Source organism: Sceloporus occidentalis, unplaced genomic scaffold (genome assembly GCF_023333645.1).
Source record: "Sceloporus occidentalis isolate IW3139 unplaced genomic scaffold, rSceOcc1.0.p SCAF_4, whole genome shotgun sequence".
In the NCBI taxonomy this organism is placed as follows: Eukaryota; Metazoa; Chordata; class Lepidosauria; order Squamata; family Phrynosomatidae; genus Sceloporus; species Sceloporus occidentalis.
This window is the reverse complement of record NW_028316984.1, coordinates 47,258,486-47,330,574: the sequence shown is the minus strand read 5'-3', so window position 1 is coordinate 47,330,574 and position 72,089 is coordinate 47,258,486. Positions and strand designations below refer to the sequence as shown.

The 72,089-nt window shown below is 41.8% G+C and overlaps 2 protein-coding genes across 6 annotated transcripts in view; both read right to left on the bottom strand.

Moving 5' to 3' along the window:
- Positions 1-13,653, bottom strand: part of ERMN (ermin) — a 17,354-nt gene extending 3,701 nt beyond the window's left edge. Inside the window, exons 1-2 of one of the 2 annotated variants that reach the window (XM_089519985.1) lie at positions 13,119-13,653; positions 12,399-12,479 (exon numbers count right to left, since the gene is read on the bottom strand). In XM_089519985.1, the coding sequence (XP_089376111.1) occupies positions 12,399-12,479; positions 13,119-13,386 (349 nt within the window). In that variant the 5' untranslated portion in view covers positions 13,387-13,653. The remainder of the gene's footprint in view (positions 1-12,398; positions 12,480-13,118) is intronic. The other variant, XM_089519986.1, reaches the window with a different exon arrangement.
- Positions 13,654-26,098: 12,445 nt separating this feature from the next.
- On the bottom strand, positions 26,099-65,166 carry CYTIP (cytohesin 1 interacting protein). 4 transcript variants are annotated; one of them, XM_089519982.1, is made up of 9 exons: positions 65,144-65,165; positions 57,294-57,491; positions 49,456-49,505; positions 48,848-48,902; positions 41,388-41,490; positions 40,099-40,192; positions 35,985-36,054; positions 32,164-32,230; positions 26,099-31,173 (listed from the first exon to the last, which is right to left on the bottom strand). In XM_089519982.1, exons 2-9 carry the CDS (start codon positions 57,438-57,440, stop codon positions 30,713-30,715), a joined length of 1,047 nt encoding a protein of 348 aa, XP_089376108.1. In that variant the 5' UTR covers positions 57,441-57,491; positions 65,144-65,165; the 3' UTR covers positions 26,099-30,712. The 4 variants fall into 4 exon arrangements, with proteins under 4 accessions (XP_089376108.1, XP_089376107.1, XP_089376110.1 ...); XM_089519981.1 differs by lacking the exon at positions 65,144-65,165 and having other exon boundaries at positions 57,294-58,123; XM_089519984.1 differs by lacking the exon at positions 57,294-57,491 and having other exon boundaries at positions 26,100-31,173; positions 65,144-65,166.
- Positions 65,167-72,089: the final 6,923 nt, after the last annotated feature.

Here is a 72,089-nt window from a genome sequence, read left to right as displayed (position 1 = left end):
ACTCAGAGTACTGTCCCCCAACAACATTTCTAAACTTACCAGACAATCAAGAGCAGGGACAGTTTTCCTCCTTGCCTCCACTTTCCTACACTGGGAAGTTTTGTTTTGTTTTGTTTTTTGGCAGCCTGACATGCTGCCAAGTTAAATTATTGTCCTGCACCTGCAAGCAATCTTTATACCCTGAGAATACTGCTGGTGTCCAGGGGTATGTTGAGGAAAGGAAATGAAGATGGTGCACATGGCTTGTCTATGAAGATGGACAAGCTTGCTTTGTCTTGTGGTTAAACAGAACCATTTTGAGAATTAGAAAAATGGGAGGGTCAAGAGAGCTTCACAGTTGCCGGGTTAAAAACCTGTGAACAAATTGGAGCCTATGGACATCAAATTTAAAACTTCAGCTCTAAAGCACTACATCAGTACAGATGATGATGATGATGATGATGATTGTATGGACAGTGGGATAGTGTATCTGGGAGCAGTGGGGAGACTACACTTGTTGTGTCTGGGTTTATTCCGATATTTCCAGTGTCTTTTCTGTTCTTGTTGCCAAAGGACAATAAAGTTATTGTCTGGCCATCTGACTGGAATGTCCTGCAAGACTTCCATGATGGTGACAACAACAGGAAAGATGACAATGTGACTCTAAGACTTCCAGTGTGACAACAATAACAGCAGCAGCAGCACTAGGTATCTAATGTTATTTTAATTTGTTGACTGTTTTATTTTACTAAATGTTAACATGCACTAACATGTATTATATTTAATTATTTTTGTAGAATGTATGCCATAGGCAGGTTTTTTTATCTATTTTAATTGATTGTATGTACAGCACTGTGTAAATTTATAGTGCTATATAAATAAAGCTTCACAATAATAATAATAATAATAATAATAATAATAATAATAGAAGCAATAGCAGTAGTATGGTTCCTACAGAACAGGGAAGTTTTGTCTAATGTTCCTGTTCCATTTGTATGCTGACTAAAGGATTAACTCAGACAGGACTGAGAAATGAAAACAACTCTTTCCCCTTCAGCTTTCCTTGCTGATATATATATATAAATAAAAAAAACAAATTAATTGCCTGTCTCACAATATAGAAACTGACCATGAATGACTCTTGAATGAGTGATTCCCCCACAACCACTGCCATGAGGGTTTGGTTTTGTGTATTATATCCCCACTGTTTCACAGATGGAAAGAGATGAGCTTGTAACACCATTTGTCTTGTTCTGAAAATCTCTTCTTGTCTAAGGACAAGCCCTCTGTTGTTTGAACTGCAGCTCCCATCATTCCTCACAATTGGCTTTCTTGGCTGCAACTTACAGTCCAGAAATACTGTATCTGGAGGGCCACAAGCTTTACACTTCTGGTTGAATACATTATATTAGCTTCTATTCTACCTGTTGTTTGCTGTAATAATTTCATCTGTGGGAACTTGCTTTGCACTGCTTTGAAAACAAAAAACAGTGATGGTCAGAGATTTTTTGTTTTTTTATTGGTGTGTGTGTGTGTGTATGTGGGTGTGTGGGGGTGTGTGTAACAGATAATACGCCTATTACAGCCTTCACCATGCTGTTGACATCCATGCATGGGACTACAACTTTCACAATTTCATTTGGCCGTGCTGATTGGGAAAAAAGGGAATCATGCGGCATGGTCTTCCAAATGTTATTGGACTACAATTCCTAGCATTCCTTGCCAATGCCTATGCTGGATGGAGATAAAACCTATTGTCTGGGACTGTGGTCCTGTGACATCTTGAGAGCTGCATAATTTTGATGCCTGTAGTTAAGGGTGATGGCAACTGTAGACCAACATATAAGGAAAACACCAGCCTCATGAAGAGGGGCCACATTATCACAGTTCAACAACACCTGTAGAACTAAAAAAATCCCACTAGTGACTATACTGCAAATCATTCCAAACTCAATTGACTCAGAAACGATGGTTGGAATTCACTAAATCAGTTACGAATGCACAATTGAGAGTAACATATCGATGACTGCTTTGTATTGGTTTCCCACAGTGGTTCCCAACAGTTGATCCTCTAATCCTTCTTAGATTGTACGCCATGAACAGGTTTACTCTTACATATTTTATTGTTTGTATGTACAGCGCTGTGCAAATCTACAGCACTAAATAAATAAATAAATAAATAATAGACGATGTGGGCTTCAGCTCCCACAATGTTGGCCAAGTTGGCTGGGACTTTTTTGGAGCTGAAGTCCAAAACAAAAGGAGGACTAAAAGTTGGAAACCAGTGGTTTAGGGAGTGCAGAGATACCATTCAAATTTCCCAATCCCCATTTACTGGACAGCAGCCACTACAAGTGACCATGGTCTGTTCTCATGTTGATTGGAAAGCAGCTCACTGATGTGCCCACCCACTCTCTTGCACAAGTGGTGCAATGGGAGATTGAAATAGGGACTACTATCAGTCAGGGGTGCTACTGTCAGTCAGCTGCTTCTTGACTGACACAGAAACAGACCTTTGCTGCTAAGTAAGTGGGGACTGAGAGGGTCAAACTCAAGAGTCACTAAGTTGCAATAGAACTGAGGTGCTTTCACATTCATAACTGCCTTAGCGAATTCTATCCAATACTATAATGTTATGAACCTTGAACCTTGAACAATTATGTACACTAACAAGGTGAACCAAATGGGGGAGTGATGCAGATAAAAAAGAAACAGAGATCCGACTGAAATGGATGATCCTATCATTATTTCAAAAAAAAGTATAGCAAGCAAACTTTCTCACTCATACCCATATAATAAATCAACCACGGTATGATAAACAGAAGGAAGGGCATACAAAGGATTTTTACAAATCAAAAGTTTTAAAACAGCATTAAGAGCAACAGGTTAGTAATGTGTTGCTTTGCATTTTACTCAGAAATAAAATGATAATTGGAAAAATATTTATGCTTTTTAAATAATTTTTAGTTTAAAAAATTAACATTTCCAAACTCTAATTTTGTCCACTGAAGGCAGAGGATGCACTTTAATATTGGTGTATTCAATGTAATATCTACCAACTTAACTAAAGGCACAAATAATAAATGGTTAGAGAGAATAACCCAACATTTAACAATTCCATGAAAACATTTCATCCATCCATTTGTTCTGCCCTCTGTGACATATATCATCCTGGAGAGGCTGTGAAGCTGGCTAGGCAGAACAACAGCACAGGAGCAATAAAATAAAATAAAATCTGTCAGTGCTCTATAGAATGAATTAGCAAACACTTAACATCTGGCATGATTACCCTAAGGAACATCAGAGTGAAGAGAATCGTACACTAGGCCACCCCTGCCACTTAGTGGGGATCTGACATACTCCAGAATACAGTAATCTGATGTATTCAAATGATTCCCAAAGTTACTTGAAAAAAAAATTCAATGCCCAATTGCAGAATTTGCAAATTGCATAAAATATCCACTTATGTTCTTCCATGGCACTGGATAATAATGGCTTTGGACATCTAGTTACACTAGACCTAAATGTATAGAATAATCTGCCAAGTCTTGTTATGCAAAAATGGAAATAACTGGCAATAATGCAGTCTGAAGGTTGTGAAATCACACACTTAGCATGCACTGTTGGGGTGGAGGTGAGGAAAGCATCCTCCAAGGAAAATAAGATTTCTACATTGAAAGCTTAAGGTAAAGATGGGCTATCAACACATTTACCCCAGTTCAGATGTCAGAAGCATACTCCACCATGCCTAATATTCCTATACAAAACAGTTTATGGGTGAAAGAAATTATAACTTACTTTGGCAAAGCCAATGCAGTATCATCAGCTGATGGTGCTGAACTGTTCACTGGTAGTTTCAACTGGAAAGACAGTTCTTTATCTGAACAGTAACACCCAGTTACTCAGTTAATGAGCTAAAGCTACTAAGGCTTCTTTCTTGTTGTTATGTGCCTTCAAATGTTTTCAATTTATAGTGACCCTAAGGCAAACCTATCATGGGGTTTTCTTAGCAAGATTTGTCCAGATAAAGTTTGCCATTGCCTTCTCCTGAGGCTGAGAGCATGTGACATGCTCAAGGTCACCCAGTGGGTTTCATGTCTGAGCAGGAAATGAACCCTGAACTCCAGAGTCATAACCCAACACACCAACCATGCTGGAGTGCTTTATGGGACATCTATCCACATAAACACAGATGAGCAGACCACATCAGAGGGGAAATACAGAGTTGAAAGCAATGAGTTACTGATAATAAGGTTATCTGTAATAAATTACCTTTTCTGCTACTAGCTATGATCCTGGATCAGGAGATATAGCTACAAGACAGAACTATAATTCATCACTTCCGCTATCCACCTTTTCTCTGCTGCAGCTGCATGAACCCAGCCATTTCATAGACTGCAGAAAGTGGGAAGAGCAGTGAACAAGTGTTCAGCTGTCTTCCCATAGCTTGGTGCACATCGACAGTCATCTGCAGAGACCTCTAGGGGTCTTGATGGATAATGTCACTGCTTTGCATCCAGCTATAGGAAGATAGATGGATGCTTCTCTGATGCTCCCCCTGATTTCCACCAGCCAGGAAATAACCAGGTGCAAGGGACAGAAGAGAGAAAAAGTGGGTGGGTATGGGTTGTTGCTTGGTCAGCAGAGAATTCAGATCTCTGCAATGACCAAAAAGTGAGTTGTGATGACATAAATTCAATTTATGCCATCGTAATTCACCAGCAGGATGGCAGCTACTAAGGCATAATTATGTTAAATTTCAAGAGTAATGGGTACAAAGTAATGAATACCATTTTCTGGTTGTTTTAAAAAGTTTAGAGGCATCTTGACAAGAATAGTTCTTGTCAAGTTTTATGTCAGGGATATTTTTAAGAACATTTTAAAGAACATGTGGAAATTGGAAATGTAAATAAGGAAAGCAATAAGTAATACAGTAAGTTATTTTTTTAGATATTGTAATGAGCAATGATAATGAGTTACTTTTCATATATTGCGATTATGAGTAATAGGGATGAATTACATTCAAAAGGGCTGAGGGAATCGAACATCCTCTGCATACAGAGTCAAACTACAAATCCCAGGATTCCACAGTATGTTGCCATGACAGGTAGAATGGCATGATAGTGTTATAATTGTGTAGTGGGAAACCACCCAACAATGGTGTCATGAGTGAAGGGGAACCCTAGAGGGCCAGATGGGAACCCTAGGAGTGCCACAGGACCTGAGGTGACTCACCTTTCTGCTTTACATACTTAGCTGGCAACTAACCCCACTTGAATTAAGGGGAATCACTTCTGACTTAGACATGAATGGTATCGCACAGTTATATAGCTCTAAACCAATAGGGCCATACTTCATGATTTAAAATTATTATTGTAGAACCATCTAATGTTTGAGATCTCTTTCTTTTTAAATGTGTTTGTATCCACAGATGAAAAAGTTATCTGTCTCTATAAACTCCATCAGATCTTGGTCAAAAAAATTATTAGGAAGTCATCGAGCTGCTGCCATAGAAGTTTCCAAAGGTCTCTTGCCAAAACTGGGATGCTTGACATTGTGATCGTATGCATGGTAAACCAAAGGTCCTGGCCCTGGTTAAATATTGTCACACTCCCATTTGGTGTGTTCAACCACTATCCTTGTTTACTTTTCCCCTGTCAAATAAAACACTGGTCCATGAGGATAAACATAGTGGTTTTGTCCTTCTTGCTTAATTCATTATACAAACTACCTCTAGGGAATCCAAAGGCAGAGAAAGGTAAATGGCAAATGTCCTTGACATACATATGCACGAGCTGTCCAAACATTGACTTCCCTCTGTACTGTACATGTTTTTGACAGCTGGGTGACTATGCTGAAGAGGCTGGAAAAGACATTTTCAAGCAGAACATCATGTCTGAGATAACTTTCTGTAACTGTTTTGTTTTTCTACAGAGTTGATAACTTTATGTAGGACTTGCTATAAGATTTATTCATGAATTAACAGTCAAGTTTTCTAATGGCTTTCTTCAACCTGTTCCTTCACATGGCTCTTCCTATACCTTTTCAACTAATAAATGTGCAAACTTCACACCCAGAACAGCCGCCAATGGGGACTGTCCCTAATGGCAGTGTGGCCACGTACACATGCTGCCATCGGGGACAAAATGAGGGTTTGTTGTCCACAGATGATCAAATCCATGGAGGGCAAGTCCATGGATAACAATGCCCCACTGTATTTTCAGATCAACTAAGAAACCTTTCTGGATCTGTGCACAGAAAACCACACCTGCAGCATGACACTTTTGCTTATTTGATGTTCCTTCAATCAAAGGTAGCCATATGCAATAGCTTGCTTTGAAACTCATCCCTTCACTGCATGAGCTGATGCCTTGTTGGATGAGAATGATGGTGCTTGTTCACTCATGGGCAGTCAGACCACTAGAACAAAGAAGATATCTAATCGCTGCACCAACCCTAAAAATTAGGCACCAGCCAATCAAAACTGAACTAGGCCTGCCATCTCTTATCATGAGAATGCGCACACCTTTGTGTTCTTATGGTTCTAGTAGCTGCCATAGACCCCAGAACAATCTGAATTGTGGGATTTGAGTTCCCACAAGCATGGGCAGGATGCCTGAGCTCCCCCATGCCAAATGATCTCATAAAATTGGACCACTGAGGGGTTTTCTGCACAGGTGAAAAAATTGTACTCACCTTACTTCCAGTTTTTTAGGAACACATGACATACACTCAATTTCACAGTGAAATCCCTTTTAGGATTTTTTACACCTGTGTCAGAATCAAGCTGGGTGGGCTAACTGGAGGGTGGGACTGATCTGGCAAACTTGTTGTATGTCGTCATTTAAAAAATATATATTCAGAGCATAGTAATCAAAGGCTAGCAGGACTTCTGAAAAGGTGGTGTATTTAGAATTTTATAAACATTTTTTACACTCTTCCCTCTGTATTTGCAGGAATTGGGACAGCTGGCTGTTCACTCACTCAGGTGGGGGGAGGAAGAGGAATGGAGTAGCACAATCTACCATTAATTCTGATACACCTTGGGGAATAAAGCTACTTATCTCCTTCGCTGCAATGGCAACAATGGAGCACTTTACCCTGATTGCTGCTACTTCCTCTCCAGCCGACCGCAACCATGAGATCAATGGTGAAGGGGTAAATCAGGCTATCTGCTCACCATTTAGAGCAACTTCACCAGTGTGGCTTTGCTGGGAAGTGAGTGGCAGCAACTGGAGTTAAGTGCTCCAGTCCCAGCAATCGCAGCTAAGTAGATGGGCAACTTCCAGCCTGTGTGTGCATCTCTGTGTGTCAGGAGACATTAAAAATCTAAGAATACATCAGCAGATAGTCATGGGAAAGGAGGCATTTTGACCTCCCACCCTTTTTATTACTCATTGGAATGCAAAGAATGGAAGAAGATTGGCTGGAGGAAGCAACCAATTAGCATGCAAGCTGGCAAGATTGATAAAGAAACAATAAGGCTATTGGTTGATAGATTTTGGCATGCTGAGAAGAAAAAAAACTGCATCATTTTTGTACCAATTTGAATTTAGGCACAGGAAATGTGTGGCAGTCAGTACAACTTGAGTCTACTAATGAGGTCACTGTGGACCAGGAAAATGCAAGGTGAAGTTGGTTTTGTTTTGTTGTTTGCATCTGTGTAGACAACACCTAAGAGTCCTATGTAGGGTGGACCTCCTCAAATACTTTCAATCACTATCAGCCTCTACTGGTCAGCAACTTGGACAGAATAACAACAACAACAACAAGGGCCAATGTCACTCCCATCCCACCCCACCTCATGCCCTGCCAACCACATCACAAAATTAATTGGCAAATTTCTTCTTTGACATACACTAGCAACACAGACTTTCTCTTAAAACAAGCAAGTAATGCTTATTTTAAAGGCCTCTCCCCATTTTGCTACTCCACACTGGCAGCAAGGTATGAAAAACACTTGCAAGCAAGCATTTTCTGATTGTTTAAAATGCTCTTTCATGGTTCACTCCCATTTCAGTGGTCCGCAGGCTATGCCTTTCCTGCCATTTATGTAAGACTAAGAGGACAGACAGACTTAATGCTGCAGCATTGCTAAACTTTGTGTTATCTGTTGAACTTAAACTTCTTATTTAGACTCCATGCTGTTGGTTGGTTTTGTAACAGGACTTTTAAACTGGACTATATAGAGATGCCTCACAGGGCTCTTAACACAAGCCTGCAGCAGCTTTCCCCCTTAGTCTAAAAGAAGAAAAGGTAGGGGGATCTGGATGCTGGGCTGTACTTAAGAGGACAAGTGACAGTTAATTCAGTGTACAGTATCTGATCAATCCTTTTGATAGGCAAGTGTTATGCAGGATGCAATATCTTGTAGATCGGGGTGAGCAACTATGGAATGCTAGGATTAGGCCCCTAGAAGTGCTTGAAGGCTGTACTTCCTGTTGGGAGGAAAAATTGGTCCCTGAACACCTCAAGGAGGAATGGGGACATTTTCACCATGTTTTGGGTTTCAGAGTTTCAAAAAAAGTCCTCCTTTGGAGCCTGTAAAATATGGTGGGAATGCAACCCACATCCCCTAGTGGAGATTTTGGACCATTTGGTGGGCATTTTTAAAATTGTTTTTGCAAAAATGGTTTTTTAGCCCTGGGGTGGCAATGGGCTTGCAAACACCACCTAGAGTTCATCTGGGGGCAAGGAAAATATTTTTCACCGGGGTAACAAATATGGCAATCTGTGACCCACATTTTGCCCGTCCCTGCTCTAGATAAAGGTAAATGAGTAGCAAAAAGGAGTTACCCCTGGCATTGATTCCTTGTATTGACTGATAGCGTGAATCCAGAATTCTTGGGGACTGGTAAATTACACTGTTTTGTATAACTGAGTACTGTTATAACTTAATGTTGCTGAAAGCTCTGTTAAATATTTGTGAGAAATATTGCTTCTGATGCTTGGTGCTCCATAGTAAGTCAGCTCAGAAGCTGTGCTACAAGCTAGGTTTTACCATCTAATCAGCTTAATGGGTCTGAACTGTTTCAGAGGTTTTGTGTGTGTTGTTTGCATTCAAATCGCTTCCAACTTATGGCGACCCAAAATGAACTCATGTGGTTTTCTTGATAAATTTTTTCAGAGGAGCTTTGAAATTGCCATCCTTTGAGGCTGAGAAAGTGTGACTTGTCCAGGGTCAATCAGAGGGTTTTCATGGTTAAGTGGGAATTAAAATCCTCCTCTCCAGAGTCAGTCTACCGCTCAAAGCACTACATCACACTGGCTTACTTCAGAGGTTGTGTGTGTGTGTGTGTGTGTATAAAAATTGCTCTTCCTTCAGGGACAATTTGAAATCTGACTGCAGGAATTTCTGTAGTCGAGAATCTCATCTGATTTCCTGGTTGTTGTTGTTGTTGTTGTTGTTGTGTTTTGTTTTGTTTTGTCAATCTATTGATTTTTGTGTCTCTGGTTTTTCTAAACAATAGTTATTGTTTGCAAGGTGTCCTATGGGTGCAGTGTAAAATTTGCTAAATTAATTCAAATTTCAGTTGGTTTATATATTTTTGAAGTCCATTTAGTAATCCCCACTGAGCTTTCACTAGGGTAATTCTGCTCCGTTTTACTCCTCCAATTTGCAGGCTCCCTGTTTTAAATGTTCTGTTCTGTTTCTCCATAGCTGCTGTCCTGGGGAGGTTCACCAGGCATTCTCCCTGTCGTTCCATGCAACATTTATTTTTATTCTGCAATAACAGTCATTCACTGGTTTAATCACATAAGCCTAGTGGATGGGTATTGTGCATTGGCATTCTTTAGGGAATTTTTAAAAAAAGATATCAAAGTGATACAAAGGTATGAAGAAGGAGGATGAAGTAATGAAGAGTAGGGAAGAGGTATATAGGAGTAAAAGTGGTAGAAGGAAGGAAGGAAGGAAGGAAGGAAGGAAGGAAGGAAGGAAGGTTATTGAATGGCCAGTGTGATTTGAGTCTTGAACTATGGTGAATAAGAGGATGAGGGGCTCTTTTAAGAAGATGAGGTAGGGGGAGAAAGGCAACTAGTGTTAATGAGTTTGAAAATGGATGGGTTACATATATGTTAGGCAAATATGCATTTGTAAATTGCATTGTATTAGTGTTTTTATATTCAATAAAGGCGGGTTACAGACTGCCATTTAGGACGCAATCCGCGCATCCTAGGGGTAGGAAGGGGCGTCCTAGGGTTAGGAAGGGTTGCCCCTTCCTAACCGGCCCAGTTCCCAACACGCGCAGAGCGCGTCCTAAATGGCAGCGCCCATCCACATGGGCACTGCCATTTTTACGTCTTGGATGCACAGCGTCCAGACGTGGCGCACTAGAAGTGAGGCTGCGAGTGCGCGCCTCGCGCTTCGCGGCGCCACTTCCGGGGGCCAAAAAGGAGCGCCATTTCGGTGCTCCTTTTTCGCTGCGGCCGGAAGCCTCACGGTCTGGCTGCTGGGGCTTCCCGCTGCAGCTAATGGCGGCGGCGGTAGACCGCCCACTTTAGGGCGGTCTGTAACACACCAAAGTTTTCTTTTTAAAAAAATGAAACCGGTTATAGAAACTTTCTGCAATTAATTTTTATTACCATGACAATAACCACAGCAACATTTTCCAAGGATGACACTGCACATGTTCTTTTCGCATTACCCAAAAATATTACACTACAACTTTTAAATGGATGTCACACACCCCTGTCATACTCGGCTCCTCCCTGGCTTAATCAGTGCTTGAATGTTAAAACAAAATGCCCCATTCAACTTTTTGCCTGTGGTATCTTTAGTATTAATTAGGTTAAATTGGACAGGCAATAAAAACTGGTCTGCAATTTTGAGATAAAGTGCCTGTGCTTGGGGGGAGGGCAGGGGTGGGAGGGATGTCAAATATTACTTAACAGGTTTTATTGTACAATTGTATAGCACAGCATGGATACAGATATGGAGTAATGGGGAAAGTCCCATTTTTCATTTTCTGACTTCTCAAAAGTGCTGATACCTAAGGCAGCTACTGATAAATGATTAGATTTTGCCATGACTATCTTTCTGCCTCTCAGATAGATATAAAATGAATATCCTGTAATTTTTCCCTTTTTACTGTCCAAATGTTTTTGTTGTTCCTGTGTGCCTTCAAGTCATTTATGGTGACCCTAGGGTGAACCTTTCACAGGGTTTTCTTAGCATGTTTTTTCAGAGGGAGTTTACCATTGCCATCCTCTGAGGCTGAGTGTGTGTGACTTGCCCAGGGTCACCCAGTGGGTTTCATGGCCAAGTAGAGATTCAAACCCTGTTCTCCAGAGTCATAGTCCAAGGTTCATATCACTACCCCACACTGGCTACTCAACATCCTCCAACATTTCACAGATGAAAACTGGGATGTGTGGCCAAGCAACATCAGATTGTGGTCAAGAAAGCAAGAGTTTTTAATGAGAAAGAATGCAAGCTAGGAGGGGCTGTAGCAGTCTTCTTTCGCCTGAGTCCCCATGGAAGGTAAGATTTTGTCCCCTCTTCTCTCCCTTTTCTGAGTTGAATGCAAATTAGCTTTGCAGTTTGAACTCAGTTTGCAGCAACTGAAACAAGCCAAGGACAATTGGAAAAAGTGGGAGGAGGAGAGAGAAACTGGGACATTTTAAAAACAACTGAAAAAGTGGGACAACAGGAGAGTAATAGGGTCTGTAATATTGCTGGATTACAACTCCCAGCATTCCTCGTCAGTAGCTATGTCGGCTAGGGCTGCTGGGAGTTGCAGTCTAACAGTGTCTGGAGAGCTTATTTAGACACCTGAAAATGTCATCCACACAAACTCTATCACAACCCCAGTGTTTGAAACACCCATTTTATTTGAAGGAGCAGGGGTTACTTGTTCTTTGTGTATCTGTCCCAAAGAAAAGTGTCTGAAATGGTTGCTTGCAACTTTTGCACTATTTCACTCAGACCTAATGAAAGCATTATTCCTTCTGTACCATTATTATTTTTAGAAATTAGGGTAAGAGAAACAAGCAAGGAAATATACTGATTAGATAAATAGAGAAATGGAGTAGCCCAATGAGGGGAAAAGAGATGAACAACCTTAGTTGTGGAAAGTGTCACTCTTACCATCATCCATGAATCAGCCATGGAGGATTTAATTACCCCTATAAAGACACTCACCATCTTGGGGAGAATAACTCTCAATTTTAGTTCTGTGTCCAAGTAACTGTTCTGTTTCTATAGGGCAAAATCCTATTAGTCAAACTCCTAGTGATAGGCTGAGTATAATTTCAATCAACTTCAATGTGAGAGATTTAAGTATGTGTTTGACCGGACAGAAATTAGCACTAGAAAGACTGCATATACAGTTTGCAAAATGCATAGGTTTTATGTCTAATTATGAAAAAAAAACATAAACCTAAAACCAACCAAACAAAAACCCAGCTATACTTCTTACCTTCTCCAAATTCTTCTTCCCAGTCTCTTCTTCCCTGGGAAAAGCAGTCAGTATTTTCCTCCTTGTCTCCCTCTGGCTTTCCTTCAGAAGATAACAAGATAGTATAAAAGTGCCAACTCCTAAAAAATGGTTAGTGATTACACAGTTGCAATTACTAATCTTTCCAGCCAGATAATGGAAGTTAAACGTCCATGCCTGAAGTCATCCTTTAAGTTAGATTTTCATCTTGAGCCACTTATGGTAGAAATACGTGCTACCACACTCCTTAGACTGATGGTCAATGCATTTTTGTCAGCATACTAAACACTTAGAAGAAAATTCAATTAAAATTAATAAAACTTCCAAGCCCTGGGCACAATCTAGCCCAAATTAAGCATCTGAAATCATCTTGATTTCAGCAAGAGAATTTAGCACATGTTTCGGTCTTTTCCATTCAAAATTAATCAGAATTAAAAGTATGTATGTAACTTTGGCTAAACCGTGTTTAAGTTTAAAGTTATATTTAACTTGTTAATTTTTAAAATCCATTTTGATAGCTGAAAAATATTCTTTTCTTGTCAGCAAATATCAACCAATCTTATTCATTCACACAAAATGACTTCATAATATTACAAGTGGAAAGAAAAGAAAAAAGCAGTTATTTAATTTTTTAACTTTTAAAAAAATCTGATTTTATTCCCATGATAATGTGGAGGAAAAATTATACTGCAGCATTTTTACCTTCATGTTCCTTCAGCCCTACAGACTCCTCATAAGTGGAGATGTCACACTCTTCATAGACTGAATTTTCCACTAAGTGACCGGTTCCTTCTTGGTTGTCTTGTGTAAGTAACAAATCAGGCTCAGGCTTGGCAGAGTCATAAGGAAATATCTCAACGGAATTTGCTATCTGATCAATAATATCAATAACTTGGAGCGGAGGTTTCTCTGAGGACACGTTCCCGTTATATTCAGGCACGCTGGTTGGAACCTGGACATCTTCTGTCATGATGACTTTTGTCCAGCTGGCTCCTTGCAGAGATGTATCCAGTGATGACTTGATATCCTGTAAGCCCCACAGAAGTAAAGCCAACAGTCTGTCTACAACTGCCTTTTTTTAAATGTATATAATTATATATACTAATCTATAGAAAGGTCACTATAGCTGTATCAGTCAATGACCTCTCCGTCTCCTGAGGTTTGTGTAGCCAAAACAGAGAAGAGAGTTAACAATGTCAGGATTTGTCTCCGCTTTGCCTGCGTCCCCATTTCAGGAAGCCAGTCCAATCAGCAGCTTTCTTGTGACAGGGAGTCTTACCGTTGCATAATAAAATGCACCATTGCCATTTACATAAACAAACAATCTACAAGCAACAAAGCTTTTTGTGCTGGCATGCAGAGCGGGGCTTTCAGCATGTCAGCCCAACAGTAATCAACAGAGATTGTTGTCCTGATCCCATAATGGCTCTTTGTGTGCTGTCCTTGGAACAGGAGGGCTGATTGTTCTCAAGTTTTAATCTACACCGAGTGACCACCTTGAGTCCCATTAGCTGTGTGTAACCAGATTAACATTCCCAAACAGGTTAGATGTTCTGGGTAAACCTTGGGGGCACTCCCGGTGCTCAGACAAAGGGTTCATTTTGAAATGTGTGGAAGACTAAAAGTGGGCATGGTGGGGGAGAAGGGAGGGAGGAGGATAACCTCGCATGAGATTGTGCCACTTCTCTCGGCTATCTGGAGACTGGTTTCTCTCATCCCTGTGCTCCTGATCTAGTTCCATTTTTAACCAGCCCTTATCAAAAAGACCTAGAGTTGGTTAACTTTGTTTGTTTGTAAACAAGAATTTAAAAGACAAGACAGCAATTAAAAGAATGCTTTTCAGGGTTTCACCACTGGGTAGATTTCTTTTTTCTTCAGTAGCATAATGTGACAAATGACAACTAACCAGGAGACCCACCTGAGTCTTCAGAGGCATCTGTTTACCTCAGAAATGGATCATGAGAAAGATTTCTTACTTCCCACCATGGTTACCTCAGTTCCACACTTAGGGCTAGTCTACACATAATTGCTGCATATCTTTGCACATTCGCATTGACACTTAATTCTCTTCACAGTTTCCTGCACAAATTTGCATCTGTTCACCACCATCTGAAAAAAATGTGCAAAGTGGATGGCTGGCCACATGTTCGGTAATGTCCATCCTCATGGATACTTGTGGATACTCTGGTAAAAACCACAAATCCTTTTTCAGTAGAGTTTCCAGAGTCCCCCCCCCCCCCCCCGCTCAGCCCCCACAAAAAGCCCCAAATCCTCCAAATCATTATGTGGTCAGATTGCACTCTATTCAGTTTGAATGAGGAGCATTTTAAACATGTAGACAAGCCCCAAGTCCTTCTGGAAGATACTTTAGCTTGTGTTTATTAATGTGATTGACATGGAAGAATGTATGGGCCAAAGGTGCCACAGAAAACTCTTTCCTATGTTATTAAGGCATTTGGCAGAGAGTAACACCTGTGGTAGCCAAGTGGAGCAGTGAATATGCTTTGAACGTTTAGTCTGAACTTTACAGGAGCTATCCAACGTTCTGAATATATTTGGAGCTACATTTCAACACCTTGGATAGCTACCTAAGGTTTTATTAAAACCTAGAATAAATTCACCAATCCATAAAAACCGTCAGGTGCATTGGGAACCTCAAGCACTGGATCTTGAGATGCCCAGAGATACACTGTAGCTTATCATGATCACATCTATAGAATAAAAGTGGTATTGCTCGGGGGATGCAGCAACTTAATTCACTTTTGAAACCTAAACTACTAGTCTGACTGCAACAGGAATTACTTCTCTATCCAGAGATTATTATTCCCTGTCTTTTGACTCCTTCACTAGCACAGTATCCAGAGCCACAGAAGGTACTAAGGTAAGATTTTAAATGACACTGTTTTACCTATAGACAGAGTGTGTGTGTTGTGTGCCCCTATCACAAGGTTTTCTTAGCAACGTTTGTTCTGAGAGTGTTTGCCTTCCTCTGAGTCTGACAGCCCTATTGCATGACTTAAGAAAGCCAAGACAGGGAAGCAGCTCTTGCTTTCCTGCATCCTGTCATCACACTTCCATATTCTTTCCCAAGGAAGATGGTTGTAAAGGTGTGCTGTTTGCAAACAAAAAGAGAAAAGAATGGAAGTGCTACGACATCATGCTGAGAGGCAAGAAGAAAGTATCTTCTCTACCTCTCTAGGCAGAGTACTTGTTCCTTTCCAGTTTTCTTTTGCTCAGTTTTGTTTTTCTGCAACCCTATGATGCGCTCAGTCCCAGCACTGTGAAATGGAAGCAAAGCCCAGATAGAGCTGCAGGTTCCCAGAGTTTCCATACTTAAATCAATATCTGCCACCATAGACATAGGAATGAGCTAAGAGGAGGTAACTAGTTGTTGCTATAACTACACACATAAGCTAGTTGTGTTGCTGAAGAAGCCAGTTGATAAAAGAAGTCATGAGGGAAATCATATCCCTATGTAAGGGAAACTACTCTCGACCCATATATCCCAGGACTTCTTTTTCCCCTTGTGGCAGTTCTTAGGTAGACCAGTGGCCTTCAGAATCTGGGAAAGTTACACATTTTGACTATAGCTCCCAGAATTCTTAGACAGCATGGCCACTGATGGCATTCTGGGAGCTGTGAATCAAAGCATAACTTTTCTAAGTTGTGGGTATGATTCTTTCTGCAGAAATAATACAGTTTGGCAATGCTTTAACTGATATGGCTCAATGCTATGGAATTCTGGGGTTTGTAGATTTGTAAGATATTTAGTCTTCTCTACCAAAGACTTCTGGTGCCTCACCAAACTACAAATCCCAGAATTCCCTAGGATGGAGACATGGCAGGTAAAGCAGTGTCAAACTGCATTATTTGTCTTCCATCTGAGGAAGGAGGCTCAAGTCTAGGAAAGTTCATGCTACCAACTTTTATCTTTCAGTTAGTCTCAAAGGTGCTGCAAGATCCCTTTGCCTAGCAGCAAGTGTGCAAAGATTGCTAACTCTAACACTCACTGCATGGTACATTTCCTTGCTGCCACTCAACAAATAACAAGTAAACTATTCCGGTTTTTCAATTACAAATTTCAGCTTTCCTTCTTTTAGGATGTTAGTTACTTTGGGCTCACTTTTCCTCCATTTTCTCCCCATCCCACTCCTATGAAAAGATCCATACTGCCTTGCAATGCATTCCAAGAGCTTGGCAGCCCCTGATCCCTGTGGCCACTAAACACAAGAGCCTAATTCTAGAGTTTCCAATTACAATAGCACTGAATTGTGCATGGACACTCGGAAAGAAAGAGGAACAGATTGCTTGAGCTTGGCACTTGGCACACCATGTGATTTATGAAGCCTTGATGAATAGAAGAAGCCCATGCAAGTTGTACATGACTGAGTGCAGGCACTGAAAGGCAGGAGGGAGGCTACAGGGAAATGTAGGTCCTGGGCAGCCATGGTGTTGTCTGAAGAGACATGATGCAACAAGTTTGATGAAGCTGAGCAAGTCTGGGAGAAAGCCTGAGAGCCTCATGTACACTGCCCTGAGTCCTAATGCAGAACAATGGAGGTACAGAATGATAAAACAAGCAAACATGTCACCCTTGTCTGCAGAAGCTGAAAGGACATGTGAGCTCTGAAAAGAAACCATCTCTGAAATGGGCAAAATAGATCCCTCTTGTAGAGAATCATAGAGTTGGAAGAGACCTCAAGGGCTATCAAATCTAACCCCTTGCCATCTAGGAATATAGTCATAGCACTCCTGGGAGATGGACATTCATCAAAGAGTGCACTCCTGAGAGATGGCCACTCCTAAAGAAGGAGACTCCACCACTCTCCAAGGGAATGTGCTCCATTGTCAAACAACTCTTACTATCAGAATATTCTTCCTAATGTTGAAGTGGAATCTCTTTTCTTGTAGTTTGAATCCATTGCTCCAGGTCCTGTTCTCTGGAGCAGCAGAAAACAAGCTTGCTCCAACCTCAGTATGACACTCCTTCAAATATTTAGAGGGCTATCATATTACCTCTTAACCATCTCTTCTTCAGGCTAAACATACCGAGCTCCCTAAGTCTCTCCTCATAGGGCATGGTTTCCAAACCCTTCACCATTTTGGTTCCCCTCCTTTGGACATGCTCCAGCATGTTGCAAAATAAGCCACGAAATGGCATGGAAGGAGGGGTGGTTCCAAACCCAGCCCCCTCTATGATTATTTGCCTCATTCTCCTGAGTCAAAGGGTGCATCTAAGCTGTAGAAATAATGGAGTTTAAAACCACTTTATCTGCCATTAAGATCTACACCATCCAATAGGATCCCAGGATTTGTAGTTTTGTGAGGCACTTTGTTTTTTAATTGGGCCAGCATGGGATAGTGGTTCGGGCATTGGGCTATGACTCTGAGAAACCAGGGTGTAGATGCATCCTGAGTTTCTTAATCCCCAGTACAATGGTAACTATATATTTACTTTTAATTTGATTTATTGATTATATTACTCCATCTCTTAAAGTGCTGCTATACTCTATACCATTTTGCATCATTTCTGTTCTCAGAACTAAAATCAAAACCATCTTAGCTAGCCAAAAGTTGAGGAAGGCTATGCATAGGCCAGGCAGATAAAACATGTGCTGGTTAGAGCCAACGTATTTCTTAATGCAGCTTCCAAGCCTTTTTTTTTTTCTATTAGTAACGCCATCTAGTGGCAGAAAATCATACACAGAACATTGGTGAGCAATATGGGTGTGGTATAAATCAGGTTCTGAACAAAAGCTGTTGTAAATCCCCAAAGCCTCAATGCCATACACAAAGAATGAGGAGTAATCTGTGTAACCTACCAAAGTACAACTGGAAGCCTTTAATCAACTAATGTCAACACTATTCTTACTACGGATGAATAAGTCAACACTGGCAAATTATCTGAGACCTAATGACCTGTAATAATAATAATAATAATAATGGATGAAGCAGTACACAAGCAAACTTTGTGACGCTTGTATGTGTGTGTTGGAGCACCTCTTTCTCAATAATGATTCTTTCCCTCTTTGTTAATAGAGGAGAATTGCCCTCTTTATCCAGAGGTTAAGCAGGGGATAAAGAAATCTCCTGAGCTGTGGGACATCAGGAGAACTATTAAAATCTAGAATCAGGAAAAGCTCATGTTGAAATCTCTTGTGGAAGGTACATTGTGTGCTTCATGAGAGAGGACAACCAGCTTGCTCCTGGCCCCCCTAATTGCAATCAAAACATCTTTTCTAAAACCAATGAATCTGAAGAACCAAAAAGCACTGACAGCTTGAAAGCAAGGCACATCTGTTCCTCCCATTCCCAGAAGACATTTTACCTGGAAACATGCTAGATGGAGTTTTCAATCTAGACCAGAAGACCATATGTCCCCCATCTCTCTGCCATGACCTGTTAACTGTGTCTGTGGTCTCTATCACATGGAGGAGGCAAGCGTCATTAAATTGTGATTAAATCGTGCTAATAGCACGGTCGGGGTTGTTGTGTGCTTTAAAGACATTCCCAACTTATGGCAACCCTAAGGAAAAACCTATCATGGGATTTTGTTGGCAAGATTTGTTCAGAGGAAGTTTTCCCCCTGAGGCTGAGAGCATGTGACTTTCTCAAGCTCACCCAGTGGGTTTCTGTGACAGAACACAAAATCAAACCCTGTTCTCTAGACTGGTAGTCCATGACTCAAACCACTATGCCACACTGGTTCACTGGTTCTCTATTCTTTTTAAATGGATGGCTGTGAACCTTCCATCCATTAAAAAAGAAACAGAAGCTCACAATCTCCCCTGACCAAACCATCAGACTTTCTTCCCTTCCCTCCCAGGTCAGAATTTGCCAGTAATGCTTTAAAAATTGTGGGTTACCTTCGATTAATTCCTTTTACCAGTAACAAAGTTTACTGGTTATATACTGATTATGACTGTAATTTAACATGTTTACTCCTCCGTCACTTTCATTCTCCTCAGTTATAGCACATCAATGACTGGTTTAACAAGCATGGCTGCATGTTATAGAATCCTGGGATCTGTAGATTGGCAAGGCACTGGAGTTCTCTGGCAGAGAAATGTCAACTCCTCCACATAAAACTCCAAACACCAATATCTCATATGATGAAGCCATGGCAGTTAAACTGATATCAAAGTGTGTAGTGTGGAAGAGATTTTGGTTGACTTCACCCTTTTTTCATAGTACAATTGAAAGTAACTTTCGTTACTTTTATAGTTGTGGGATGTGTGGCCTTGAAATAGTAGAGGAGGACTATAACATAGTTCAGTTGCTGGCTCATGATGGGCCTTGTGCTGCTGCCTCCTGCTCTCTCTTGCGTTGAGATGACAAGGTAGATAGAGGAAGAAGTGTTTTGTACCACAGACTAAGAGCTTGGAAATGAGTTTATTAACTTGCAAAGTTACTAACTCACTAGATTTTTTTTTACCCAGGTGGTTTAACTAATTTGACCTCCTGAGTGAGACTATTGTTAATTCTGTGCTTTAACAGATTGCTTAGGCGGGGTACAGACCGCAAAAAAGAGGCGCCTCCTCGCCACCTTTCTGCTGCGCAGGAGCGCTGCAACATACAAATTGTGCGGCGCTGCTGTGCAGCAAAGGAGGAGCTCCCAAAAACGGCTCCTTTTTGCGGCACCGCAAAGCACCCAAGATGGCGTGGTGACGTCGCAGCTGCGCAGCGCCATTTGGAGGCGGTGCAGCTGCGACATAATCATTGTGTGTGCCTTATGTATGGTGCTGCGCAACTGCGGCATGTGCATGATGTGTTAGGGTTGCGGGGCGTGTGCATGCACCGCCCTGAGGTAACCCTAGCATGTCGTGGACGCGCCGCAAAGGGCCCATCTGGACAGGGCCATGGTTTGGGATATTCTAGTTCATTCAAGTAGAAGGCTCTTATGTTAGCAATAAAACAGGAAGAGAAAGATTAAGACTGGAAGAAAGACATGCTAAAGTCCTTGTGCTAAGCAGCAGAATTCAGCAGAAGACGGGAAGCACTTGAACAACTGAGATAGCACATCCTCCAACTGTCTCAATTTGGCAGGGGCAGTCCAAATTAATCCTCTGCCATCCCACTTTGTCAGCTTCATTGAAAATGTTCCAGTTTCTCTCTCCATTTCCCACTTTCCCACTTTGTACTTATCTTATTTCAGTTGCTGTAAACTGAGTCCAAATGCAAAAGTACTTGCTATTTAGTCAGGCAAAAACAGGTTGCTGCAGCCTCTCTTAGCTTATCTTTTCTTTGTCATTAATAACCTTTGCCATCTCAATTCCACCCCACCCCCCACCCCCACATACACACTACAGCCAGAAATATGGGGCACCCTGAAAATACCTTTCTGGGTTTGGCAGCAGAAAACAGATCACACAACCATGAATCATCACGGAGAAAAGTGGGGAAAAGGGTAATAGGAAGTAATGCCAAACCAGTATGCTTCCATTCTTAAACTATCAGGATTGTGGTGGGACAGCATGTTGGTGTGATAAAGTCGTTAGATAATTAATAGAAAAGTTTTCTCCTCTCTTGGATTCTTCCTTTTTATCTCTTTTGGCTTTCCAACCACTCCCTGTTTCCATGGGTCACACATGTTGAGTAATTAGGTGAGGCTAGAACCATTAGTATGAACCTGAAAGATTCAATTAGTTAAATCCCTTTGCCTCCCATCTCTACTCAGAAATAAATCCTGTACAAACTTTCAGTGTGTTTAATATTGTTTGAGGTTTTAAAATCCAGTCAGGTCTCCCTTATCTCTTAGTTTCTTTCTTTTTCTCTCCCACTCCTCCTTCTATTCTACATTTTCATTTAATCCCAATAAGTAACAATTTGATCCGTTATTTAAAAAGGGCCCTTTTCCTAACAATTACAAGAACACTTCCATGACGAAAACGGAAGCGTTCCCCTTTAAAAGCGCCATCTGTGATCCCATCAGGAGGCTTCCATCACAGATCAGTGACGTTGGGGCAACGGGAGCATGGTGGAAGGTAAGGAGTGTGATAAACTTCTAATCCTCCATCAAAAATCAAACCTCATAAACATTCAGCACAGTACTCAGTGTAAAGTAATGAGCATGAATACATATGATCCAGAATTTTTCTATACTGTATTGATGAAACATACATACATAGATACATCCTTGCAATACTACTGCTTGACAATAAACCTGACCAAATGCCAGGTCCTAAAATGGAGCTGACCAAAGCATGACCAGTGGGTTGGCTTTGCAGTGATACCCAGCTTTGTCATATATTGGACAATGGCTCAAATGCTTTTGTTACTCTTGACTAGACTAAAACCATTGAATCAATGGGATTTACTATTCAACAATTAATTCAACAGGTCTACTCTAACTAGGAATAACCAACAGAATTCCAAACAATAAATGTCATGGGTGTGGCAAGAAGGTACACTTAATATCTTTTCTCTGAGATATATAGGCATTTGTCTACTGTTGCAAGTAGGAAACGTTAAATTGGTGCCAATTTTCTGTTCATGTTTGTTTCTCATTTCTCTGATTTATCTTTGCAGTTTCAGTATCATATATTGAAAGAAATAAATGAGCTATTTCTTCATGGAAAGAAGGGAGACCTGTATCCAAGTAAGGGGTTCTTAAACTGGGGTCCCTGGCTTTCATGGTCTATAACGTGGCCAAGATGTGTAGCGACTGAAAAGGATTTTATTTTTTAGTATAATAGGGACTCTACAGGCCGCCCCTTTTTGCAACAGATCGGGCATGTGGCAACCGCACACTGTGGCCGTGATCTGGCCTTCCCAGGGTGCAAAAAAGAGCCGCAAAAAGTGGGTCCTTTTTGCGCCCCAGAAAGAGCACGGTAGCCATGGTGCTGTGACTATACAGCGCTCCTTTGGCGCTACATCGTATGGACCCAGCTCCAGAGGAGTGCCATGATGCTGCACGCTGTGTGGAGCAGTGCACAGCATCATGGCGCCCTGGGGGCAGGGCCATGGCATGCAGCATAGGACATGATGCTCCAACTCCACCCCCCAGATAGCCTTTTGTGCCTGTACCGGGCCTTAGTGTATTACTTAGTATTTTAGCATTTTATAATGTTGTGCTTTATCATTTTATATACATGTCTGATGTTCCACTCTTTGGTGAAAATGGCATTATAAACATTGTTTTTGTTGTTGTTGTTGCTGCTGCTGCTATTAAATGGGTGCAGAAAATATTTTGCTTTCATTTTGTTCCTGTTACCTGGGATTTTTCCTGTCATGGTGAATTCTAAAATTGTTTCCAGTGTTAGCTGTAAATTTTGCATGCCTATCTAGTCTATGTGAACGAAATCAGTTTCCAGTACAATATAATAAATTGAATGCAAAATTTTGTATGCATATGTTGGTGTCTATGTGGGGAGGGAAGGAGTCCATAGCATTCATGAGAGCCATAACACAACAAAAGGTTAATAATTACTGGTCTGGAAGCTGACATGAAATTCTGCAACCCTAGGGCAGGTCTTCACACTAGACAATTGAAGAGGAGGTACACATGGCTTCTCAGCTGTTTCATAAACTCCTCATTTGGTGGTATGTCAATCTTCTTTAGTAGTCTGTTTCAGATGTATTCATTATAATAAACACCTTTCCTTTTACAGTCTGCCCTTCTTATACATAGATTTTTTTATACATGGATTCAAACATACACGGTTTGAAAATGTTCAAAACAAGTATAAATTTCAAATATCAAAACTTGATTTTTCATTTTTATAAGGGACACCATTTTGCTATATCATTATATTTAATGGGACTTGAGCATCCACGGATTTTGTTACACACGGGGGATCTTGGAACCAAATCCCAGCATATAACAAGGATCCACTGTACTTAAAATTGAGCTTTATTTTTTACCTATTTCAAGCATCATCTCCCATGCATGATCAATGCATATAAATTTGCTATTTGAACAAATATGCTATTTGAATTAATATGCTATTAAATATAAATATGCATCACTAGGAAATGCGTGGAGCCCCCCCCCCCCCCCCCCCGTGTTGCTGGACTGCAACATTCGTCAACTCTCTCGCCACTGGCAATGTTAGTAAGGGTGGGTAGGCTTGGAGTTCAACAGCATCTGGAAAGCCACATGTTCCTCAGTTCTGTTCTTCACTCAGTGTGATACTAATGATGGAGATAGGTGATAATTTTTAAGATTTCTGAAGATGGTATGATAGAGGGATGTGGTGGCTCAAGTGGTTAAGATGCTGACTGTGTTGATTGCAAGATCGGCAGGCTGGCAGTTTGAGCCCCGAGTGCCGCATGTTGAGATGAGCTCCCATCCCTAGTCCCAGCTTCTGCCAACCTAGCAGTACGAAAGCATGCAAATGCAAGTAGAGAAATAGGTTCTACTTCGGTGGGAAGGTAACAGCGTTTTGTGCGTGCTGACCACATGACCACCAGAGCGGTCTTTGGATAGCACTGGCTCTTCGGCTTAGAAACAGAGATGAGCACCACCCCCTACAGTTGGTTACAACTAGAAATTCATGTCAAGGGACTATCTTTACCTTTATCTTTATGATAGAGACATTATTGCCTATAGTGTAAAATAATTGTTACATCCTGAGATCAATGTTAGTTTGCAGCCAAACAAAAATTTTACATCTTTCAAAAGTAGTTCGGAAAGTTGAAAATCCCATCACAAGGGACCTTAATAGGGTGAATACTTACTCACAGAAACAAAAAATGCGTAGCACAACAAATTCAACATGTTGTCACCTATCTCTACTCTAAAAGAGAACATAAAGGCATCCTCCCTATTGTGGGTAAGCCACATTTGATTTCAAGTGAATCATTTTTAGCAGTCTCTTTTATAGCTTTGACAACCACTTCCTGTTTGTTTTGCCAGCTGCATGAAAAGCTCCAAATATCTTGATGCATAAGCCATGCTGCAATATAAGCAAGAATGGAGTGAGATGCATTTGCTGAACTAGTTTGCTACAAAGTTTTGATTCTACATAGAGATGGAGAGATTTTCCTTGCAGATTCCTGACAATCCAGTAACAATGGTTGTACTGTCCCCAGATTTGTCACTATTCACATTTTTACTTTCTCTTTGACCTTTAACAAGAGTGATGCATTTCAAACATTGGCCAGAATTCTACTTAGTGGTTAATATTTTCTCTTTGACCTTGAATAAGTGTGATGCATTTCAAACATTGGCTTAGAATTATACTTAGAATGCACTCCTTAGCTACATATGCATTAGCAAGTAATATCTCCCATCTTGCCTCGCCCTGAAAGCCTACTTTACCAGACAGCAACCACATCAAGAAAAGGAAGTCCTTGCAGCTCATCATCAGGGTGTGGGTGGATGATGTTTCCACCTCCCTCCTGCCCACTAGTAAGATTATGACACAAATACAACAAACCTCTTGTTTTTAATTTTCACAGCATCGCTGGCTGGCAGGAGGGAGGTCAAAATGTTATCCCTCCTTGCTAGCTGTTACCCAAAGAACAGGTGGGGGGACTAGGGGATCCTCACCAGCTGTCAGAGTTACTTCAAATATTGAGGAAATTAGCTTTGTGAGAGGTTTGGATAACCTGTGGACTGTGTGCACTAATATATCATTATTAACTGGGAAGATTCCAGGTTCTGGGTGAATTAAGAAGGTTTTATTTATTTGGAAAATGTGCTGAGTTCAATCAAACACAACATACAGAACTAACTGAAATGGAAAGATGGAAAGAGGATAGCAGATTTTTAGGAGTTGCAAAGCAGTTATAATTACCAGTCCAATGAGAAGACCATGGGAAGCTGGAGTGGCTCAAACTGGGAAGTCTGAGGGCCATACAGAACATACAGTGTGTGTGTGTGTGTGTGTGCGCGCGCGTGCATATGTGTGTGGAAGTTGGGCTGTGTGCACAAAGGTTAAGTTTTGAAACCACATTTATACCTTAAAATTAGCCCTAGGCAATGAGCTACCTAGCCAGGTAAAAAAGACTGGATGGCTTGTCCTAGGAATCAACAATTGGATTTTGGACTGATTGATGGTTTTAACTTTAGTGTGGCAAAGGCAGTGATTGCATCAGAATATCCCTGAGATGACGGATGAAGAAGTTTGGCTGGGGACAAAACGAGGTAGGCAGAGGTAAATTGGCTTACTGCTTTAGAGGCATAGAGATCCTTTGTCTTAGGTTTTGAGGGGAAATGTGAATTACTTGGGGGGAGGAAGGAGTACTTTAGATTTGGTAGTTTTGTGTACCTGGATGTACATAAACATGCTTAAGGGGGAAGGATCCTTTTTTCCTGGGAACCTGACTAGTGTGCACTTCCTGGGAGCAAGCACCACTCAACTAAATGTGGATTAGTTCCAAGTAAAAACTGTATAGAACTGATATGCTGTTAGCATATTGGATTTTGGTTGTTTATATGATTTTTTAGCCAGACGTTTGCTGGTGCCTTATGGTTAATTTCCTTATGGAAGCCACTGGACATTTTTGTCTAATGCAGAACACTCACATTCAGCCCAAGATTGTGGAACTACAGCTGTTCATGTCATGGTATTACACATGGAGATCCTCCATGTGTAATTTACATGAATGTACATTGTCCATCTCACAGAGACACATTATGCCTTACATACAGATGTGCATGTGTATTTTAGTATCTCGGTTCCATTGTACAAAATTACCATTCAATATTAATTAATTAACAGTTAATGCATAACTCCACAGAGATGTATAGTATGCAACCTCAATCTGAGATTTTGGAATTAATTTATCTTCATATTATAATTCTTCTCAGAACAAATTCAGTGTGCCGCTTTGCTTGCATGCCCTGTATAAAAATAAAAATAAAAGGTAGGCCTTGCCACCTAATATCTCTCATCCAACATGCTTATCCAGATAATTTTTAAATTGTGAATTTTAACTGATTTTAAATGTGGATTGTTTTAATATGTGTATATCTTGTTCTTTCAAACTATGTTTGTCCATTTAAATTGATGTGTTTTAATTGACATGTTTTAACTGACATGCATCTGCTATCTGTTGTTGTTCCCCCACCTCAATCCACTTACTAGTTGTTTATGTCACAACTATAGCTGTTACCTTCAGTGACATATGGGAATTACAATTCATGAGTAACATTAGGACAGAAACTGTTACTACGTATTCTGTACGGTGCGGTATGGGAGAGATCAATGACACTATGAGTTACTGCACCACCCCTAGTGACACCACTGCTCCCTCCCCTCTCAGGATGATTTTGTTCAAAGGACCCATTGCCCAGAAAGGGAAACTGGTCGTTGATGGCCCCCACTTCAGCACTTCTCATCATAAGGCGAATGAGACTGTGGCAATAGCTGACGTTTGCAGAGTGATGTGGCAGGAAACCACTTCCTCTTTCTCTTGCTATACTAAGCCTGCAGCTGTAGAGAAACCAGGAGTACTTCTACAGAACCCTCCTCACCCAAATGTAAAGCTGGGGTTATCTACAGTCAGGGACTGTGTCATATTTTTCCTTTGGTGATATCAGAACTTGAAACACTAGCCAGTTTGGGGAACTGTGGTCTAAAAAGTAATTTTCCCAGGCTCTCTAGGGCATATTAGACTAGATGCAGAACTGTTGGGTGACATCACACCCAACAGTGACTGGCAGCAAATCCCTGTGAACCTATATGTTTAACCTGGGGTAGGCATGTAAGTAGAGGTTTATTTTCTACTCCTTGCTATCCCACACAGGTTGCACTGTTGCCATTTGGGGGGACCAGTAGTGATGTTCCAGTCTCCAAGTCAAATTCATTTTTTAAAAATGCATTTATTTCATTTGTATACCACCTTTCTCCTAGAGTGCGTCCCAAGGTGGCTCCCAAACAGAGTCAACTAAAAAAACTTTCACAACAACATTTCCAAAACAATTAAACTCATCACATAAAAGGTATAAAATCATTTAAAAAACATGCAAAGATTTAAAAAGATAAATAAAACATCCTAATAAGAACCTCTTCTGCTTATACTGTACATTAAAAGCCTGCTTAAACAAAAAGCTTTGTCTGCCAACAAAAGGAAAGCAAGGAGGGAGCAAGCACCACTCAACTAAATGTGGATTAGTTCCAAGTAAAAATTGTATAGAACTGATATGCTGTTAGCATATGAGATTTTGGTTGTTTATATGATTCTTTAGCCAAATATTTGCTGGTGTCTTATGATTAATTTCCTTATGGAAGCCACTGGACATTTTTGTCTAATGCACAACACTCACATTCAGTCCGAGATTGTGGAACTAGAGCAGCTACCTAGCCTCCCCTGGAAGAGAGTTTCAGAGGGTGAGAAGAGCCACTGAGAAGGACCTCTCTCATGTCCTCACCAAGTGAGACTGTGATCCTGGTGGGACTTAGAGAAAGCCTTCATTTGTAGTTCTTAGAACACTGGCAGGTTTCAATTTTATATCTATCTATCTATCTATCTGGTTGGCTGGCGGGCGGGCGGGCGGGCGGGGCGGTTGTGTTTAGGAACAAAACTATGGCCATACTATGCAATTTTTGGACCAGATTCAGCTTTTGGGATGATTTTTTTAAAAAAACTCAGGGTTCAGGGGAATCTATGGACCCAAGGCCACATAATCCTCCTCACCCCACTTCTTACTCCTAAGTAAGTGTGCTGAAAAGAGACAAGAGCAAAAAAGTGCACCTTCACACACAAACAGTCCATCATGATAACTGCCTCGGCTGGGAATGATTTGCACAGTGGAACAAGGAGAGTCAAGTAGTGACCATCTCAATTCCTAGAGCAGCCATGACTTCGTGTATGGAACTAGTGAACGAAAGTTAAACATATTCTGGTTCTCAAGCTTTCATCCTCCATATATTTTCGATATACATTCCCAGATGCTCCAAAGCATACAGCAACTCAGGAAACTGAAATCCAACAATATCTGGAAGACAAAATGCTGAGAACTATTGATGAGAACCCATTTTGGCAATATTTTAAATCCATAAATAAACACACATATATTTATAAATAGGATCACACTGCTATCATTGTACAGTGGAGATGCATCCCATATTTGATTCTGTTAAAAAAAAAAGCAATCCAATTTTTAAATTTTTTTATGAGTGTTCCCCAGTATTTGTAATTTGGTGACCACCCTTGATTTGCAAATCAAATATGTGATTTTGTTTACAGTGTGGTACTTAAGCACATATGTAAAATACCATGTCAATCTTGTTTTCAAAGAGAAAACAAAAGAAGAAACCAATCTTCATGGTATAGCACTTTATCTTATAGTGCTTGGGCAGTTGCATTTTTCTGTGAACATTACAGAACATGCACTGTCGCTAAATGGTAAAGGCTATAACTACAGCTAAAGGCTGTAACTATGCACTGGGTTCAATAATGCTGCTCATATTTCCTTGGCACATTTTCAGGCTTGTGTTTCTTCACACTTACATGGAAGAATTAATATGTGAACTCCCTTTGTGAGATTGCATCACTTTCCGTGCTTACAGTAGGTTTGCTTTGTGGGTTTCCTTTTTCCTTCTTTAAAATCCATGCATTCATAAGAATATACATACACCTCTTGTTCACAAGTAATCTTCCGCACGTCTAGCTCAAAGCAATTTGCCACATGAGGGGAAGAGCAAGGTAACATTCCAACACCCCCAGTTCCATGTAGAGAACAAATGGGCAGTTGAATCTTTCTTCAGCATTGGCAGTAACTGCACCTAGCCAGTTATTATCAGTACTCTGGTCCAACCAAATCCCATACACAAATCTATTTCTGACAGAGGAAAATATCTCAAGGCCCAGAAGGGAAGACCAGATAAAATATACAGACATACAAACACACACCACCCTGTTTTTGATATCCAAGATGGCTACTTTGGTTTGCTTTGTGAAGCTCTGGTTATTCTACATGATGAAGAAGGAATATAAAACCAACGATGTACAATTAAGAGCCCTTGATAATAGCATGAAGGAAATGTGGTGGTAACATAATTTGAGTGAACTGAGTTTTGTTTATCCAGCAAAATAAATATGTCTAATTTTCTTGTTAATAGTAAAAGACCTGGGGGAAACAATACTGGTGTAAAATATGCATTCCTGGCCATTGCTGCATATTAATCATGCCAAACCCACTACTAATTTAATTTAATCATCCCCATCACTTGTCTCCAAAATACAGTTGTTAAAAAAAAACGATGTATACTACAGCACTGTTGTTGTTATTGTTTCAGGAAAAATAAAAGTATCTCAGGGGCTCAACAGATGGGCAGCTCTGCGCCACATGTCTTTGCCCCAAGTTGGCGCTGCAGTGGCTACATGCTGCCTAGACATGCCGCCAAAAAGAAGCTGCCTAGTGCGGCTTTTTTTGTGGCGCCACAAACAGGAAGGGGTGCCGCCATGACGTCTGGTCGCTGTACGGTGGCAGCATCACCATGATGGCCCCCCTATCGATGGGAGGTCACCATGATGGCGGCCTCCATATGGACTAGAGTTTGGGAGCATGCGGATTGGTTCCAGCACACCGCTTCCCACCTATATGTACCGGGCCTCAGTCCGAACTGTTTCTTTGGCCTCTGGTGACTTTGTAAGTCTATATTTGTCACTTAGCCTAAGCTGTGCCATTTTGTATTAAGGAACCATTTTGTAGTTCCCATGCTTCCATAATACACTAACGGCTGAAGTCATTAAATCGTGGGGAGGGGGACTGTTCATAAACTCAGGAGGTTGAAACTAGGATCCAAGACACAATGCAGAAATAATCCAATTCGTGACTGCTTTAATTGCCCTAGTTCAGTGCTATGGAATCCTGGGAATTGTAGTTTATTGTGACACCAGAGCTTTCTGTCAGGGAAAGCTGAATGTCTCACAAAACGAGTCCCCAGAATTCCCTAGCCCTGGCTAGGACAGTTAAAGCAGTTTCAAACGCGATTATTTCTGCAGTGTGTTTTGGAGCCAGATGTCCAGCCACCAAAGACTTCATGCTGAGCTAAGCAAGCTGAGATGCACATGATGTCAATTAGTGAATGCACAGTTAGAATAGTAGTTATGAAACTCTTGTATCTACGTAAGCTGTATGTTAGAAAAAAGTCCATCCATCCTGCCTTCTGGCTATGGAGAGCCACAAAGGAGAGTGTTCCCTTTAATCAAAGTTTCTTGTGTAACTTTCTAATCAGGTTCAGAACCTTTCCTACCACTTCACATCGACCTAGGAGGTGCGGCAAGACAGAGATTTCAGTTTCTGAAACACCTTCACTGAATAAAAGTCTGACATACAGTCACTCACTGGTGACTTTCCAAATTTTCAATTGGTATCTACAGTTCTAAAGTGGCTTAAGCCATCAGATTCTACTTTCTTCTTCTTCCACAGCTCGGTAAAGCCCGGGGATGAAATTCAACAGCCTCTTTCGAACACTTCCTTTTCTATTTTTCCGTGGGAGTGTCCCAAAAACATTAGCGGTGCTTCCTCCATCCTGAGGCAAGGGTGAGCCAGGCCCACTGCTAGCTACACTGATGCTCCTGCACCTTCTCAGTGATATCTTCCTAGGAGTGGCATCAGTGTCCCTTGGCAAGAAGCAGTCATCCTCTGCACTTGACTGCCGGCTGTAAGTCTCATTGGGAGCATCCTCAAAAACACAGGCTTGATAGAAGCTGTCCTCACTGTCCACTGTCATGGAGCTCAGGCGACTTAAACAACTGCTTTCACTGGAAAAGCGAGGTTTGTTTGACAAAGTTGGCTCTGACCCAACATAATCTATAAAAAAATTAGAGTCTAATGAATCTAGTGATGAACACACTTGCCCTAGGGGAAAAGAAAGAAAGAAGAGGGTAGAAAATTCACACAAAAAATTAGTTAGTACAAACAGGGACCAAGTATCCAACTTCAACTACCTAGAATATAATTTGGAGAAAAGGAGGCTAGTCTAAACTCTGGGGTGGGAATGGAAAGACTATTTCAACTTTTTTTTCTGCCAAGCACAGTTGGGCAAATGTGACAGAATAGAATAGCACAGTAAATTTGGAACCAGGAAGTCCCTGGCTGAGATGCAGCTACAGGAAGAGAGCTGGACATGTCCCCATTCATCCCCCAGCTCTCTGGCAACACAGAAAACCTGTATGGGGGAGGAGGGTGCACTGCTGAAAAAGTAGGCTTTGGGTGACTTTTGGTTGTTACATGTGCAATTACCTTTAAAATTAATTGAGATGGCAGATTTATGGCACTGTAGTTCCTGTTATTCTACCATTAAGCAGAGTGAGCTGGCCACCTTAAATGATAGAGCAGCAGGGATAGGAAATTTGGTATTTTCTCCTTCCATAGTATGAGGGACCTTACAGCTGTGGAGAGAACCACTGCTCAAAAAAATCAAACTAAAGGGTTCTATCAAAGAAGATAATGTGTGTAAAATATAACCCACTTCCAATTACCAAAAGATACCTCTATACAGAAATAAAGGATAAAATAAACACTGGAGTAGAGAGTCCAGTATAATTTCAAAAAGGGTATAAATAACCCCACTGAAAAATGAGGGAACCTTCATTTTCAGTGTAAAAGCCAAAATGCTTATAAGGGAAAAATCCCACATTAAAGACAGGTACAATTCAAAGAAATGTTTTAATATGGGACAAGAGGCTGAAGGTGTATGGGCAAGGTTTTTCTACACAACATCTTTCAAAGAGTTCATTTTCAGAAAAAGAACGGCAGACAAAAGCTGAAACCAGGTAACCTTGGATACATTGACTTCACATCATTTCAGTGACCTATTTATGCCTATCATAAGATATTTAAACTTACCATTTGCAAGACGATGTTCTTCTAAGCATAGAGACTGGAACTCCACCAATTTTTCTTGCAAAGTTTTCTGTGAAAAGCAAACAGTGATCATGATCAGCCCTCAATCAACCTGGGATATCAATTGGATTGTGAATAACTTTTCCCATAAATGTGTGTCCATTGAGTCCATTTGTGTAAATAGGGTCGTTTTGCTTTTAAATATCATAGAAAAGGGTGGGTAAAATGCATACCATTTTTGTGGTCCTCATGGACCTTGGGGTTAAAAAATTCAAATGGCTCCCAAATACTCTCTAGAGGGCTGTGGAGCATTTTGCCACATTTTTGCCCCATACTGGCTAATTGAGGCTGAGGATTTTTTTGAAGTAGCAAGTCAGCCAGTAATTATTTCCACTCAATTGCTTTTGGTGTTATTTTTAAGGCCTCTCCTGGACCTAAACTGGCCCAGTGGAGCCTAAAAACATGTCAAAAATGTCCTCCCCACTCCCAGAGGTTTTTTTGTGCAATAATATCTATTTGCTTGCTTGCTTGCTTGCTTGCCTGCAGGATGGTATGCCGAGATGTTTGTAGAGTTACTGTATATACTCAACTATAAGTCAATCTCATGTATAAGTCGAGGGTGGGTTTGGGGGCCCAAATTATGAATTTTGATATGACCAGTGGATAAATCAAGGGTAAAGTGTAGGGGCATATAACAAAGGATCTAAAAGATGAAACAAACGAAAACGATGCCAAAGAACTTATAAAATTTCAGTTGGCAAACTGTGCTCACACTAAAAGCTTGATAGATGAGAGAATAGAAGGGGGTCAGTTCTTCCAATTGCACTCTTGACTTTCACACTTTCACTTGGGAATGGTTCCTTTCTTTTATAAGAGTTAAAGTATAGTACTTACATTGACCTGTGGTTAAGCTGTTTTGGGGGGGGGGGTCAATTTTTGACTAAAATGTGCAGACTTATACATGAATATATGAGTATACAGTAAGTCTAGATACATTTGATGAAGTAGAGTTAGGTCTATGAAAGCTTATGCTACCAACTTCCTTCTCTCATTGAGTCTCAAGGGTGCTGCAAGATCCCTTTGCATATCTTTCTTGATGTCAATGCTTTTCCCTTCCTTCTGCCCCCCCCCCCCCCATAAAAATGCCTGAAGATTTCACTTAAAAGTTTGACCTCAGTTAAAATGAATGGATAAGGGGGGAAATTGCATGTCTAGAGGACTAGGTGGGTGGGGAGGATGCCACACAAAGCACACACAAAAATCTTCACACATAGGCTGGCTCCTGTTGGTTAGTTCCTCTGGAGCTTACTGGGGACCTGAGAGCCTTGGGAGAGAGGCCCTTCTCTCAGTAACACTACCTTACAGGTACAACTGGTAGAGAAGTGAGACAGGGCCTCCTCAGTGGCTGCCCTAGACTTTAGAACTGCCTTCCCAGGGAGGCCAAAATGGCCCCCTCCTTGTTGTCCTTCTGTTGGCAGGTTAAAAACTTTTTATTCTGACAGGCATTTAGAACAGAAAGTTTTTAAAGAATGGGCTTTAAAGGATACTGTGTTGTTTTAAATTGAACTGTTTTAATTGCTTTTATTTTCAAGTGTATGTAAGCAACTTTGAGTTCCAATTTTGAACCCAATTTTGAAATAATGATTGATGACGATGATGATGATAATGAGGATGGTGATGATGATGATGAAAGAGTAGATCTATTCAGTCAATTGTTGAACACACTGACAACAGAATTTAGGCCACATAGTGAGAACTTCTACTTAAAAGCCAGTCATTGCATTATGTTCATGCTGCAGTTAATGACATCATAAATCATACAGAATTTTTTCTCTGGATGAGTCTGTGTGTCCATGCATTTGCGCATGCACACACACCTGCTCACAAACATACAATGACTAAAATAAGAAGGTTTAAAATGTTTAAAATGTATATTCCCTTTGAACTTGGAAACCACTTTGATCTCCCAGGAAAAGCGGTATATAAATAAATATATTATTATTATTATTATTATTATTATTATTATTATTATTAGGCTGCTTATAAGCAGTAAAGATTATTCTGGATATTCAGCTTGTCAAATCAGCATGCAGTTCACTTCTACAGTATAAGCAGCTTTGACTGGGGAAAAATCATGCATGGGTAAAAGGCATCAGGAGTTTCACCCACACATCAAAAACAATCAAGTTTAGCACCACTTTAATTGCCATGGTTCAATGCTATGGAATCCTGGGATTTGAAGTTTGTTGTGGCACCAGAGCTTTCTGACACAGAAGGCTAAATGTCTCACAAAACTACAAATCCCAGAACTCCATAGAATTGAGCCGTGCCAGTTAAAGTGGTGTGAAACTGGATTATTTCTGCAGTGCTGGTGCAATCTGGGTCTAATATTTATTTCCATGCCTGCAACACCACAGTTACTTTATGTTAGATGCAATCTGTATATACTATAATTCAACACAGTGACCATACACACTAGGGAATTATACATATTGTTGTTTTAAAAAGTAATTTTTGCAAGCTCTGAGTCACAGAATTTGAATGCTTTGCAATAGCTCATTCTCATACAGGTGTATGCTTTTAAAGCAAGACATAGATGGACTTCCCTGTTGTAATTGTTATAGGAGCATCCAAAGGTATATAAGCACCTACCACAAACTGAAGTAAATGCATTACTCCCTTCCTTCAAATAAAATTCTAGTGCCTCTGAAGAGTTTTCTTTCAAAGAGAGAGAAATATTGTCTGACAGACTGTCCAAGCTTAGATAACTGACAGGACTGGAATCCACACAGCACATTCTAACTGCCAAGCCTCATAATAATCATCATCTCATTAAACACAGCAATGAAAGACCTGGTTTTACAGTTCAGCTTGCTTCTAGCACTTTCTAGGCTAGATGGCAGACAGGGCTTCCTTGCCTGCTTAGCTGGTTTAATCAATGTGTGCTTGCAACCATTCCAGGAATCAGGATCATCCAGAGGTCAACATCAGGTGGTAACTCCATGTTACATAAGTGGTTTAGCTAAGCATGTGGCCTCCATCCCTGGACACTTCGCTCTTTGATTTTACCCCACTTAAAGGGTTTAATCCAGGGTAGGAAAACACACTAGAGTGAACAACAACAGTGGCTGGAAGTACCGTTCCCTCATACACTAGGTATTGGCAGCACTTTTGCATTGACGCCTTGACTCACGGGCATTTGGTGACAGCAGCTAATGGCTCCAAACAGGATGAAGGCCCCATTGTGCTGGAGAAAACACTAACCCCCTCTCTACCAGAAGTTTGCCCTACTAAAACAAGTCAGGAGACAAGCAAGGGAAAATAACAACTCAAGGACAACTCATACTCCACGGGGATAACACTATGATTCCACTACCTATCGTGATCCCATCCTAGGGAATCCTGGGATTGGCAGTTTAGGGAGGAACATTGAGAATCCTCAATCATAGAACATTAGTTCCTCATCCAACTACAAATTCCAGGATTCCACAGGATGTTGCCATGGCAGTTAAAGTGGAATAATAGTGCTATGATTGTGTTTTGAAATGGATTAAAACCTGCCTTCTGCCCAAGAGTGGGACAGAGGTAGAATGGAGCTGAGGAGCAGGTTTTCCTTTCTCCACAATCAATAGGGAAACCAAGCAAACTGGAAAAGCAGGAGTGGAAATACCCTTTCCCATCATGAGCCCACCCACTCAACACAGAATGTTATGTGCTTGTTTGCATGGAATACTTGGTCACCAGTGACAAGCAGATATATTGTTAATTGCAAGGCTGTGTTAGAGTACAGTAGAGATCTTTTCCATTCTATGCAGAAATAGTACCTTTAAAAATTGCAGCTTAGTTTCCAATTCTATTTGTTTTACAATCAAGGCTTCATTCACGACATCTAACCTGTAAAGAACAAACGATATTCTTAATGTTATTTATGGTTATTGCTAGTATGGCGAGGTGTTTGTACATTAAAAAAAACAGTTCATCATGGCATCTTGAACATAAAAATGTAAAGGGGCTATGTAAAGGGTTCAAGCCAAAGATCCATCTGTTCCTGCCCTCTGTTTCTGTTGTCACTGCTGCTGCTGCTGATCTTGTTGTTGTTGTTGTTGTTGTTGTTGGCTGGAATCCTCTATGCATTGTGTTGCTACATAACCATGGCAGCCACTACTTAGTGAATCCTGGTTGAATTTGCTGAATCCCCACTTATAGGTTTGCGATCCACAGGGTTCTGTTCCCCTATCAATAAGGAAGCAGCGGACTGACATTCCCACCCCCTCTGGTGAGTGATCTCATGTGCAAAAGGCTGAAGCATGGCCCCAGCTGCAATCCCTCTTGCATCAGAGAGCTCTTGCAAGAGAGGTGGGATGAAGAGGAACCATCAGCCACTTAATAGGGGGACAGACCCCAGTTGACTGCAGTTGATGCTTCCTGGTAAGCAGAGATAAAATTATGATGGAAATATAAAATATCCAATATAATTGTAAAAAAAAAATCCAGATAGATTTCTTTATTTAAAAAAATATATATATAATATAAAGCAAACTGACTAATGCATATACATGCATGGGCTCTGGAACCATGATTTTGAGTGACTGCAGATTGTCACTCCCCATATTATTATTCTGTGGCAGTGATGTAAACATTCACACTTCAGCCACATAATAATATGGGGTGTGATCATCTACATTGTTTTCCTACACACATTGGAGGGGGTGCTCCTGCAATGGAACCCTGTGGATCTAGAGGGTCCACTGTAATCAAAATATGCAAGATGATAAAACATTATTGAACTAAAATTCCAAAAGCTTTGGGAGAAAAGATGAGTTTTTAACTGAGAAGCAAAAACTATGGTTTAAAACACACTTCAGAAATAATCCAGTCTGATACCATTTTAACTGCCCTGGTTCAGTGCTAGGGAATCCTGGGAATTGTAATTTATTGTGGTTCCAGAGCTCTCTGACAGGGAAGGCTAAATGTCTCACAAAACTACAGTTACCAGAATTCCCTAGCACTCAGCCAGGGCAGTTAAAGCGGTCTGAAATTGGATTATTTCCGCAGTGTGTTTTGGAACAAGGAGGGAAGGGCCATTATAATAATTTCATTTCTGAGATTTCTTCAGTCCCTATTTTTGGGTAAGCAGCCAGCCTGCTGGGGTTCACTGTCACCTTTGGTTTTTCCAGTGACCTCTAAACAACCATCATTTTTGGTTCCATCCTCCTAACTATGGTGTGAGTCTTACCAGAATCACTGGTTATGAGACAGGTGGCTAAAGCTTCTTTTTCTCTCTAATGACCTGGAAGAAGCGATCCAACTTAGGGTCACTGGATGGATGAGGACAAATATTTAGTAGTTACCTCAAATCACCATCCTCCCCTGGTGACCACAAATGTATGCTCAAAATTTCCACATAACTACTTGTACCAGGTGCAACCCTTGAACCCAAAAGAATGGCCACCCCCTCTTCAAGCCAGGGATTGGCAATTGTCAGAGGCTAGGGAGCTGCATTGTCCTCCGCATGAGAACTTGGAAGTCTGCCTCCTCCCCACACTATACACACCCTGAAAAAAAATTAAATACTTTTCTTTGACCTTAAATGCCCCTCAACACCCTTTAGGTTGTGTGGAATGTGGTCAATTTTTCCCTCTGGGGACAGTTTTTTGTCCCAAAGTGGCCTTTTTACAACCTTTTAAGCACATGCCCATGGGAAGCTCACAAGAAGAGAAGATGATGATAGCCATTTTTAGTCCATATCAGTGCATCAGAAGAAATAGACGGTAATGCACTCAATTAATGCTAGAAAAAATCTGTTGGTCTTAATGGCCCACCCTTTTCTCTTTCTATAGAAGCAGACTAACATGACTTTGGCAAAAACCTCACACTGTGCTTGCATATTGTAAATTGTAAGCATGTAGCTAAGTGGTGGCTGCACTACACTATCTTTTGTTGAATGCCGACATTGTGCAAGAAATTATGTATCTGCAAATGGTGCTTTTGTATTGCCCCTTGTGCAAAGGTGAATACACAATATTCACCTCTGCAATTCCACTGATTCAAATGGTACACTGAAGATACTGATGAGTAGTTACACAGCACCCAAGAAGAATGCATGTGCAGCGATTAAACTTGTGGAACTCTGCTTATACAACTGAGGACTGAACACATACATTAAGCAATCATGTTTAAGGGAACTGGTCGGTATATAAAATTCTACCAGGATGGCAGCCTATTTCTTTGAAAATCTGGTTTTATGTGAATCATCACAAAAACTATTTAACTATTTAATTACTAGGTGACATGGGCACACAGATAGGATTGCCAATGGGATGAAAAGCTAAAGTAGGAGTGAATAATATGCAGCCCTTGAGATATTGTAAGACTGCAACTCTCATCATTTCTGACAATTTACCATGCTAGCCAGAGAGGCAGGGATCTGGCCTCCAAATCATCCAGAGACTATATGGCAAAATTTCTGAGTGAAGGGAACTTCTGCCAGTTCTGATGGATGAAAAGTATAATACTTTGCTTCATTAGTTATTCCTCCCAGCAAAAGAAAATAACTGTTCTTGAACCAGCACAAGAACCATTTATGGATAAATGCCACAGAATAATGCCCCCAAGAAAGGCCAGGGAAAAGGGATATTCCTAGGCTGTGGTTTATAAAAAAAAAAAAAAAGGGGGGGGGGGGATAAGAGAAATAAGAAAATAAAATGAGAAGGTATTCTTTTCAGGAAGAACTCAGATAAGTTAGTTTTGGACTAGAATTCCCCAGCCAGAATTCCACACAGAATTATCGCTGTGGGATCCTTGGTGCACTACTCCACAATGGTAACATTTCCCAGCTCTCTTCTTGGGCCCAGTTGCTGTGCCTCCTCTTTCAATCTTATTGACATGTCATAGGACCATGGTGGTGACCCTATGGAAGAGATGGCATATGAAGTCATTTCTTGTTGCACATGGAGGATGGGGAACAGGAGGAACAGGCGCATTCCTGTTCCTCCTCCTTCCTGGCCATCCTGGGCCTTCAACTGCCTCCAGAGAAGTAGCTTGAGGTCCGGGAGGGTACGAGGAGGAGGAGGAGGAGGAACATGCACATGTCTCCTCCTTCCTGGCCATCCTGGGCCTTCAGCTGGCTCCTGGCTCTCAAGTAATGTATAATAATTATACAGTGGGCCCTTGCCTTACACGGGGGATCCGTTCCGGACCCCCTCCCCCACGTAAGGCAAATTCCGCCTATGCTGGAGCCATTCATTTGAATGGAGCTCGTGCATGGCGGCATGGAGGCGCAGGAGCACGCAGGGTGCCATGGGCACGCGGCCCATTCATTTGAATGGGACGCGCTGCCCCTTATGCCGCACGCGCTCCCCGTGGCTTGAGCGCGTATGCTCAAGTCTATGTAAAGCGCGCCCGCCTATAACACAGGCACACTGTATATACCCTTGGTGGTGAACCTATGGCACACGTTCCAGCACACTAAGCCATTTTTGTGGCATGCAGAGGGCAGCCATTCCAGGCCTTCAGCTGTCTCCAGACGACCTGCTCCTAGAGGGCAGAAGTCCCACCCCGGAAGTCCTGTACCTCTTCCCTCCTCCCTGGAGATCCTTTTCGTTTGGGCACTCAGTCCCTAAAAGGTTCACCATCCTAGAAAAACCATTAATCAGTTTTCAAAACTGTGTTGTGTTCCACAGAATCTCCAGCAAATCTATAATTTCCCAAATTCTCCCACGTTTCTCATGACAGATATCACTGATCCATCACTGGAGTCTGTGTTCTATTTTGGCCATTTCACAGCCCTTGTACTGTGGTGATGGTTGCTTTTTCTAGCAACTTCATTCTTTCCTTTGTACTGAAAAGTCAATGCAACAAAGCAGAAATAACAAGAAACCAGTAACAAAACAGCCCCTTTTCTACCTGTTGAGCATATGTATAAAGCTTATTGGTTACCTTAAAAGATTCCCTGCTGATTTGATTAAGTCCACTATTTGCTTGCAGTTGAGACCTGCCGTACTCACTCCATTGATAGTCATCAAAATGTAGCCTGCAACCATGGCAAAAGAGAAGAAATAAGATCCTGTATGTTCAGCATTTTATTATTACTAGTATAGTAGTAGATGTAGCATATTTATATATATATATATTGGTCAGAATCCTGTTGGAGAGTCATGCCTTCATAAGTGGACTTTCATCTGTAGGAATTACAACTGGGCAGTTCTGTAATGTCAGTATCTAGTAGAGTGCTACTGGTATATCACTATGTATCAGAGCTCGCAAACTGACCACTGCACAATGGGACATAACAGTACTGATGCACAACAGGATGTGCATCACATTGTTCCTGATGTGCATCAAGAACCAATGCGCACCAGACACTCTTGCCAGTGTCTTGTTACACATCTTTGCAATTCACTAATGGGGGTTTCTTAGCATCCCTGCTACATAGCTATGTGTACATAAAGTTGTGTAATGTAGATGGTGATAAAAGATTCTGGTGATTGCCTGTTCCTCAGTTTGGGCCTCAAGGTGGCTTAGAACAATTAAAACAAGTACACTTGTCCCTCCATATTCGCTAGGGTTAGGGGCACAAGACCCCCGTGAATATGGAAAAACCACAAATAACAAAAATACCATGTTTTTACCTGAGATGACACCTCTCTAGGAATCTCTAGGTCCTCCAGTGCAACTCTGTGGTTAACGTCCAACAGACACTGACCATAGGACTGCACTGGAGGAGCTACAAAAGCCTAGTAGAATATTCTCTCTATGAATCTCTAGATCTTTCAGTGCAACTTTTAAAGTTGACCATAGAGTTGCACTGAAGGACCTATTAATCAAATTCGTGAATAACCAAATCCACAAATATCAAAGCCGCAAATATGGAGGGATGAGTGTATAACTAAAAATTCACAACATACTAAAGTTGAAAATGTAATTAAAGAATCAAAGCATTTAAACCCATTGAAAAATACAACCCATTAAAAAGAAAGCAGCAAATAGAAAAATCTAGCACATTATGCAAGCGCCATTCCCCCAAAGCAATCAGTCCTCAAAAGCTTGCTAAAACAAAAAGGCCTTCAGCTGCTTAGGGAAAGAAGGCATGGAGGCTCACAATCTAGTCTATCTGAGGAGAGAGTTCCAGAGTTTGGGAGCAACCACTGAAGAGGCCCTGTCCTGTTATCCACAGAAAGCAGGTTGGGATGGGAGAGTGGAGGCTAGAATAGAGGAATAGTAATTACCATTTTGGAGTCCAGAAAGAGAGGCACGGCTTCCTTCTTTTACTTTGCAAATGTAAGCACAGGTTTCTAAGAAATTATTAGTCTGGCGCGGAAAAGGCATCATCTGTAAATAGTCAGAAAAACTGTGTTAGTTGGAGAACCTGCCTTTGCAGAACCTTCCCTCTGCATTGTGGTAAGCATGTATCCTAGGCTACATAAGGCAGCGTTGTTTGATGGGAACTCTAATTCATATCTAGTTTAAAGACCAAGAACCCTGTACAGTGGGCACTCCACATTTACTGGGTTTAGGGACTGAAGAACCTCATGAAAGTGGAAAAACCAAAAATAAAAAAGCACTTTTTTTTACCTACCTAGGAATTTCTAGGTCTTCCAGTGCAATTCTATGGTCAACATCCACTGGAAGCTGACCACAGAATCGTACTGTAGGATCTACAAATGCCTTGACAAATGCTTTCTCTAGGAATCTCTAAGTCTTCCATCACAACTCTATGACCAACTTCTGGCAGATTTGCACTGGAGGACCTAGAGATTCAAATCCACGAATAATCAAATCTGCAAAAGCTGCAAATGTGGAGGGTGACTGTAGTTGCCCATCAAGAGTCGGCACCTGGACAACAGACAGAACAGGTACATCGGCCACCTGGTCATAACCTTCCCACTACTATGAACTCCCATGGTGAGGTGTATTGCATTTCCATTGCAATTATACACACGATTTCTGAATTTCCACTTACACCTCTAGCATAAAGATGGGCCAATGCAGGGGCTAGCAACTCCCAGCCTTATGCCTCCATGCAGCAGGATGCAGCAGGAAGCCCAATGTGAATAGTCATGACATCACATCACTTCTGCTTTTGATTACAAGCATTTACCAGCCTTTTATTATTTATCTATTTGTTTTGGGGAACATGGGGAAGTGGGGGCAAAACAGCAGTGTTTTGGAGCAGTTACAAACCATGGCAGGGCAGGGGCAGCAAAATTATTTGGATTTGTTTTTCTTTAATGGGAGGTTTCTGAGCATTGGACAACATTATCAGGGCTCCAAGGGCTGCACAGAGCCTGTGGGCCATACTTCCCTTTGCCTCTAATAAATGCTATTTTTATGTAAATCTGAAAAAAATCTTCCTTCCCTACTAACTTATTTCCTCTTTTTTGTCAATGGGTAAGTTCACACCTTTCTTTTATCATTTACCAGCAGAGCTTGTGCACTGCTTTACATACGCATGAACTGTACCCACCCACAGCATGCTAAAGGAAGCATTTCCTCTTTTTTTTTTTATTTTGTGGCTTTTTTCCCCTCAAAACAGGCTTCCCACCCAACAAGCCAGTTGTCCTTCTTCTTCTAAAGTTACCAAACTGCTAAAGGATGTTGAGGATAAATCTTCTGTCTTTCCTCCAAAGAAATAATTCATCTACAACTAGTAAGTCACTTAACTGTTACTGACAAGCAGGAAGGGAAGGGAAACAAAAGAGGAAAGGAACCCAGTCTTATTCTTCATAGGCTCCGTTTACTCTCCTGTCACAGTGACTGAATTCCTTCTTGTTCTTCCCAATACAGAAAACGTGAAGGGCAAAAGAGTTTGGAGATCATTGCACGCCTCTTTCGCCCGATCTGGGCATGGTCTGGGCAATCGCTTAAATGGGTTTTATTTTTTATTTTTAATTTTTTTTTTATTAAACATATATGGAAAAAACCCACATATATACTAACTAACCATAACTTACATCTCATAAGCACATACATACATTAAAACACAAATACAACAAGCAAAGCTTCTCTTTTATCTTAAAAGCTTTTTATACTTCTGAGATGATGGCTTGATCTTCTTAAATTCTAGCTTATCTAGTTTCCTATCTAATATAGTCAAAAGCAAAAAACAAACAAAAAAAAGTTCTATAAAGTTCCGATTAGGTTCCTTGGGAGAGGGGAGGGCTATTAATCTATACGTATATATGTTTATTTAGATACCTTGATACGGAGAGTTATCCCCAAATAAGCAATTACCAATCAAATAAAGTACAGCTAGAAAGAGGTAGATTACAGTTCAGTTTATCACTTAATCTCAGAAATTATCTTTAGTCAGTCTAAAATTGACTCTCTCTATATCTTTTAACACAAAGCCAACCCTTTTCAATTTCCTTTACTTTTTCAACCATGTTTTCTCTCATTAGAGCTATTAGTATGTCCATTTCTATTGCTTCATATAGTTTATTAAGCCATTCTTCTTCTGTTGGGATCTCAGTTTTTTTCCAGAGTTTAGCATATATAATTCTGGCAGATGTGATCATGTACAATACTATGTGTCTATTCTTTTGTTCCGTTTCTTTACTCATTTCGGATGTCATATTCAAAAGGAAAAGAAATGGATCAAAAGGTATATCAATTTGAAGAACCCCTGACATACAGTAACAGATTGAATCTTTTGCCAGTATTTTTCAGCTGCTTTACATCTCCACTATAAATGAATATAATTCGCATAATAATAATAATAATAAAGTTTTTATTTATATCCCGCACCTTCCTTCGATCAGGGCGGCTTACAGTATAAAATTTCAAACAACAATACATACAATAAAATCCAAAATACATCACATATAAACAATAATAAAAAATACAGGCAAAAAAGCCCCAAAGCCCTTCCTCTTGGCCACGAAAGAGGAGGGAGGCCCACAGGATTTTTAATCGGGGAATGCCTGTTGGAACAGGAAGGTCTTCAAATCCTTCCTGAATTGGGCCAGGGTGGTAGTCGAGCGGAGCTCAGTGGGCAGCGTATTCCAAAGGGCTGGGGCAGCAGTGGAAAATGTCCTCCTTGTGGTGGAGGACAATCTAGCCCCAGGCACCTTCAGTAGCTGCTGCCCAGATGTCCTGAGGGTGCGAGGCGGAATGTACGGGGAGAGGCGGTCCTTTAGGTAACCTGGACCCAAGCCATTTAGGGCTTTATAGGTAATAACCAACGCCTTATATTGGGCCCGGAAGCGGATAGGCAACCAATGGAGATCTTTCAATACCGGTGTTATATGGCTGGTCCTGGGAGCACCAGTGACCAGCCGGGCTGCCATGTTCTGAACCATTTGCAGCTTCCGAGTTTGATATAAGGGTTGCCCCATGTAGAGTACATTGCAGAAATCCAATCTCGAGGTTACCAGAGCATGTACAACAGTTTCTAGGTCCCTCTGGGCCAGGTATGGGCGCAGCTGGCGAATCAGCCGAAGCTGATAACAGGTGCTCTTGACCGTGGCATTCACCTGAGCAGTCAGGTGAAGCGACGAGTCAAGAAGCACCCCCAGACTGCGCACGGAGTCCTTCACAGGGAGCGTGACCCCGTTCAGGACAGGTGGAACCACCGCCATTCCTGGACCAGGGGAACCTATAACTAGTACCTCCGTTTTCTCTGGATTCAATTTGAGTCGGTTTTCCCTCATCCAGCCCATTACTGACTCCAGGCACGCCACGAGAGGAGAGACCCCATCCCCAGTCACTGCATCAGTCGGAGACATAGAGAAAATGATTTGGGTGTCATCAGCGTACTGATAACCCCGCGCCCCATGTCTCCGGATGATCTCTCCCAGCGGTTTCATGTAAATGTTAAATAGCATGGGAGACAGAATGGCCCCTTGAGGGACCCCGGTTTTAAGGGGCCTCTCGTCGGAGCACACGTCTCCCAGCTGCACCATCTGGGACCTCCCAGAGAGGTAGGACCGGAACCACTGCAGCGCAGTGCCCCCGATTCCCACCTCTGCCAGGCGTCCCAGAAGGATACCATGGTCTATGGTATCGAAAGCCGCTGAGATGTCCAAGAGCACCAACAGGGACACGCTTCCCCTGTCAATGCCCAGACGGAGATCATCGACCAAGGCGACCATGGCTGTCTCAACCCTGTAGCCCGCCCGGAAGCCAGTTTGAAATGGGTCTAGATAATCCGTTTCATCCAAGACCGCCTGAAGCTGGATTGCAACCGCTCTCTCGATCACCTTTCCCAAAAATGGTAGCAGCGAAACAGGCCGATAATTATTATGAACCAGGGGGTCGAGGGAGGGCTTTTTTAGAATAGGTTTTACTATGGCCAATTTCAGTTGTGATGGAAATTGCCCATCCCTCAAAGATGTATTAACTATCTGGCGTAACAAAGTTGTTACCGCCGATCCCCCCTGGGCCGCTAACCACGAGGGACAGGGATCGAGAGAGCAGGTTGTCTTCCGAACACTTCCGAGGATCTTGTCCACATCCTCGGTACTTACCGACTCAAACCGATCTAGTTTAATAAAGTCCACGGAGGCTCCGGACACCTCTACCTTAGGTTCTGCTAAAATGTCGGCGTTCAGACCTTCGCTTATCCGAGAGGTTTTATCCGCAAAAAAGTCGTTAAATAAGTCACAGCAGGCCTTAGTAGGTTCAAGGATCTGGTTCTGAGCGGGAGGGAGCTGAGTTAGCTCCCTGACCACCCTGAACAACTCTGCCGGACGCGACTCTGCGGACGCAATACGAGCACCATAGAACAAATTCTTTGCTGCTCGTATTGCCTCTCCGTAGTCCTCTAACAGTTGGTCTAGGAGAGCCTTGTCGTCTAAGCAAAGGTGTTTCCGCCAACGGTACTCTAGCCGTCGCAGTGACCGCTTCCTTGCCCGGAGATCTTCCGTATACCAGGGCTTGCATTTGGAAGCGGGCCTGAGAGGGCGCTTAGGAGCGATACTGTATATAGCCCTTGAAAGACCGGTATTCCAGATAGCGGTGAGGGCATCAACAGAGTCGCCGTCGCTTCCAACCATGGACCCCTCTAAGGCTTCCTGGAACCTTTTGGGTTCCATCAGCCTTCGAGGGTGGACCATCCTAACTGGTCCGCCACCCCCAGGGGGGATCTGGGTAGAGACCTTGATTTTCGCCTCTACCAGGAAATGATCCGTCCATGACAGGGGGGAAACATTAGCTATTTCCACCCACGGATTCTCCGCCTCCGAACAGAAGACCAAATCGAGAGTATTACCCGCACAATGCGTAGGACCCTGTATGAGCTGGGACAGGCCCATGGCCGCCATGGTATCCATGAATTCCCGAGCCGCACCGGATGGAACATAGCTGGCCGTGAGGGAGATGTTGAAATCACCCAGGACAAGTAGCCTGGGCGTCTCCAGCATCAGCTCCGCGACCAGCTGTGTCAGCTCGTTAAGGGAGTCCGCTAGCGCACGGGGTGGCCGATACACTAACAGAATCCCTAGACTGTCCCTAGCCTTCAGGGTCAGGTAAATACACTCAATATAGGAGGTCTGTCGGATGTGGTTCCTGGTGAGGGATACGGTGTTACTGTGTATCAAGGCCACACCCCCTCCCCGCCCACCTAACCTGCGCTGGTCCTTCACCGAGAACCCGGCAGGCAGGGCCTGAGCCCACACAGCATCCCCTTCAGGCCCAAGCCAGGTCTCGGTAATGCAAGCCAGATCACACTTTTGGTCCTCCAACATATCGTGGAGGATGTGGGTCTTGTTGTTTATTGATCTGGCATTGCACAGGAGCAGCGACAGGGTTTGTGGCACGGTTGGAGCGACCCTCAGGTCCCTAAGGTTGGGAGGGGGACAGGAAGGAGAGATAGATATGATGCATCGATCCCTCCTTCCCCTGGAACGCAAGTCCCTTCTCCCACCGCCATACCTCCCCCTGCCCCACACTACCTCAATTGGAGCTCCGCCCGTGAGGATGTTATCCCCGGCCCAGGCATCCCCCACATCCCAAGCCTCCCCCCACCCCCGTATGGCCATTTAAAGAGCAGAGGTTAGCCACCCCAGGCATCCTCTGCTCTCGGGCTACCCAAGCCTCCCTAGCCCAATAAAGCTGCGCAGCTGCGCAGTTCCGCAGCAGCGGTGCTCCCCAGTCCGTGGGCGGCACTCCCGGGGCGGTGCCGGGAGGAGGCCGCCCAGCAGAAGGCGCAGCTCTGGTGGCGAAGGTGGTCCGGTGAGGAGGCAAAAGGGGGCGTGTCAGGGAGGGTCCGGTTGCCCGGCATTTATACCCGCCGCTCTCACCTGGCGGGCTCCTCCCTGGCTTCCCCCCAGGTGTCTCTTAAAGGCCCCGCGCACACTGGCCGCCAAACGCCAAAGCCAGTCACAACGCCCAGAGTCACAAAAGAGTCCCGCTGTGGTGCTCCCCAGTCCGTGGGCGGCACTCCCAGGGCGGTGCACAGATGCGCACCTCCGACACCCCGGGAGGAGGCCGCCCGGCAGAAGGCGCAGCTCTGATGGCGAAGGTGGTCCGGCGAGGAGGCAAAAGGGGGCGTGTCAGGGAGGGTCCGGTTGCCCGGCGTTTATACCCGCCGCTCTCACCTGGCGGGCTCCTCCCTGGCTTCCCCCCAGGTGTCTCTTAAAGGCCCCGCGCACACTGGCCGCCAAACGCCAAAGCCAGTCACAACACCCAGAGTCACAAAAGAGTCCCGCTGCGGTGCTCCCCAGTCCGTGGGCGGCACTCCCAGGGCGGTGCGCAGATGCGCACCTCCGACACCTCGGGAGGAGGCCGCCCGGCAGAAGGCGCAGCTCTGGTGGCGAAGGTGGTCCGGCGAGGAGGCAAAAGGGGGCGTGTCAGGGAGGGTCCGGTTGCCCGGCGTTTATACCCGCCGCTCTCACCTGGCAGGCTCCTCCCTGGCTTCCCCCCAGGTGTCTCTTAAAGGCCCCGCGCACACTGGCCACGAGGGGAGAGCACATGGAAGGGAGCCCGACCAAATGTCACCTCTCTTCTGGGGTGTCACCCCAGAATGCCTGTAGTGACACCACTGTCCCCAGGGTGGCCACAGTGGCCCTGTCTTTGTTATCCTTCCACCAGCAGGCTAATCTTTTTATTCAGACAGAGTTTTAAAACAGCGAGTCTATAAAGAATGGAGTGGGGTGATGTACTGTTTTAAGTGTACTGTTTTTAAGCACTTTTATCTTTTAAAAATTGTATGTTATTATTTTGTAAATATCTTTATTAAGTATTTCAATCGCATTTACAACCATACATACCAAAAACAGTTTAAAAAATACAAATACATAATCTTCTTTTGTCTTCTTTTCCTTTCACTTCCCAATCTACTATCTTTTATGTGTTACTTATCGCACTTTTTACGTTTCTTGCTAATATTCCATACATTCCAATATTGACTAACATACCATATCATTTATCCTGTCCATTGCATGTTATTATTTTACTGAGTGGTATGTTTTAATTTAATTGTATTTTTCTTTTAACTTTTAAGCTGCTTTGAGTCCTGACTTTTGGGGAAAGGAAGGATAATAATGAGAGAGAGAGATTATATATTATAGATTATATAAATATATATTATAATATAATTATTTTATATTGTATTACAATATAATTATTATTTATATTGTATTATAATATTATTATTATTTATATTATAATATAAATTAGTAATATAATAATTATTGTATTATCATTACATAAAAAGCATCAACAACAATAAAAATAATAAGTGCCTTACCTGAATTTCAAATCCAAATGTTTCATTATCATCTTTGAAGATTTTAAGTGACTTTCTGCACACAAGCAAACAAGCACCAAAGTTAGTAACTTTAGTCAAAAGTTTCTGAATATTTTATTTAGGATAAATGTGCCATTCACCTGAAAATGTACCATATTGCGCTTAAAAAAATTATTTGTTTTTGTTTTTTATTTGTTGCATTATGGAGAAATTATATAACTGAAAACTCACTGTGCCCTTACCACACTTCTCTGAAGAGCACTTCACTGCTAATACAGATTGAATCTCCCTTAACCCTAAGGCTCCCTAATGCTTGGGACTATCAATTTTAATTTTTTTTTAGATTTTGGAATATTTGCATATACATAATGTATGTAATGCCAAAACACTACTACTGTATCTGTTATGGTAGTTTGTAATGGCTACTGCAAAATTGCGTTGCTTCAGTCCCTCCATCACTCTCCATCCTAAAGCTTTCACTGTAGTGATTGTTTAACATGTATATCTTTGCCATTTAATAGTATGCCTCAGTATATCTACTCACCCAAATATTGCCAACAGTAGTATAATAGGTTGGTATTAAGAGGGAGAAATTATGTCATTATTACCTTTGTGGTCCAGAGGAGTCACCCAAGGAACACTTTCTACTCAGAGGAAGCTAGAGGCATGAAGGCATAAAAAGAAGCCAGTCAGTTTCATTAGAAATTTAATATTTTCTACAAAACAAAATTTATTAAAATGTGGAATCAGAGCTGGGATTCTTGAGTTGACTTATCCATGTGTCAATGTAAGCAATGTATCTTAACTCTTATTTAAAAGAAGGAATCATCCCCTGGTGAAAATCAAGCATATAATATGTCCTGAAAGCACGGACCCCCCCTCCCCCATCCATCCAGTCTTAAGAGAAAACACAAAGAGTTATGTCTGCTGGAATTTTTAAGTTCTTTGACATTGTTTTGCTTTGCTTACTTGCTAATTAGCTTACTTGCTGTTCACCGCTATGATCTTTGGAATAGCGGTATATAAATAAAACAAATTATTATTATTATTATTATTATTATCCTTTAGATCCTTTGCTATATGCCCCTAAATTTTACCCTTGACTTATCCATGGGCTATAGCAAAATCCATAATTTTGCCCCAAAACTTGCCCTCAGCTTATACATGAGGGCGACATATAGTCGAGTATATACAGTACATACAGGGAACAGTACTGGAAACTGCTTTGGTAGCATTCATGAACAGCAGCCAGTAAAAGAATCATTCTTCATGAATGTGTTCATAAGAACATGAGCTGTAATTCCTGTGTTGGCGAACGTGGATATTTCTCTAATCCTGTCTTCAAATGTATGTCACCTAATGCCTCCCGCAACAATTCCACAAACAAATGTCATGCTGTGTTACAGAATTAGTTTCTTCTGTCTTACACAGTTTGCTAATAGATACAATACACATTATGAATAATTATGTGCATTTATGGCCCTCATCACATGATGCACTTACTGCGCTGGAATTGTGGCCTAAACACTTCAGAGGCACAGGAGTGGGATCACCGGCCGCTCTTCTCAAACATCATTGAGGCATTTTGCTGTTCTTCCGTTGCCAAAGCATTTATGGAGCAGCCATTTTTTGCATAACGGAAGATCCCATTATTACATAAATGGCTGCTCTGCAAACGATTCGTCAACGGGAGAAGCGCAGAACGCGCTTCAGTGATGCTTCAGAAGCACCACTGGCAATCCCACCTCTGTGCTTCTGAAGCATTTGGGCCACGATTCCAGTGTGGTAAGTGCCTCGTGTGATAAGGTCCTATGTCTTTCTAGAATGGTGTCATGGTTTGAGAGTAGAACTATGATTCTGGTGACCAGGGTTTGATTTTCCACTTGGCTTTGGAAGCCCTCTGGGTGACTTTGGGCAAGTCGCACAGTCTCAGCCCCAGAAAACCCCATGAAAAGTTTGCCTTAGGATTACCATAAGTCAGAAATGACTTGAAGGCACACAACAACAACACAATTTCAGTGACAGACAGCTATATATCAGTTAGATCAGTACTATCTAGTTGCAGCATTCACACAACAACACAATTTCAGTGACAGACAGCTATATATCAGTCGGATCAGTACTACCTAATTGCAGCATGCAGCCATATAGATTAACAATGTTGTTGTTGTGTGTCTTCACATTGTTTCTGACTTATGGTGAGCCTATTATGGGGTTTTCTTGACAGATTTCTTCATAGGGGGCTTGCCATTGTCATCCCCTGAGGCTGATATTTGAACCCTGGTTTCCATTCATAGTCCAGTGCTCAAACCACTATATCATGCTGGCTCTCAGAATAACTATACAGAACTTTTTTTCCACCCAGCTCTATTACATTCTCTTCTTGTTCCTTAGATGAAATACGCAGGATTAAACAGGAATCATGTTCAAGAATATATGTAAACTAAACGACTGAGAAGGAGTTTGAATTTGTTGTTGGAACCATGCCAGATCCAGGAGAGTTTGTGCGGAACTTGAAACTGCTAATTTTAAAACCCATGTGGCATTGTTTGAGGAAAATTTATTCCAGTTGAGTTCAGGCATCCCTACAGACACTTCTACAGTGATGTATAGAAATATTCTCCATGAAGAAATTGTAATATGCCATATAACATGGTCATATACATGATGTTCAAACTGAATAATCAAAAGCATGAAAACTCTAGAAAGTTTTCTCTGGAAAACTCACTGGAAAGTTAGGTAGCCATCATTCCAAGAATGGTTTAATGTGAATGGGATTCCTTCAAACTTTGTCTAAGCTTTAAAGAGTTCTTCTGATAATCTCAAATAGCCAATGAATTGGACAGTGTGAACAACATGGTTAAGGTCCATCAAAATTATTCTCATGAAGGAAGCTGGCTTCAATAAGACTGGAGGGGGGATATCAAAAATGCAATCTCATGCATGCCTAATAGGAAGTAAGCTTTGTTGAGTCTAAGTGAACTTGCATTTGGGTAGTTAGATTGAGGATTCCAGCCTATGGGCCCATTCACACTATATTAATATAGTTCTATGATTCCACTTTAACTGTATCATATGGAATTCTGGCATCACTAGTTTGATTAGAGACTCGAAAGGAGATCTCTGGCCGAGAAATCCGAATGTGCCTTCCTAGACTGCCAATCCCAGGATTTCATAGGATGGAACCATGGCAATTAAAGTGGAATTGTGTCGCTATAACTGTGTAGTGTGAAAGTACCCTAAGAGAGCTAAAATGAGTATGATAGAAAACTATTACCAAGTGTAGAAAACACACATATTTATTTTGTTCGGTTGTTGTGACCAAACAGGTTTCATTTCTGGTTGTCACAGAGCAAGGTTTTGCATGTTTTGGAAACATTTCAAAAATGACCAAACACCCGCAAGCTGGACTCATCTTGTTTTGTCACATTTATGCTGGTCAAAGAAGAATGTTTTGTCCAGTGTTTTGTCCTGGACCAAATGTGTTGTTTTGTGTGGAACAAAGCCAAGCTTTAGAATTGCATTCCAGCATGCACAAAACTTGTAACAGATATTTATAACCAGTTTTGTGTTTTCATCACACAGATTTGCCCACGCTGTGGTGAAGGCTCAAAGCAAGGTGACAACTGAAGAACAAAACTCCAACGAACACAAACAATAGCCATGGATTTATTGAAAGTTTAGCTGAGCACTCCAATAAATTACCTTTTGGTTAATGCCAATGGTTGTCAATAGCTACACTTCTATTTAAAAGCCTAGGAAAGTCAAACACCTTCATCTACATCAGTGGTTCCCAACCTTTCTAATGCTGCAACCCTTTAATACAGTTCCTCATGTTGCGGTGACCTCCAGCCATATTGGAGTGGTGTCTCGGTTCCTAAGACCATCGGAAATATGTGTTTTCCGATGGTCTTAGTCTTCTCACAGCCTTCCAGAACCTTCTGGATCCAGTCCTGTTCCACTTGGTGGTTCTGTGCCTTCAAGTCATTTCTGATACACAGCAGACCCTAAGTGTGACCTGTAACAGGATTTTCTTGCCATGATTTGCTCAGAGGAGGTTTGGCATTGTCCTCTTCCAAGGCTGAGAGAGTGTGCTTTGCCCAAGTTCACCAAGTGGGTTTCCATGGTTGAGTGGGGATTCCAGCTCTGGTCTCCCAGAGTCCTAGTCCAACACTCAAACCACTGCACTACTATATATGATAGACCTCTTTTAAATTAAAGTTGGTTTAGCTGTTTTTTAACTTTTGTATTAACAGGATTTTTAAGAATTGTATCATGTTTTTGAAGTTGTATGTTGCCTTGGTTTCTGTACCGGGAGAAAGGTGGGATATTAATCAATCATTTAATTAATCTTTGCCTTGTTTTGTCTGTATTGGAGACATGAAATGGAGTTAATGGGTACAAGTTGTTAAACAAAAAAGTCTTGAGACTCGGTTTGCAAGAGGTGCACCATGTTAAGAACTGCATTAAGCACACTTAGGCTGCTGCCACACTGCAGAATTAAAGCAGTTTGACACTGCTTTCACTCTCATCACTCCATCCTATGGAATCCTGGGATTTGTAGTTTGTTGTGGTGCCAGGGCTGGGCTTTGAAATCTCAGGCATAAGAGAGGCAAAAGTCTTGGGCTGCATCTACACTGGAGAAATAATCTGGTTTGAGACCACTTTAACTGCCTCGGCTGAATGCTATGGAATTCTGGGAATGGTGGTTTGTTCCAGCACAACAGCAGAATGGCAGTTAAACCCCTGTAAAGCTCTCTGACCAAGGTGGCCAATGCCCTCACCCCTAAATGTAGGGCACTCAAGCAAAATATGTAGGACATGACCAAAAATAAAAGCTAAAAACACCCATGTAATTATAAATTCATGCTTCTTAGCCATGATCCAAATGGAGGACATTTTGAAATTTGACAGAAGAGGACATATCCTGGAAAAGGAGGAGGCTGTCTGGTCTCTGGTTCAAAATACACTGCAGAAATAAAACATAGCTGGACTGAAATGCCCAGAGTTCCTCACCAAAGCTGCATCCACACTGAGGAAATAATCCAGTTCGAGAGTGATTTAATTGTCCTGGGTTAGTGCTGCGGAATGCTGGGAATTGTAGTACACTGTGGCCCCAGAGCTATCTCTGACAGGGAGTCATATAACTCTCCAAACGTAGTTGAACTGCAGTCCCCAGGATTCCTCACCAGGTGCATCCACACTGAGGAAATAGTCCAGTTTGAGACTGCTCAGTGCTGGGGAATCCTGGGAATTGTAGTCTGTTGTGGTCTCAGAGCCATCTCTAACAGAGGTCTCAATGTCTCCCAAATACTAGCATTCCCAGGATTCCCTAGCATTGAGTTAAAGCAGTCTCAAAGTGGGTTATTATTCCTGCAGTGTGTGAGAGAGATATAAAGGCTAGGGACTGGATTAACTCACAAAAGGAGGATATCTGTGTCCAAAACACACTGCTTTGACTGCCAGTGCTCAGTGCTATGGAATCCTGGGAATTGTAGTTTATTGTGGCACCACCAGAGCAATCTGACAGAGAAGGCTAAATGCCTCACAGAGACCAGAGTTCCAGAGCATTGAGCCAGGGCAGTTAGAGGGGTCTCAAAGTGCAGTGTGTGTGTGTGTGTGTGTGTGTGTGTGTGTGTGTGTAATCCCCCAAAACAAATCTTGATTTTGCCATATTGTTGTTGTGTGCCTTCAAGTTGTTTCCAACTTAAGGTGACCCTGAGGCAAACAAGGACACTATTTTACTATGCCATTGTATTTAATGGATCTTGAGCATCCATGGATTTTGGAATCCACCCGGAAAGGGGGGGGGGGGGGTCTTAGAACTAAACCCCAGCAGATACCAAGGGTCCCCTGTAATTCCACCTAGAGGAATAAACAGATGGGATGGCAGATACTTTATGGATTATTTTATTCCTAGTTCTTAGTATCCTCTTCTCTCATGAAGATTGTTTTTATATTTTAGCAGAAGTTTCCCATTTCCACCAAGGGGAGGCATCTCATCACTCCTCTCAATGAAATTACCTGCTTTTATTAGGTCAGAAAATGCAACTTATATAAGCAGACATTTGTCAAAATTAAAGTAGTAAAGAGAGCAGTGTGGAGGACTGACTATACATGCAACCTGTAGACTTCTGAAAAAATATTTTTTAAAATCTATTCTGTAAAGAAAAATACAGAACTAAAATTGTCTTTAAAATGAAGAAGGAAAAAAGAAATATCAGGCTGGGATACATACCACCATCACCATGTGAAACAGTGGTTCAAAAACTTGGTTAATGTTAATCAGCTTTTGTTATTACTGCAAAAAAGGCCTCTCTTGGACCATCATTGTCTCCACTGGCTGAAGTTAAATAAATGACACTTGAAGAAACAAAGCAAGAACCTCTCTTGATTAAAAATATAATTCTTTCTCAGCACATTTTAAAATAGAGTGTGGTCCCAAGTTGGGCACAAATAGGCAATTAGCAAGCAGCAGCACCTAACTTCTTGCCAGAGGTGGGTTTAACTACACATCGATCTGGACTTCAAGGTTCATGATGTCTGTGATTGCTTTAAAAATCTAACCAGACTGTGAGCAAATACTCCAGATCCTGGCTGATTCCATTAGATTCAGCCAGAGTTGCCATCTCCTCAATGATCCCAGTGTCATGCCTGTAGCAAACCCAGGTTGCCTCAGGTGGAAAGGTAAATGGCATCCACACATACACACATACAACCACACACAGGCAAAATGTATGCAGTTGACCCTCTTTAAGGACATACACACATACACACATACAACCACACACAGGCAAAATGTATGCAGTTGACCCTCCGTATGCACAGATTCTTTGTCCACTGATTCAAGCATCCACAGGTTGAAAATATTTTAAAAATATATAAATTCCCAAAAGCAAACCTCAATTTTGCCATTTTATATAAGGGACACCATTTTACTATTCATAGTATTTAATGGGACTTGAGCATTCACAGATTTTGGTATCCATGGGGCCCCCTGGAACCAAACCCTAGTGGATACCAAGGAACCACTGTAGTACTTAAAGCCAGGGGGGTACTGAATGGAGACATTGCCCCTCATAAGTATCATTGGCATGAAATCTTCCTTCCATCCCAAATTTCTTGCCTTGCAGAGAGTGAGACACTGAAAATCATTCATGCTCAGAGTCATAGATCACATTCCTTTGGCCTGCCCTTTTCTTTGGGTTACCCACATTGTGTTTCAAAATATTCAGTTGCAGTTTTAAGTTACGGCAGGGCTGTTGCTATGGGATGGGAGAGGGGCAAATGGAGGGCATTGCCCCCTCAATAAGAATTCTGCTCTCCTGATGAAATTTTCTGCCCTTGCTCCTGCAATTTCTAGTATTCAGTAATGTAAAACTTCAGTGAGCATTTAGATACTGTACTTTGGGCATACAAAGAAAAGGGGCAGGCAAAGTTACCAAGGAAAGGTGAACAGAGCAAATATTTTAGGTGTGTTCTACATGTGATTGATTTTTAGTATCTCCCCGAACAACTGAAGGAAAATGTCATCTGGGAAGACAGAATCTATGGGGGGAGCAATGCTTATTTTGCCCTCCCATAGCTACACCACTTCCTAAAGCAGCCCACTATTTTGGGACAAGAGATGGAAAATTCCCTAAGGCCCTTTCCCTCAAAAAAAATACCAAGAACAATAGTTTAAAAGGAAGAAGATGCTACCCACTCATGACACCCCAAATCACCTGCAAGGGCAACTGCTCTACTCTGCCTGAGGGCAGAAGTGGCCTCCTGCCATATTATACCCACTGGAGAAGTTCAAGCAAATGGAAATGTAGTGATTCCTTCCCCCAATGTGAAAGACATAGCTGGGGGGGGGGGGGGCTTCACCTGCCAAATTTCTGGGATTCAGCAACTGTTATAGGTTCAAGAAGCAGGGCTGGCTCAAGAGAATTTGCTCCTGGGCAGAACAGCAAAACCAAAGCCATACAAGTTATTCCAGCCTGCAAAACAAAAATCTCACAAACCCCACTCCCCATCCTTGAGGACAAAAATGCAGAGAGAACAAAGTCAATAAATCGGAATTTGTTGCCCATTCATGACAACCCAAATCTGTTGACAAAAGGCTCTTGCCTCACAGCAGGGCTAGACGTGACAGATTAACATGGGATTTAATCTGACATATTATGTTAGCCAATAGTCATTGGCACGTTAGGTCTCATTTTAGCCAAACCTTGAAAATAGATGGACTATGGAGCCCACAGTTGTTATGTGCCTTCAAGTCGTTCTGACTTATGGCAACACAAAGGCAAACCTTTCATGGGGTTTTCTTGGCAAGATTTGTTCAGAGGAGGTTTGCCTTTGTTTTCCCCTGAGTCTGAGAGAGTGTGACTTGCCCAAGGTCAGTACAGCCATTTAAAAGGTGGGCGAACAATAAGTCCAGCATAGCTCTCAAGTGAAAACATACCTGCTTGTAGTCTCTAGACAAAGTCCCCATTGGATTTGTGAATATCTTGCTGCTTTTGTTGTCCTGTGGTGGGCCACTGATGGGTTCCCCATAGTAGCCCACAGAGTTGGCATTGCGGTTCTGCTGAATGAGCCTCTTTAAGGACATCTTGGATTCAGCTTGAAGTCATTCAAACCAGGCTGGCACAGTGTGACTTGACTGAGGAGGAGGCAAACTAAAAACATAACCTCTGCTCTGAGCAAAAGTACCAAAAGGGGGGGAGCCCATGTGACTTGTGGTTTAGGTGCAGGTTACATAAATCTCTTCTCACAGAGCTCTCAATATTACTCAATGTTTCTTTTTAAGCTTACAAGAGTTGGGCCTTGCAATTAAAGCAATCTGCTTATTCCTCTTTCCCTCCTCCCCACTTTGCCTCCAGTCCATAAAAGAAAACAGAACTGTGCAAGATTTTTTTTAAAATGACCCTTCATACTTTGTGACTCAAAAAACATCTGGTTTAAAATGTCCCTAAATTTGGTGCATTTGTTGCTTTTCTACAGGGGAGTTCATTTATAAAAAACAAACCCATAGTATGGTGCTGATTAATAAAATGGTTGAAAACAATTAGTGGGTATAAAGCATTACTTAAATATAGAATTGTGATTTTAAAAAAAGAAAGAAAGCATGAGAAGGGCTTTCCTGGAGTTGTTTGGCCAGTTTCAGAGGGGCTCAAGATACTCCATAAAAAAATAAATCATGAATGACTACACAGGCACCAGCACCCTTCTGTTCTTGGAAGCTAAGCAGGATCAGCCCTGGTTAGTACTTGGATGGGAGTTAAAAATAAATAAAAATAGCAAACATGTGTAAAATAGATTCTGAATTAGCTGAACGTTTATTTTTAAAAAACCAGCCAAATTCTTCATGAAATAAGTATTTTATTTAATGCACTTATTAAATCCTCCAGAGTGCTTTAGCTGTGTATTCATGAATGGCAGGGGATTAGATTAGATGTCCCTTGAGCTATCTTTAAACTCTATGATTCTATGATTCCATGAAATATTATTACATTCATTCAATGTTTCCTCCAATCACCACTAACAAATATACAAATACATCAGGGATGAGCAACTGTGGAAAACTAGTGGGCCACATAAGCCTTCCCGGAGAACTTGGAGCCTTTTTTGACCCTCCAAAAACTCTTTATGGAACACAGCAGCATGTTTTTGGACCTGCCTGGGAACCCTAAAAGACATTCTGGGACATATTGAGGCAATTTTTAAAAATTTACATAATTTCATTTTGACAGCTGTCATGTCCAGTGGAAGCTCCAAACATGTGCAAATGGCCCCTACACCCCTAGAGATCATCTTGGGGTACTTTAGAGCAAGATGAAATTTGACTCCTGGGCGGGCCTGGGGCTACAAAATTGATAGAAAGCCTAGCCAAGGGGGAAAAGATGGGGTGTAAATAACGATGATCACAATGCTGGTGAGGATGAGGATGCTGATGGTGATGCTGATGGTGATCATAATGATGATGGGCAAAAACATCTGGAGAGCCAAAGCTCCTTTTTTGGCACTAAGTAGTGGAGATCATATTTTTCCAGTGGCAAAATATTACTGCCTAAAATGTGAGAATATATGATAATGTTGCAACAGAACATTGAGGGAAAATATCTAGATTTCCCACAATTAAGGTTTTGTTGTATGAAAAAAACCCACATCATTTTGGGTAAGGTCCTCAAAATGTTGAGAAGTTAGGGTTGACACAGTTCCTTTGAACATAACTCTTTCAGCTTTAGCTCAATTAAATTAGCTTTTAGTCAGTAGTCAGTACTCCCCCCCCCCCCACCTTCACTGCTTATCTCTGATTTCCGGTATCTACCTTTGCATGAGAAAGAGATGTTTCATTGCTGTTTTGTTTCCTGTAAACCCAGGATGTCTGACCCTCAGTGTGGATGTGGTTGGGTACCTTTCATAAGGCTCTTCTGCAGTAGCATGCATGTGTATTCTAAGCAGTGTTTTGTGGCCTACAAGACATCTGGAATTTTCAACAAATTTCAGCTTTCTTTATACAAGCTATTAATGCAACATTTCTTTTGAGTTAAAACTTTGGAACAGATTTAATCCTTGTTGTTGTTGTTGTTGTTGTTGTTAATTGCCATCAAGTTGACTTTGACTAATGGCGATCCCATGAACGAGAGATCTCCAAGCCAACCTGTGATCAACAGCCCTGCTCAGGTCTTACAGACTCAGTGCCAGTCCTCCCCCTTTCCTACTGCCTTCTACCATACCAAGCAATATTGTCTTTTCTAGTGAGACTTGTCTTCTTGAGATATGGCCAAAAATGACAGTCTCAGTTTAGTCATCTTGGCTTCTGGGGAGAGGCTTGATTTGCTCTAGGACTCATTTATTTGTTTCTTTAGCTGTCCATGGTATCTCTCAACTTCTCCAGCACCATATTTCAAATTAGTTGATTTTCTTTCTAATAATAATAATAATAATAATAATATGTTTTATTTATATTTATTTATTTATATAATAGTTTTCTTCACTGTCCAGCTTTCATAACCATACAAAGAAATTGGAAATATAATGGCATGGATAATCCTAATTTAAGTATTCAATTATATATCTTTACACTTTAGGCTCTTGTCTAGTTCCTTCATCGTTGCCCTACCAAGTCCAACTCTTCTGATTTCTTGATTGCAATCTCCATTCTGATTCATGACTGAATCAAAGTATGGAAAATCTTGAACCATTTCAATGTCTTCATTGTATACTTTAATATGATGTAAATCATCTGTAGTCATTATTTTTGTTTTCTTACTGTTCAACTATAAGCCTGCCATTGCACTTTCTGCTTAGACTTTCTTCAGTAACTGTTTCAAGACTTTGCTATTTTCAGCTAGTAACATGGTGTCATCTGCATATCTTAAATTGTTGATATTTCTTCCTCCTATTTTCACACCTCTTTCCTCTTAGTCTAATCTGGTTTAAGGTACTATATGTTCAGTGTACTATTTAAACAGATAGGGTGCCTGACCCCCTTCCCATTTGGAAACAATTCTGTTTCTCTGTATTCTGCCTTGAATGGTAGACTGTTGTTTCAAGTTGCACAGGTTACGTATCAGGACAATAAAATGCTGTGGTTCACCCAATTTTTTAAATATCAGTTCATAGTTTCTCGTATCTTACACAATCAAAGGCTTAGCACATTTTCTGCTGGCTTTATTTGGTTGTGCCCTAAGGTATGTTTGCAATATAATCTCTAGTGCCTCTTTTTTTCCCCCTGAACCCAGCTTGGACAGCTGGCATTTCTCACTCTATGTATAGTAAAGACTTTGTGTAGAATTTTGTGCATCATTTGCTTGCATGTGATATTATTGCAATGATCCTGTGATTACTGCAATCCATTCTCTGGGAATCAGAAAGTATACTGTGCATTTCCAATCTGTGGACCACTTTTTAAATTTTCCATATTTGTTGACAGATTTAGTTATAATTAGGGTAGATTCTGAAAGCCAGCATGGTGTAATGGTTTGAATGTTGGATTAGAATACTGGGAGACCAGGGTTCAAATCACTTGACCATGGAAACCCACTGGGTGACCTTGGGCAAGTCACAAATTGTCAGCCTCAGATTAGGTTTAAGAGTGTAAATCTATTTACACTATCTTTTCATTCTAGGGTGATTCTTCAGATTGTATTTTGGCATGATGGTTGGGTTAGTGTTCTTCTTTAGCTTTTTTCTAATTTTTTATATTAGCAGTTCATGGTCTGTGCCACAATCTGATCCTGGTCTTGCTTTTGCAGAGAGAATGGAGCTTCTCCATCTACTGTTTCCAATTATGTAGTCTATCTGATTTCTATATTGCCCATCTGTGGCATCACTAAGGGGGGCGGGGGATTCAGACCATACTAGGTGATACCCTAAGAAAAGGGGGGGTGACACCACTGCTTCTCAAACATCTGTATTTTGGCAGAAACAGGCTGTGGCATTCCCATTAAAATGCTGAAGAGATGGTTTGGGGGGGTTTGAGGTTCAGTGAGGGGAAAAGGAGAGCCTCAGAGTTTTTTTTTAATAATTCAAATTATTTATATATATATATATATATATATATATATAAATAATATTTTTAAATTAAAATTTTATTTTTAAAAAAAAACCTTTAAAAATATCACATTTTACCTAATTTACACTTTAGACACATGCAAATACATTTAGGCTGTGCATATGATACTGTAATTTAAAAGTATAATTTTAACTGTGCTAGTTGTTTATGTCACAAATATTACCATTGCATTCAGTGATGTATGCAAATTACGAATTATGAGTAACATTAGTACAAAAAATATGACTAAAGATTCTGTATGGTATGGTATGGGAGGAGGTCAATTGGGGAAGGGGTGATACCATGAGTTACAGTACTGAGTGACACCAACCCTAAGACACCACTGCATAAGGTGATGTCCATATATATCAACACTTCTTTCATTGCTTGAAGAATGTGTTTGCAATTAACAAACTGTTGGCCTTACACAATTCATTCATTGCATAATTCATTCAGTCACTCTCCTGCTTATTTCTTGATCCTAGGCCAAATTTTCCTACAATCTTTGATTCTCCTGTTTCGTACTTTTGCATTCCAATCACCTATGCTTAACAAGTCCTGCTCTGGTGTGTGATCAACTTCCTCCTGGGCTCCAGTATAGAATCTTTCAATTTCTTCTTCTTCTGTCTCTGTAGATGGAGCATAAACGGAGCATACTGATGGGTTTTCCCTGAAGTCTTATGGATATGATTGATATAACTGCATAAACAACATGCAGTTATTTGAAAGACAATTTATATTTATGGTGATTGACAAGGATAAAGCTTATGACTTTATCTGGGGGGCGTGGAAGGGAAGAAAGGATAGAGGGTTTGTGTTTGGGGGGGGGGTAAATTTACAGTTTCTATATAAGAAAAGAAAATATTGTATGGATCAGGATTACTAAAAAAAACATAAAATTAAAAAACAAGAAAAAAGTAACAATCTCTCTCTTTCTTTCACATTTCTTCTCTTTCCTGTCCTACTTTGATGCCATTCTATTTCCTTTTTCTTTCATCCTGCTCTTTTATTTATAGCTCAGGCTGAGGACATGTCTAGCGGCCTTGCAAATCAATCCTTGTAGCTATCAGTCCCTTTGCCAACCCTCGGAAAGCAACAATCAATGACAGGCTGGTCTAGCTGGGAAAAGCTACCGGCAGCTGCTGGCAATTCTGCTTCTGGGAAGAGGTTTTGAGCTGTTGTAAATTAAATAGCAGAAATCCAGGTCCATGGAGAAAAGGACGGGATGTCAGGTTTGACCTCCAACACAGTCTTGCCAAATATAAGAATTTGCTCAATACCAATTCAAAGAAAAGGAGAAAAATAAATCCAACAAATAAAAATTATTGATTGCCTAAGGCAGGTTGGACCACTTGATATTACATGTACTTCAGCTATCCCCATTTGGAAGGGTCAGTCTTGATTAATCCTCTGTGATTCCATTCCATTTTATCAGCAGAGGGGCTGGAGGAGATATGAGGACCTGTCCTTCCCAGTAGGCTTAGGCAAAAGCAAAATGCTGTAGCATCTCCTAGCTGGTGTGTTCTTCCTTACTGATAACTTTTGCCATCCTCGCCACACTCTGATGTTCGCTGGGCACACACATCCCAGTTTTCATCTGCAAAATATTAGAGTGTAACCTGTTGCCAGATGCACAGAATGACAAACATAGGACAAACACAGCTGTTTTTGTAGGCTAAAAGTGAACCATCTGCATGTTGTTGCTTGTTTTTCTACTGAACACAAACTAGACAGTTTCCTTGGGGACAGCATCATCACTCTACTTGCTTAAGTGAGATGATTAATGTACTAGCTAGCACCCAGTGACTCAGACTATCTTCCCTTTTTCTTTTCTTTTCTTTTCTTTTTTGGTATTGCTTTGTTGTGTATCACAAACAACATCACTGTATTTCGATCACTTAAACCTTAAGGGGGCTCTTGAAATTTTGAAAAGGCAGGAGAAAACTACATTTAAGACCGAGCAGCAATAGATGAAAACAATTAAAAGACATCATGAGCATGTAAACCATAAGGTTCAGCAGCTAATATGTCCATATTAACATCACTAAGTAACAGCAACACAAAATACAGACAACCAAATATAAGGTGGAAGTAGAACATTATTGGCTTAAACAGAGGCTGCTTGTCAGAACCACACACTTCTCTCACTTCAGTAAACCAGTCTTCTGTATTTCATCAGCAAAACTCTATTCACTACCTAATGAAGCAAACAGTATGACCTCTGCAGAGAGAACTAACATAATTTTTCCACACAAACACAGAACAAGCAATGCCCCGCCCTGTAACTTTGCAGACTTTTCTTTGGCTTCTCCATAACTCAAAATACCATTGCTCCCTTTCTAATTTGCCCACCACTCACACATACTCTCATTTTAGGCTTTGCCAAGTTTTCCCAGAGACTGTCCTTGATAGGATTGGTACCAGGTTCCTCACACCCACAGACTAGCCAAGCAATTATTGTTTCCCCAGTACAAACACTACAACTCCCATCAACTGAACCACCAAGCATCTATTATATGTTAGTCCCACATGTCATTATTTTAAATATATTGAACTATACTTTATAAACTGTAAACCTTACCACTATAAAATAACAACTACCACCTAACAGAATCCTGACACTGCTTCATGGGCACCTCTCACATGGGCTCATGATGTTACTGGAGTGCGCAATGCTGCACCCTCTCCAATCCAGAAGATACAGGGAACCTCATAAGTGCCCTGTTTCCTGAGAGATACATTACCTTTGAACATGGAAGTTCCATGAAAATGTCACAACAAAGTGCCATGGCAGAACCCGCCCTGCATTATAGTATTCAAAGCTTTGCAAAGTTAATAATTTTGAACTAAAACTCCCAGAACCCTTCAACCAGTATGGCCACTATCCATGCTGGCTAAAGAATCCTGGAAGCTGTAGTCACAAAAAATAATACTTCCAAACTCTGCTGGAAATCTTTTCATTCTGTAACTGGTTACTGAAAAAAAGCCTTTTTAATGGTAGCTGTCAGAGAGACAGCTGGAGTCCGGGAATGGCAGGGAGGAGGAGGAATGGGCACATGCACGCCTTTTTCTCCTTCTCCGTGGCCTATGCGGGCCTGTGGCATGCGTGCCCTAGGTTCGTCATCACAGCCCTGTCCTCTACTTCTCTGCTTATATCCTGCAGGCTCAGGCCCATGACCTCCCTGATCATGTCAATCCATCTGCCTTACGGTCATCTTCTCTTTTCTGCTGTCTTCCACTTTTCCTAGCATCCTTGCCTTTTCTAATGAGTCTTTTCTTCTTGTTGTGTGTCCAAAGTGTGAGCCTTTTCTTCTCATAGCAAGGCCAAACCTCAGTTTAGTCATCCTGGCTTACAGGGAGAGTGCAAGCATGATTTGTTCTAGGACAGTGATGGTGAACCTTTTACAGACCGAGTGCCCTAACTGCAACCCAGACCCCACTTATTTATTGCAAAGTGCCATGTCCCTCTGGCTTTCTAGTAAGAAACTCTGGCAAAGTCTGTGCTAGGGTGACAATGTCACGCCAAGTTGTTTTTATTGAGACTGTGTTGGATATTTCCTCTTCCAAGAAACCCACCCCAGCAGGAGCCCACACAGAAACTTGAAGCACCAAATTTGGTTTTGCACTATTCATTTAACATTTATTAAACATAAAGACATACATATATTCAAGTACCAAGAGAGCTCTCACACACACCATTCACCCAATACTCACGCATACAAGAATGGCTATCACTGAAGTCATTGATCAGGTACCTTCATGAAGCCATGGGAGATCTGATGCCGCGGATTCAGGATCACAAAGTCACTGCTTTCAAAAGTCTCTCTTTTAAACCTTTCTGCCTTTCCAATGACCACCGCCTTTTGGGTTTTGTCCAGGAGTTTCTTCTTCAGCATAAACTGGGTTGTTTTCCACATTCCATCTCTTATCAGTCCAAATTTCAAACATCCTGGACGATCATCCAAACATACAGTAACTCATCACTGTTAGAACCTGTACGTTCTCTGTTCCTAGATAAGGTTTTTGGCAGCTACATCTTGTTTTCTTCAAGATGCGCCATCTCTGTCAACAGACTTGAAATCCTCGCTTCGCTTGCCAGGTAACTTCCCCACATCATGCATTGCGGCTTCTCCATTTTGTTCAGAGCAACAGTGCCACCTTATTCACATTCACTCATCTCTTCACAACAACATGTGTGCCCACAGAGAGGGCTCTGAGTGCCTCTCTGGCACACGTGCCATAGGTTTGCCATCACTGTTCTAGGACCCAAATGTTTGTCTTTTTGGCTATCCGTGATATCTTCAGCTGATGTTTTTAAATTGTGTGTGAATAATTATCATGAGAACAGAGATCTTACATTACAGATATTGACCATGTCTGCATGGAGTAAAAGAAACAGAAATGTTCCCACCCCATTCCTGCATTGAGCTGTTTAGAAAACACACAGGGCCAACATGGGAAGAACACTGGTCCAAACCATATTCTAAGGTGATTCTCCAGATTAAAAACAGTCCTGTTTGCCTTGAATCAGGCTGGAAGCACTCGAGAATCCCCTGGGTGTGAGGAAAAGGAGGATTGGGGTGGGTGAAGAGGGCAGGAGGAGGTGCTCTGTGCAGACAGTGCTGCTGCTATTGGCTCATTGTGGGTTGCAGTTGTGTGGACAGCTCATCCTTCCAGTAGATCTGGAAGCTCTGAGAGTTATAAGCTTATAACTAGGTATTGTCTTCTGACCTGACTCCGAAACCTACCTTAAGATCCAGGAGCCACACCAAGCAACAGAGGACCTGCTGGTGATCCCGACTTAGCAGGATGGCATTTCCAATCCTCTTGCCACCAGTATGAAATGCAACAAGGAGCTGCAACAGGGTTTCTGCTTCTGATTGTTACACTGCAGCTCTGTGGCAGGAGGGGGCTGCAAATGTCGCCCTGCTGAGTCCTGATCACCAACAAAACAGACCTCTGTTTATCAGTGCAGTTGCTGGATATTACAGCAGGTGAGAGGGGCATTTGTGATGGTGGCAATACTGCAGTATCATAAATGCTCAACAGGATGCTAGCCTGTGTTTTTATTTCTATTTGTTTTTAATCTCATAATGAGCTGTCCTCAGGATATATATCAGTGAAATACATAAACACAGAAGTTCAGTGAGGGCAGCACCAGGAACACTAATGATAATGGTGATAAGTTAGTTTGCTGTGATGTGCACTGGTTATTTCCTACTTATGGTGACCCTAAAACAAACTTATTCTTGGCATGATTTGTTCAGAGCCTTCCTCTGGGCTGAGAAAGTGTGATTTGCCCAAAGTGGATTCCCAGGCCTAAGCAAGGATTCAAACTCTGTTCCCAAACTACTATACCACATTGGTTCTCAAAAACAATAATAAGATAACATAAAACAAAGAATAAATTAAAAAATACTTCTTTGGAATTTGATCTGGAACTCACTTCAATTTATGTTTTGTTCATTTATATAGATTTACAGTAACCACAGTAAAGAATGAACCCTGGTCTTAGACTCCTAAGTCTCTCCATGATAAGTTAGTACTGAGTCATTAAAGAAGATTAAATCATTAATATGAGAGTGTTATGAGAAAAATTATAAAATTAATTCACTATATTAATTGATGTTCACCCATTAGTTTTAATTTTAAATTATATTGGCCTTTATTCCCCATCTGAATTTTAATCACAAGGTAGTCTGGCAAAGGTGCTTGCAAAGCTGCTTCCAGGGCAGCTAAGCCAAAACTGAGTCCACACTGAGAAAGAGGAAAGGAGTGCAGCATTAGTTCCTCCCTAATCATTCATAATTTTTAATGATCTCTTCCAGGCCTCTTCAGTTCTCCTTGAAACAAAGACAGTGAATTCTGAAATCTGTGTTACTGCCAAGTGTGCTAGCCAGTTAGCCAGTCGTGCCCTCTTGCATGATATGCCATTCCATCCCCCCACTACAACAGATACAGAGGCTGCATCTGCACTGCAGAAATAATGCCGTTTGATACCACTTTAACTGTCATCGTTAAATGCTCTGGAATCCTGGGATTTGTAGTTTGTTGTGGCACCAGAATTCTCTGACAGAGAAGGCTAAACATCCCACAGAACTACAAGTCCCAGAATTCCATAGCACTGAGCCATGGCAGTTAAAGTGGGGTCAAACTGCATTATTTCTGCAGTGCAGATGCATCCTCCGGCTTCTTGAGCCACTGAGAATGTTCAGTCTTTGTTGGGTTAGCATGTAGGAAGGGTTTGCCCTTAACATTCCAACTGCTAATGTTTTTTTTTTCTTTTTAAATTGCAAACACTAAAGTTGCTCTACATATGCTGGTTGATCTCTTTGCTTCTCAGTGGCCTTTTTGAGCAACAGTCCTGGCAATGTTTTGCTGCTGAGTTAGCTGTTAAAGGGAGTAACAGGCTGTACATACCAGCTGTTAAGTACGGCCCAGCCTGGGGGTGGAGTCGGGGCGTGGTGCCCATATGATGCATGCCCTGACTCTGCCAAACACCTGCGCGATGCTGCATGCCGTACCACATGGCATGTGGCATCACAGCACTCCTATGGTGCTGTGTCCAGATGATGCAGTGCCAAAGGAGCACTGAAAAGTTGTGGCACCAGCAGCTATGGTGCCCTTTCCATGGTGCAGAAAGGAGACGCTTTTTGCTGCTCCCTTTTGCACTGCAGAAAGGTGAGATCAGGGCCACAGCATGTAGTTGCAGTGGCCCCAATCTGGCACAGAGAGAGGTGGCTGCAGGCCATCCCTTAGGGATGGTCTGTACAGCCCCTAATTCTACAATGAAAGGATCAAAAAGAGCCAGATCTACAAATGTACTCCAAAAGGCAGCTGCATGTGTAATTGGGATACTAGTGCATTTTTTGGAAAGTATGTGGATTAATTTAAATATAGAATAATTAACAAGTTTATCAAATGAGTGGCTAAAAGGCAGCTGATTGATCCAGTATAAATTTCTTAATCAGTGAACTAAATAGTATAAATTCTAGAAATGATAGTCTGGTTTTCCTACAGGTCAGTTTAAGAAACAGCTCTAGGAGGCTGACATATCTGGCTTAATGCACGCATCAGAGACAGAGAACATTATCTAGCATTTTCTGTCTCATAAGTTGATTCCTGAACTATGCTGTGTGACTCAGATTCAATTATCTGTATGAGTAACAGAGGAGAATTATCTTACACTTTCTTAGCATGCCACATCATTACATGACATAAATGTGTTAAACAGCCCTTATATCTGATTTCTTGATCTGGCCCATTTTTTTCTTATTTGCCAGTAAAAGTCTGCAATTTGACAAAAGTGTTATACATGACTATTCCCATCTAAGTAAAACAAATACACTATGAGCTTTTCCAGTTATTTCAAAGAACCCAGTGCTCCTATAACACAGAGTATCTCTTATTACTGGCTCATTATCTCTTGATGCTCCTTTTATTTTTGCATCTATTTGGTGCCTCCTGGTGTTCTCCCTGGATAACATGATGGAGGTAGGGATGTAGAGTGGGAGAGAAGAATTAAGGAAGCTATATGTCATGGTTGGCAATCTGGGCAATCATTATTCAAATCTCATGACACTGTAGACAATTCTAGCCAGGCATTATTCAGATCTCTTCAGTGCCTTTGCTGTCTCTTCCCCATTTTCTTCCCTCCTTCCACTACTTCTTTCTCATTCCTCTTCCTTCTTCTTCCTCCTCCTCCTCCTACTTTTCCCACCTCCTCCCTATTCTTCCTATTCTTCTACCTCCTTCCTCTCCCTCTTCCTTGTCCTTCTTCTCCTTCCTCTTCCTCCCTCTTCCTATTCCCCCTCCCTCTTCTTCGTCTTCCTTCTTTTTCCTCCTCCTCTCTCTTCCTCCTCCTCCCTCTTCCTTCTTCCTCCTCCTCCTCTCTGTTTTCCTCTTTCCTCTTCCTCCCCTTCTTGCTTCTCTGCTTCCTTCATCTCTCTTTCTCTTCCTTCCTCCCCTTTCCTCTTTTTCTCCTCCCTCTTCCCTTTCCCCTTTTTCCTCCCCTTCTTGCTTCCTCTTCCTTCCCTCCATCCTCTTTCTTCCCTATTCTTCTTCCTCCCCCCTAGTCCTTCATCCTCCTCCTTCCTTTTCCTCTTTTTCTTCCTTCTCTTCCTTACCTCTCCCTTCTTCCTTTCCCCTTTTTCCTCCTCCTCTTCCTTTGTTCCTTCCCCCTTCTTCCATCTCTTTCCTATTCTTCCTCCCCCTTCCTTCCTTTTCCTCCCTTTCTTCCTTCTCCTCTTCCCTCTTCTTCTCATTCCTCTTCCTCCACTTTCCTCTTTTTCCTCTTCTTCCTCCTTTTCCTTACCTGCCGTTGAGGCCCAGGGGCAGAGTGGGGTCTTCCCCCAGAAGTAGGCTTGCCATATCCCGGCTGCAACCGGGATTTTCCCAGTTTTGGCGGCACCGGGCCCCTCCCGTCCCAGGTACCGCCAAAAACCAGGACAACCCCGGTTGCATCCGGGGCCTCGCTACTCTCCTCCTCCTCCATGCATGGCTGCGCGGAGGAGGCGGAGGAAGAGGAGGGTAGCAAGGCCTGGGGCGGAGGAGGGGAAGGTGGAGGTGGAGGGCCTTGCACTCCTTCCCTGGCACCTGGAGCGGCGCAGAAGCTGCGGAGGGGACGGCAATCGGCATCAGGACCGGGCTGGGGCGGTCCCAAGGCCTCACTAGGCCGGATCCGGCCCGCGGGCCATAGGTTGCCGACCCCTGCCCTAGACAGTTTTCCATTTAAGCCAATTGCCCCCAACAAGCTGGGTACTCATTTTACCAACCTACGAAAGGATAGAAGGCTGAGTGGACCCTGGAGCCCTGTCTAGGATTGAACTCACAGCTTTGTGGCTATGAGTGGCTGCAGTACTGGCATTTAACCATTGTGCCACCAGGGCTCCTTCTTGGAGATATGAACTTAGAAAGCTGTGCTTAGGGATTCTTGTTCAAGCATGTGGGGGTGGTGCTCAAGGTTAAGTCTCCCATACTGTTTAATATATAACAAAACCACTGGGAGAGATTTGAAGAATTATATTCTCGTATATGAGCATGTTTTCAGATCTTCTTGGGATGCTGCTTCACCACCCTCATGAGTGCAACTGGTAGAACACAAGAAAGGGCTTTCTCAGCTCTCAGACTCTGAAACTCCTTTCCTAGGCTGCATCCTCACATGAATCTAGTTTCATACCACTTTAACCAGCATGGCTCAATGCTATGGAATTCTGGGAATTGTTGATTGTTGTGGCACCAGAGCTCTCTGGTCAAGAAAGCAAAATGTCTCACAAAACTAGTTTTCAGAATTTCATAGTACTGAGCTATGGCAATTAAAGTGGTGTCAAACTGGATTATTGCTGCAGTGTGGCTATAGGCTTAGGGGGGATACATACAGGCAGAAAGGGGCAGCGAGATGCCGCTCCTTTCTGACCCAGATGGAGGCTGCAGTAGACAAATGCTGCAGCCTCCGTGAGGCCTAAAAAGAACCTGCTCCCGGTGGGTTCTTTTTAGGTTGTGTGTGGGACGCCATTGCAACGCTCTCACTCAACAATGATGTCTGTGCAGCGCTGCACCATTTGGACTCCACACTGCATGTACCTCATCATGGCAGCCCCCATGTGGATGGGGGTGAGCCATCATGGCGCCCAGACAGAGCGGTAGGGCTTGGGAGCATGTGGACACTCTGCTCTCCCAAACCCTAAAATTGGCCCCAGGCTGGCTCTTTGTACCAATCTGTACTGGACCATAAAGAGATTAGACTAATGCCCTACTTGCTATCCTCCGTTTGTAGACAGTGAAGATTTTTTTGTTTCAGTAGACCTTTGAAAACTGATTCCTCAGGAGTTAAGGGCTTTGCATAAGTACTCTTCTCTATTTGTTTTTCTTTTTAACTGACATTAATATTATTGATAGTTTAAATTCACTTCTAAGTTTTGTATAACATGAATTTTTAAGAGGATGTAGGAGCAGTATCCTGCCGATGCTGTCCATTCTCTCTCTCTCTCTCTCTCTCTCTCTCTCTGTGTGTGTGTGTGTGTGTGTGTGTGTGTGTGTTTTCCTTCTAATTCCAAGGAAGTTGTTTTGCTGCTAAACAATTATCTTCTGTCAGTAATTGAAGAGGGGTCAAAGAAATGAGTCTCAATCCAGACAAGACCAATCAAAAGGGAAAGCATGGAAGAGGGCTTCAACCTTGTCTTGGATGGAGTTACACATTCCTTGAAAGCTCAGATTTGTAGCTTGGATACACCACCAGTCTCAGCCCCAAGCCTAGATTACTAAATTTCATACGTACCCAGGAGTATATTTGCTAAAAACGAATGCGCCAGTTTTGCCCATTCCCGGAAATGTCCAGTCTAGCCACTGTGACTTTTGCAAACTCTTCTGAAATTTCAGAGGGTTCAAAATGCTGCAGCCAGCACACATAACTCCTTGTTGCTATTGCTTCACTCTAGCCAGACAGAATTGAAAGTGATGCTTTAACCTATATATCCCTACACAGCTTGCATCCAGATTTATCTAAAAGACTGCTGTCCCCGCTATATGAGTCTATATGCCTCTTATGTAGGAAAAAGGTCACTGATCAAGTGACCATGATGAGCCATGCTCAGTACTAACCACCATCTTTATCTGGAATCAGCAAGGCTATATGTGCCCTAGCATATAGATTTTTTGTGTAGGCATCAGAGATGTGCACAATCTAAAGGCTAACTGCATTCT

Coding starts and splice junctions, on each gene's coding strand:
- CYTIP (XM_089519982.1), bottom strand. CDS start 57,440: ATGTCCTTAAAGAGGCTCATTCAGCAGAACCGCAATGCCAACTCTGTG. Junction 48,903..49,455: donor GACTCCTCTGGACCACAAAG/GTAATAATGACA, acceptor GCTTGTGTGCAG/AAAGTCACTTAAAATCTTCA. Junction 36,055..40,098: donor TCAGCAGGGAATCTTTTAAG/GTAACCAATAAG, acceptor TGTTCTTTACAG/GTTAGATGTCGTGAATGAAG.